The 72,089-nt window shown below is 38.7% G+C and overlaps 3 protein-coding genes and 2 long non-coding RNA genes across 5 annotated transcripts; 1 reads left to right on the forward strand and 4 right to left on the reverse strand.

Annotated features, from left to right (window-relative positions):
- Positions 1-239: 239 nt before the first annotated feature.
- Positions 240-2,792, reverse strand: LOC120288080. The gene is made up of 2 exons (XR_005546324.1): positions 2,581-2,792; positions 240-744 (listed from the first exon to the last, which is right to left on the reverse strand). It is a non-coding gene; the product is annotated as an uncharacterized LOC120288080 (long non-coding RNA).
- Positions 2,793-13,187: 10,395 nt separating this feature from the next.
- LOC104418205 (nuclear transcription factor Y subunit B-3-like) lies at positions 13,188-13,968 on the forward strand. Its single transcript, XM_010029478.3, has one exon. The coding sequence runs from the start codon at positions 13,255-13,257 to the stop codon at positions 13,837-13,839; it is 585 nt and encodes a 194-aa protein (XP_010027780.1). The 5' UTR covers positions 13,188-13,254; the 3' UTR covers positions 13,840-13,968.
- A 4,733-nt stretch (positions 13,969-18,701) lies between these two features.
- LOC104452896 lies at positions 18,702-19,389 on the reverse strand. The gene is made up of 3 exons (XR_005546357.1): positions 19,326-19,389; positions 19,142-19,219; positions 18,702-19,041 (listed from the first exon to the last, which is right to left on the reverse strand). It is a non-coding gene; the product is annotated as an uncharacterized LOC104452896 (long non-coding RNA).
- Positions 19,390-33,273: 13,884 nt separating this feature from the next.
- LOC120288365 lies at positions 33,274-42,349 on the reverse strand. The gene is made up of 3 exons (XM_039302309.1): positions 42,044-42,349; positions 40,541-41,089; positions 33,274-34,146 (listed from the first exon to the last, which is right to left on the reverse strand). Exons 1-3 carry the CDS (start codon positions 42,347-42,349, stop codon positions 33,274-33,276), a joined length of 1,728 nt encoding a protein of 575 aa, XP_039158243.1.
- Positions 42,350-45,455: 3,106 nt separating this feature from the next.
- On the reverse strand, positions 45,456-47,484 carry LOC120288366 (probable disease resistance protein At4g27220). Its single transcript, XM_039302310.1, has 2 exons — positions 47,247-47,484; positions 45,456-47,203 (listed from the first exon to the last, which is right to left on the reverse strand). The coding sequence occupies exons 1-2, from the start codon at positions 47,482-47,484 to the stop codon at positions 45,456-45,458; spliced, it is 1,986 nt and encodes a 661-aa protein (XP_039158244.1).
- Positions 47,485-72,089: the final 24,605 nt, after the last annotated feature.

Consider the following 72,089-nt stretch of genomic DNA (forward strand, 5'->3'; position numbering starts at 1 on the left):
TGGCCAACCCCTTAGGCACGCAATCAAAGTATATAGCACAAATTTCATCCCATTTCTTTTGTCTTAACTTTGCATTGTTCTTTGACCAAAAAAAAAAACTTGTTAGATGCTATTTGTAATGGTCAAGATGCTATAGCTAAACACCTTGTAAAAGTTGGAGTAAATCCTTTTTCGTTGCAAAAACCATGCGAGAAACCTACACCAAAAAGATAACTAGATATTACGACAAGTCATACTACTTACTATTAAAATGTCACAAACTTACTCAATATAGAAAAGGCAAGCATCGAGATTCAACGCAAGTGAAAAAAGATTAAAACTTAATTTTTGTTCTCTCAACACGAGTATCTGAACTTATAACTCGATTAATTCCTACATTTGCATATGAATTGTTCTGTCCACGATCGTTATCACGAGGCCCCACGTAGAGCGACAAATCTGTTGCATCCGAACCAAATGCTTGACTGGTCCGCCAATCCCTTAGGCGCCGAATCAAAGTATACAGCAAGAATTTCATCCCCATTTCTTTTGTCTCGTCACTTTACATCGTTCCACCTTTTTTTTTTTTGGACAAGTTACATCGTTCCACTTGCTTTGGCTTTTTATATTTGGAATCGATCTTTGACCCGTCAGCCATTGAATACAAGCCGCATAAGTACAGCGCAGGCCACCACGCATCCGCACTTAGATTTACATCGTGTGGAGGCACGTTCTTCCAGATGAACATTATTTTTTTCTAATTCTCTGCAAATAAAGTCACCTAATTATTGCACGTTGTAATAACTTTTTGGAGGTAATGGGAAAAAAAATAAATGCTCTGACAGGTTCCTGGAATTTAGTCATTGTCAAAATCTGAAATAACGCCCTCTTGCAAATTTTAAATTTTTTCGTAAGGAGTAAAAGGAAAAAATATTGGGGAGGTCGTATATATGATATAACATCATTTCCGCATCATGCTGAGGGAGAGTTTTGTCCTGATCAATTTATTTTTTCTGTTTACTCTGTCCAGAGCTCGAAGAACTTGCAGCCGATTGGAGATGTGCAGGCAGCAAGGGCTGACAAGGACGATAAAAAAAAAAAAAAAATGGTAGAAAAGGTTCATAACTTCGCATCACTTTTATGATATTATTTTTTTTTCACTTCACGAAATTTCAATTTATTTTATACTTTTTACTAACTTTCATTTGTATTTCGTTCTAAAACCTTAAATTTACCAATGTTTATATGAGTTTACAGATTTTTGTTTGAGTGATTCACGGACTTTTTTTTCCATTCAATTACCAACTTTGGTCAAATCTTAGGTAAAAGAATTAGGTGTCTACACAAGACAAATGGAAATTGCTAATGCTTGAGTTCAAATAATTAGTTCTACATAATTTCTTCAAAATCGATTCAAACTCAACCCAAGCGACTCACTGGCCTGATCAAATGATTAAGTCTAGCTCAAGCAAAACAAGGTATTCCAATGTATCGAAATCAAGCTTGAAACTTCGAGATTAATGAGTTTTAAGTCAATAACGACACTTAAACTTTAAATTTGAATCGAACTAATGGAGTGAACTAAACCGCTCAACTTATCTTGATCTCATATCTAAATTAGGTTATTAGTATGTTGCCTGAACCTAAAGAAAGGCATCTATTATCCTCGTCGACACTGATCAAATCTTGGAAATGTGAATTTCTATCGAGTCCTCATCGAATGCCTAGAAGGATTAGCATGGAGAAATCCCCTCCTGAAAAAAACCTTGACGGGTTCAAGTGCACTTTTCAATTTTCATCTCCTATATATTATATGTTTATGTAATTGGATCCTTGAAACTTTTATTCTATGCAATTGAGTTTTCTCCAACTTTTTGACGAATTAATAGCGTGAGCAAGTCTTGGTTGTTGGCCAATGAATAGACCCTGTTGTAGCCACTCCTAATTGTGTAGGTGCCTGACTTATTCCCCATCCAAATCTACCTATCTTCCTATGGGTGAGCGCTAATGGGAATTGATAGTATTTCATTGACTACTTGGTCATCAAAGAGATCATGAAGTTTGGGCTCATCCCATAACCTCCTTTCATCGTTCAACAATTTAGCAATACCAGCTGCTGAGATCTCTATGGACTAGATTATGGGATATTCCAGTCCCCCCCCAAAGTAAGGTTTTTCCTATGGAGTATATGCCAAAATGCAATTCCAACAAAGGATAATCTCTATAAGAGGATAATTTTACCTGATCCCTTGTGCCCCCTATGCTTTCAACAACCCGAAATAGTAGAACATCTTTTCTTCCTTTGCAAAAGGACTTGGCATATATGGATAGACTCACGCCTCAATCTCTACAATAAGACTACCTTAGTTACTCGGATGGACAAATGGTTTGTAGACTTCTTTGCAGAAAATACTGACTTACCCACAGCAGATATGGTGGCCAGCATAATATGGTTAATTTGGAAGCTTCGGAATGACTATATCTTCATATCTCGACCCCCCAAGGTTGATTCTATAGTAGATACAGCCCAAGCATAGGTTTGGGCTTTCTCGAGATGGTGCTCAAGCACTAAAAAACAGAGAACTAGAAAGCGAAACTCACCTGATTGCCGGATAGCATCGGACAGCAACGAGCTCAAGCTCAACGTTGACTGCTCTTGGGCGAAAGGAGAGAAGACAAGCTCGATGGCTAGGATTTTGCGTGACTTGCGAGGGTTGGTGATCGACGAATTTGCAGATGAGATCCACGTTGCATCTCCTTTGCATGCCGAAGCCCTAGCGCTTCTGAAAGGCCTGCACTTCCTGAAATAGAGAACTGAAACTCACGTGCGAGAAGTACAGATATGAGGAAGAAATCTCGAAGTGTAGAGCGACAATCTTACTCTAGTGGAAGCTATATTGGGCCGGGCTGAAGTTTCATGGGCTGTGAGCAGTTTACTAGATGAAAGCAAAGGTATTCTACAAAGTTTAACCTTTGTGAAGTTGTCCTATTGCCCAAGAGAAGCCAACCAAGCCGCCGATTGGGTAGCAAGAGCTCATCACCTCAAAATTCCTTTCCCAAATTGGTTATCCGCACCACCACAACCTCTTTGGAGTATTTTATGTTATGAATCCAATCTATCATCTAATCCTTGCTTTATGAATGAATGAGGAACCCATTTCAGACCCAAAAAAAATAAAAAAAAATAGCGTGAGCACGATGTGTCCTTTCAATACCTTCTTCATATTGATAGCCTAAATGACAACTGCACAACCTGTTTTATTAATTAGGTTAAATCGAGCCACTTTAACCCACAGATGATTTGAACGAGAAGGTATTTTACATGACCAATATATCCCATGGCAGTGAAACTATTGTGTAATCAACCAATGAGCATTGGCCATGTGCTATTAATCTAATTCTACTTGGTGCTACGTATATATGAATCTAATTCTACATTACATGGCAAGTTATACCGCGTACTACTTTCATGTAATGTATCGTCGTATGAAATGTTTTTATGACTTGAAGTGCCCAAATGCCTTCTGCAACGAAACGCTTAAGTTAATTTTTATGGCTTTCATTCATGGAAGTGATGGGTTTAGTATCATTATTTACACAAAACCACATAATTATGAGGAAAACAATCAACTATAAATGATGAACTCATTTCTCTTTAATTTATGAGAAAATCCAATGTTTATATCCAATGTTTATCCGGAACAATATACAATTTCTAACTATAGTGTCTCACTAATATAATGAGGAATAGAACCAATATTCACTGATAATATTTGAAGTCTTCCCCTGTCTATCCGAGAATGAATATAGAGGTCTCTTATTTATAAAGAGGATGAGAGGAGCCCTTGGTGCTCATGATTGCTCCTGATTGTTCAAATTAAGATTGTATATCCACAATTCATATTTTGGCCAATATTGACATTGATTTAAACAGATATCAAATCCATTTTGAATTTCGTACCTGTAAATAATAATTTAATTTAACTCATCCAATCGATGAATATCTTTGTTGGAATTTAATCATCCTGCTCATGAATAAGTATAGTAGTTTGGTTGGACAATTACACTTCCAACAAAAAAAAATTGTTGAGTTTAAACATTTACGCAAGATTTTGTAGTTAGCTCAAAAAGTCAAACTCCATACTCTAACATTTAAGCTCAATATCATTAAAATATAGAAATAGGGAGATGACAGACTATAATTGAAAATAACTTTCTCAAATTTATTCTTCGAATTTAAACTCAATAAGAGGAAATCTTCTTATACTTTCTCTCTCTCTGTTTTTTTTTTTTTTTTTTTAAATTTAAATCTAATAAGAAATAAAAACTGGCAAATGACATATCATTAGGCTAAATGTTTATTAATGGAATGTAGATCACGTGTCGGAATTAGTGGATGCATTTTGCCGCGTGGCATGCACAAAGGCAATATTAGTTGTCACCTAGTACGTACGAAAGTGAATATTCTTGTAACTTCGACATTACTTATATATAATATTATAAATAGAATATAGCCAAATCACTAAATTAAAAGTTAATTGATTGAATATATACCACATGTCAAGATCACGATACGTGTTTTGCCAAGTGGCGTGTGCAGAGGAAACATCAAAGTGTCACCTAGCAAGTATGGAAATGAGCATTCTCATAATTTTGACATAAATTATATATGACAGATAGGGGTGTTAGAACCAAACCGAATTTTCATGCATTTCAAATTCGATTCGTGTGATGAAAAATAACGGTTTTTTTTAAAAAAAAAAAAAAAAATTCTAATTCGGATAGTTTCAATTTAACCAAAAACCACCCCCTTCTTAATGTTACACTTAACACAATCTTTCTCTTCTTTCACTAAACTTCTTCTTAATATTATAAAAAAGAGAATCGAAAAATTGAACTGAGTCAGTTTGTATCGCAGTTTAGTTCAAAGTTAATGCATACTTAGCTCCGTTCGTTTCGCGAAAAATAATTTCAGGGAAAACGTTTTCCGGATTTTCCAGAGTTCCTTTCATGGAAAATGAATTTTTTGGGAAAAATGTTTCCATGAAATGAAAAAAGTCTTCTAAATAAAGGGAAAATGTTTTTCACTTTTGAAAAGTGGAAAACATTTTCCTCACTTGATCTCTCTTATTTCACACCTCTACAAATCCCCACTTCCTCCTCTCCTTTCTTCTTCTTCTTCTTTTCTTTTTTTATTTGAATTATTTTTTAGTTTTCCTTTTCTTTTTTAATTTGAATTATTTAATTTTCTTTTTTTTTTTCTTTTCTTTATTTTCCATCTTCTTCTTTCTTGGCTAGTCGTCGATCGTTGCTAGGCGAACTTTGAGCTCGTCGATCTCAAGCTCACTCGCACTCTTGCTTATCATTTTTTTAATTTACCCTACCCTGTAGTTGTACGTTATTCAAGCAAATGGCTTTACATGTTTTGCTTATTTTTTCTTTTGTTTATTAGAAGATAAAAGATGCAGGGAGAGAACAAGCCACTCGATTGGAAGATTCTCATTAGGGCTGTACATGCTTTGCTTATTTTCTCTTTTACTTCTTTTTAGAATCCATACTAACATTGCGACAATAAGGGAACAAAAATATGAAGTAAGTTTGCATGGATTTAAAACAAGTTAATATTTGATGGATTTATAGGTCGGTAAGTGATGCATGCCTAAGTGGTGAAGTCTTGGAAAATATTTTCCTTACCAAGCATTGAAAAATATTTTCCGAAACATTTTCAAGTTTTAGCCGAACACCAGAAAATATTATTATTTTCTTGGAAAATGACTTCCGGGAAAATATTTTCCGAAAACGGTCTATTTTCTGCGAAACGAACGGACCCTTATATAGTTTGGTTTATTTCAGATTTCCTAACGATAGGTAGATGAGTGGGCTAGGCCAACACCCTGACTAGTCCTAGACCACTTTTATGGATATCTCTGTGGAAGAGTCCACCAACTACAATGGGCTGGTGGACTCCAAGCCCATGACTTGCTTGTTACAAGATTTTTCTGGGAGAAACCATCATGCTTTCGGTGCATCACAAGTACGGCATCAAAGTAGATTTGGACGAAATATCCGCTCTAGTCACCACAAACGCATTTGCCTAATCGATACGTCATAAACATACTTGCCTCAAGGGATGATCGCTGAATTATGTTAGCATTAACACTATCTTAACGCATATAAGGCGCTTCTAAATATCAATTATGGATTAAAAAATCTATTTACAGGCATCATAATAAAGTCGTGGAAGTTTAAACATGATATTTAATTTGTGGGATAAGTGCATTGAAAATCATAAAACTTATCGTGAAAGTATAATTGAGTTATAAAACTTTTAAAAAGTGGAATTAAGTTGTAAAACTTGTTGTGAATATGCAATTGAGTTCTAAAACTTTCAAAAAGTGCAATCAAGTTTTAAAAATTATTAAATTGATCAAATCGAGCCATTCTGTTGATTGTGCTTTTTGAAATTTTTAGAATTCGATTGTACTTTTGTGATAAGTTTTAAGAGTTGATTTCACTTTTTGAAAATTTTCGGACTCGGTTGCATTTTTTTGATAAGTTTTAGGATTTGATTGTACTTTTGAAGAGTTTTACAGTTCAATTGCACTTTCATGATAAATTTTAGGATTTTCGGTGTACTCATCTCTTAATTTTATTTATCGTTGTCATGGCCAAGTACAGACGTAGATTTCTAATAGTCATTACAGGTAAACAAACGATATGAAAGAGTCCTATAATTCTGGAATAGTATATGATGCTGAGTATAGTCATTCTTTAAAGAAGTTGCATCGACCAAGCAACGTTGGCTTTGCTGATGTCCTCCAGGGATAGGTTGCCGGCGAAAACCGTCGATTGAAAGACCACTGGTTGTTCACCAAGCACACAGGTTTCCTTCCTTCCTTCCTTCCTTCTTCATGATTTATATTATTTGTGGAAGGAACTCTACCATAAACTAGTAAATAACTTTGGGTAAAAAACAAGTTAAATGATCGAAATGACCCAAATATGAAATTATTTATATTAATCTCTCTCTCCGTGCACACACGCAAAGGAATAAAGCACTTTAATAGTTCAAATTGCTACTCTTTTTTATATTTATTCTGTACGTTACTCATGTCTATTCTCTAGTTATCCTATCAATGTGGGTATAATTCCTATATAATGCATTTCATGTGTGAGGACATATTCAAGAGAAAGAGTGACACGTAATTGAACCACCGCAAGGCTTCATAGCTTTAGCTCTTGGCAAAGATTAATTATCCGACTATTTGTACCTTATGGTGCAAGGAATCTAAGCCAAGTCCAATTCAACTCAAAAGACGATAGACAAATTTTTAAGATAAATGGGCTTGGATGACGTGACCATTTAAGCCTGACCTCGTGACCTACCCTGATCCTATTCAAGCTTACCTAATAAGCACCTCTTCGAGCAATCTTGAGTTTCATCATGATATTTCTTGTACATCAAGTCATCAACCACTTAGGCTAGTGCTTTGCCCGAGAATTCAATTCCTGCCTTCAGGCTCGCGTGTTAGGGTGATGACCAGGACAACAAGTTTCTTATTTTTAAGGAAAAAAAGGATTACTAAAGTAAACTTGATCATGAAAGCTGACCCGTGTAAATTAACAAGAACTGAATCACGAATTGGGAAGGCTGGCCGAACAATTTGATTTTTTGTCCCAGCTAGCCCAACATAGGCTCCCCCAACCTTGGTCATTTTATGGAAAAATATTGTTATTTTCACGTAACGGGTGGCCTAGACAAGCACTGTTAGGCCCAACATCCAAATCCGGTCCATTGATTAGGTCTACATTTAAAATGATATCTCTCATGAATATAGAAAGGAGAGACAAGAAAAATGAGTTTTGGCTTGATGCTGCTCAACGCTCGCAGGGAAAAAGATACGAATAGGTTGGTTTTTGGTTATTCAGATCCGTGTTATATAATGGCAGATCCCGAGCGAACATTTAGGAAGTTAAACCACATTCAATACTAAAAAAAAGACCTATCATATCGCTTTGTAAATTGACTTCCTTGATGGATCTTAGCATATCTAGGACTATTCGGCTCGGATGAGTAATAACTGGAAGTACATGGGATTTATGTATGTGCTTTTGAATGTGAACAAGAAGAAGATACTACTCCGACCCACGCGCACATAAAAAATATTATGTATGTATGTATACGTAATAACCGGAAGTACATGGGATTCGGAGCATTTTGCTTTTGTCATTGCAGATTGCATTTACGTACTTAGATCGTTGGACATTTCTTCTCGACTTCCCAGAGTTTTGTATGCTAAATATCCAGCAATCAATGAACACGGACTTGTCGTCTCCGTGTCCATCATTAATTAGATTTAATCTTGTTATTCAAGCACGCGCGTACCACTTGCGCAAGCACTGACGCTCACTGCTAAACCGTCTCAATCTTTCTAATTTACTTGATGCTAGGCTGAAAAGAACAACTTATTTTACAGCTGATTGGTAGGTTCACAGGACAATAGGGGGACAAATGAGGACTTTTGGAGTGGGTCACTGTTACTGATCACAGCAAAGATTCACCATCAATCTACGTAATGTTAGGGTTTCAAAAATTCATTTACAAAGTTAGGCCTTCGAAAATAGCCTAAAATTGCTCCTTGGATAAATTAACTTTTACCTGCTTATGTAGTTTGATGTCCCCTCGATTCGAGAATCATGATATTTTTCTTTTCAAAAAATTGCATATCCTCAATGGAATGCACCTCTGTTGGATTACTGATTTGGTGATGATGAGTGTCAAAATTTCATTTACAAAGTTAGGTTTTCGACTTGAAAATAGCCTAAAATTGCTACTTAGATAAAAGAACTTTTACTCGCTTCGACAATTCGATGTCTTCTCCATCAGGCACCTATCAAGAGTCATGAGTTTTTTCTTTTCAAAAAATTGCATACCCTCAATAAAACACACCTTTCGCAGGATTATTTATTCGGTGAACACGAGCGTCATGTTTCGGGAACACCTGAAAACCTTGATCTTGTCCTTAATAAGATCCCATTGTCATGCGGGTGCTTCCATTCTCAAGAAACTTCTATCCTAAGCCAAAGCATGGGCGAGAAACTATTGAATAATTGTAATCATCTGATGATATAATACAAGGATCACGCGTTCTTTATATCAGTCAATTTCAAGCTTGGTCTTCCATTGAAGAGTCTTTGCTGAGAGGGCTGCTCTCGCTCTCGCTCTCTCTGACCATCCACAGCCCCAAGAGGCATGCTGTTGACTGGCTCGTCACGGTGGTCCGTGCGCTAGAGAGGAGATTGGGGTGTTTGCTGGTGTAATTAAGTGCAAAATGATGGACATGTGTCCATTCCTCCATAGTAGTTCTAAACGATACCCACCTAAATGGGTCATTGATATGTTTTTTAATCCATATAAGTGTTTAATTATTCATAAATGAGTTAGTTATATTAAATAAACAGATTTAAAAATAATGAGTATTAAATGGGACATAAATGGATTTACTACTTACTTAAACCCAACCCATCTCTAATATTCTCTCATTTTTTCTTGTCTTTATTTGATCTTGTCCTCACTCAATTTATTTATAAATTGGATGTGTTTTAACAATAGGAGTTACTAAATTCGCATTGCATAAAAATAGATTAAAATGAGTTAAGTAAATCTGTTTGGATCGAACTATTTTCGATCTCATCCAAATTAGACCCGACCTACTTTGAGACTCTCGAAGTATCTATCTGCACTTTTTCCAGCTGATTGTACGAACAGCACTACTACTCCAGAAGGTATCATGTAACGTGAAAAAGTGCAGATGGAAAAAGCTTGGTGCTTTATGCGGGCGGGGGGGATATGGAACATTAATATTCTTCGCTTTTGCTCTTTTCGCGTTTGTTGTGTTCCCAGGAAAGGTTCTCTCCGTCACATCTGTTGTGCTCCACATCAGTTTCGTCTAGTGCACGCGGTGCTGGAATTGACTGGACCAGGATCCACGTAGAATCGAGCTGATAAACCATCCATCCTCTTATGTGCCGCAGAAATCGGTGACCGTGATTGCACATGGTCTTTGAGCCCCGGTCCGTGCAACTAGTTTTCCTGACCTTGACTCGTTCGACCCATAGCGTTACTTTCCAGTTATCATGTGACGAAGGGCGTTAGAGTCCATGTTGTGATCATTAGCCTATAATACATGAATACCCTCTTAGCCTTTAGGTGGATCGGGTGTCGACCCGAATAGTGATATTGACCCGATCTAATATAAACTAAACTGAATAAATAAGGTCGGGTGGAGTCCATATACGATATAAAAAAGTCATCTATACGTTTTTCAAGACAATACTTTTACTTGACGTTGATCTTAATTCAATATTTTGTTATCAAGTTGATTTTATCTATCATGTCAATCGTACGATAGAGTCGAATTATTCATGTGTGCATGCCAATATATATATTCTCGGGCTTCTAACTTTTACCTATAGACTCTAGATTTACTTGTTTAAAGTTGGCTCTCATGATCAAAAGAATAATTAATTCAAAATTCAGATTGATTCTAGAACTTCAATTTCGGTACTTCTAATATAATTATTTCCTAGTCTTGCCGTCGGGGATGCGATTTCATATAGTTTCACCGTCTATTGACCAATTTGACCTCCCCATCTCTGTCTTGCCGCATACCCCGAATTGTTTTCTCGGACTAGTCTAGAATTTCCAAACCCTATTTTCATATTAATTAATTGAACAGAAGAAAATGAAAAAAAAACAGAAAAATTCCCGAGCCTCATTTACACAGTCCTTTTATAATAACGTTCAAAATGGTGTTGACAAATGGCCCTATGCCCATCACCTTCACCTATTCTATCCCGTCCCCCACCCTAAACAAATCGAATTAATTGTCTCCGTCGTGTATATAACTTGCTGGGTCGGTACAATTTGGGATGATTTTTGGTAATGTTAAATTCGATCTTTGATTGTCAAAGCGCTAGATGTTGATATGCTGAAGTTTCTAGGGTCAACCCAGCTAACATAGTTGGATAATATATTGCGTGTATCATATGCTTGCCTGCCTGAAGTCGGAAACATTTATATAATTTTCCGGGTTCAGAAACTTCTGGATCATTAGTTATGGGAGAAATGAACCTCAAATTAAGAAGCCACGATATCTAAAATGAGTCTAGTAAGTAATAGCTAGGTTAAGCCAACAATGATAAAATCAAGTGGACTTATAATGCTAATGACACTAAGAAGAATCTCCTCCATAATGAACAAAAACAATAAGCACTCTTGCTCTCCATTCACGAGAAATTGTATGTTAATTAGGCATATCTCCGAATAGCATCTTCGGCACGACTTGGACGGCCAGAATGGACAAATTCTTTTCAAGTAGCCTCGGAAATTGGAGACAATTAAGGACAATGCGTGAGATGCTCTATAAACTTTAGGTGAAGCTGTTTCGAGATGAGAACTTAAAGGAGCATCAAGCATAATAGGGCAGGGAAAGTAAGCAATAACGTATGGTGAAGTGGGTTATAACTCAATAATTTAAACTTTTGATAAAGCTTGAATTACTTAATTAATGGGCATCAATCTAAACTTGAGTTGTCAAGGTCAGAGTGAGAAAGAGGAAAAGGAATGTGTACTTCATTGAAAAAGCTCTAGGTCTTGACCTACATTAGAGAAAACCCAGTCTACTATCTTGTCCCGCAGAATTAGTCAAATTTACAATTGAATTGCATGTTCAAATTCTAATTTATATAAACACATCCAATTTCATCCACCAACAAAGTATTGGCTTGGAAGACGAGACTTTGTTCTTTTCTTTATAGTTTTAGATTAACGTCTTGTCAGAAAATCAAGAGTAAAATACCAAAAACACCAGACTGATTTAGGAAAATGTGCTCTTAAGATACTTCGAGAGATGGATTAGTCGTGATGCGTGAATAATGGCCCGAACAGCACCTTACAACTAAAACAACAAAAAAGGTCACTATATCATCCATTTATGCGTGGATTGAATTTAATGACATGAACCGATCATAGTAATCTCGACCTAGTAAGGACCAATTGGTTTTATCCCACAAGGGAGGTTTTTAGTGTGGCGGGCTTAACTAGGCCGAAGTGGACTGAATGCATTTTCTTTCCTATGTTGGGTAAGCTTTTAGAGTGTTGTTTTTTAAAAAGGTTTCGAACCCTAATCACGGTGGTGCCACTAAATAATATAGATATATAAAAATATAAAGTACCGTTTCACACTTATTTTATATTATGAAACTTTTTTATGTTGAAATTTTGAAATTCGTCACATCAATCGAATCAAATTACTTCATCCATTCATTCTATTTTCATTTAATAATATATGCAGTAATCCACATTAATAAGTAGATCGATTGATGCACCCATCTCTAAGCTATACCAATATTACGTGATTGTTATATTCACTCCTATAGTAGCCAGCTAGAGCATATAGGAATCAAATCGCTCATGCCACTGCTTTTGGAGATTGTTGGAAGATTTGCGCAGTAGGTACACATGGTTTTGCTTCCCCTAAACTATAAAAATTCCCCAAATCTACCCATATGGATTCCTTTTGCCCCAGCATACAAAAAATCTCTTTTCCCTATTAAGTTGGTCAAGTTTAAAATCAAGTACAATCATGGAAACCAACACCCAAATGGATATGTCCGGAACAGGAGAATAATTACCAAAATCAATCCCTTTTTAATGGATCATATCACTTCGGTAACCTGACATGGTCTATAATCTAATTGGTTTGACCTCTTGTCATTGATACATATTTGTGGTCTACAATAGTATCCTAACACTTATTTTTGGAAGGAAAAGTGGAGAAATTAAAAAAATCTCTTGTATGTAGCCGAGTACATGAGACTCCATTTAAAGAAAATTAGGCATGATAAGGAAATCTGCGGACATCGCATATGTAAGACATATCCGACCCGACCGGTGAAATTCCGAGCCAACCCAAAAAATCAACCAACATATATTAAGCCCTTTTTCAAAGACCATCACCTTTATTCACATGTATGGTCCTCAAATCAACCAAGTGCTTGGTCCTTTCCTTCTGTGTCCACATCAAGCCGAGCTTGCACTTTCTTCCCTTTCTCTTTTTTATTTAGGTATCCTACGCACCTCTATCTCCCCCTCTCCCTATAAAACCAAACTCTCTTCAGATTCCCACAACTCATAAACAAAAACACTTCCTTTGCAAAATCTCTCTCTCTCTCTCTCTCTCTCTCTCTTAAACACGCGTACACACATACCCAATGACCGGGAAGAGAAGCCAGACAAGCCCGGTTGGGAGCCCCTTGTCGGGCAACGTATCCGACGGCTCCAACTACAACTCGAAGGAGCAGGACCGGTTCCTGCCGATCGCCAACGTGAGCCGGATCATGAAGCGGTCCCTCCCTGCGAACGCCAAGATCTCCAAGGAGGCCAAGGAGACCGTCCAGGAGTGTGTCTCGGAGTTCATCAGCTTCGTCACCGGGGAGGCCTCTGACAAGTGCCAGCGTGAGAAGCGCAAGACCATCAACGGCGACGACCTCCTCTGGGCCATGACCACCCTCGGCTTCGAGAACTACGTTGCCCCCCTCAAGGTGTACCTCAACCGGTACCACGAGGCCGAGGGCGACAAGGGCAGCGCCGCCAGCACGGGGAGGGGGCACGAGGACCCACCGGCGCCGTCCGGCGCAGAGCACAGGGTCAACGGCGTGGGGGATTTTCAGAGCTTTTATGGGTTGGTAGCTGCTGGGGGTGGGTTCAACATGAATCGGATGATGATGGGTGAGAATGGGGATGGGAGTGGAAATAAACTTATGGCTCCTCAAATTCATAATGGGGTGGGGTGGTAGAGAAATTAGAGTTTAATTAATTAATTTCTAGTGGTACTATGACCATTAGTCGGTATGTTATGTTGAATTAAGCTACTTTTTGTTCAATCTGCTCATACTAATGGAAACATATCGCAATTTTCTATAATACTTAGTTAAGTCCTCCAATTATTTCTCGAAATTATAAACTTCACCATGTCTACGTTTTGCTAAAATTCGGGCCTCATTTAGGATGTCAAGAAAATGGAAGAGTAATGCATGTACTACATGTCATATAATCAATTTATTTATTTATTTCAGAATCCTATAATTTGTCGAGGATGTGCGATTCATTCTAAAATTATTAAAAAGTGTAATCAAGTTTTTTCATTAGATGCGGATGCGATATTTTTATGTTTTCTTAATTTACATGGTGCCGATGTGGTGCCAACTGCCCTCTACATCATACAAAGCCTTGAAAAAAATAAACAAAAAAGATAAAACAAATAAAGAACAGGAAAAAATAATGATTAAAAACACAAAAATTAAAACAAAAGGCGCATATTGGGGTTCGGTGGGGCGGCTCTACCCCTTAAGCCCCTCACGACAGCTTCTGTTTTTCTTTTTCTTTTTCTTATTAAGCAATTTTTAATTTTCAGTTTAATTTTAATTAAAGTTATGAGAAAAACAACGTTTTATTAGTCATTGTCGCACTCTTCATTAACATAATGGCCACGTAGGAAAGTAATGAAAAAAGTCGCATTTGCATTTTTCATTAGACAAATTGAATATAACTAATTTTATATTTTTTTTTCTTGAATGCAACTTTTGAAAAATTGAGGATTCTACTACACTGTGATTGTGATATGGTATGGAATAAAAGCAATTTAACTCATACTGTGCTAATGACAATGACAGCTATCTAATATAGGAGGAAAGATGCAATGGAACCTATGCACCTCTTTTTATAAAAGTTACTTTAGTACCTGGAGAAAATATCACAAGATGTTATAAAGGAAGCTATGCGCCTTCTTTTGTAGAAGGTTACTTCGATATCTATGGGAAGTATGTGGCGCATCATGTTATCAAGATTCAAAATTTGACAGGTTATCAAAATAAAGTACGTGAACAAAATTAAAAAGTACAATTGACTCCGGGACCACTGATTTTGTAGAGTTAAAATATTGACTTAGAAATATTTTTGTCAGGCCAAAGATCAGAAGTAATCGTTCCAAATAATGAACAGGAGTTTCAAATCTGAAAAATCTATTTGCATCAGTTAAGGCATCAGTTTTACTAAAACTTTTCTTTATGAAGTTCGAACTGTTCTGTGAGCATTTTTAACGTGAAAATGTCTATTTCCGTGTCCCACGTACTTTTCCTTATTGAAATTTGAAACCTTTTTTAAGACATCCTTTTCTTTTTGTTTAAGGCAAAAGTTTCTTACTGTATGGATAGCGAGGTTCATTTCACCCTACATGATTGGGTGACAGATTGCCTAAATGACAGATGATTTTGTTTGGAAAGGATATGCTATATTTGACGTGGTGAGGTTTTTGTGATTGAATTAAAGCAAATAGGATTATTAATCAATCTGTGGATGACGATTCACGGGTAAATAAAAGACAAAAGAATACTATTTGCCATGAAAGATGATGAGTACGGATGGTATCCCAACTTTTTTATGTGCTCTTTTGAAGCCGCAAATGCTAAAGGAGCATGAGTTGGTGCGGTATTGGTATCCGAAATAGGGGCAAAATATATTCGAGTTGCCAAGCCAAGATTTGAATGTTCAAATATGGTGGTTAATTATGAAACTTGTATCCTAAGATTAAGGGTGGCCTTGAGCATAAAGACTAAATACTATTTAGACCGCGCATGATAATTATTATGTTTCTTCGTTTTTTCTATTTTTTTGTTCTCTGAACATGTTAAGAATAAAAATCCGTTTAGTAATACAATTTCTTTCTATTTCTGGAACAAATTTTTACTTTAAAAATAGGTTAGGAATAAAAATCAAAAGTATTTTTTTTTGTACTTTTCTATTTTTGGAACAAAAATGATAAATAAAAACTTTTCTTATCATTTGCCTTTGTTACTAGCTGACTGGCCATTTGTTGGTTGCTCGCAGGCCGTTCATTACTGCCTCTTGTTGGCTGGTTGCTTGGGAGGGGGAAACTTTGTATAGTTATTAAATGAATTTCTATTTTAGGAATATAAATTTTATATTACTATCAAACATGCATTTTTGATTAGAAAACTCGTTTGGTGAATAGCAATAAAAAAATTAATTTTTGAAATAAAATGGTTATTATTTATGCCCTTAATATTTGGGGATTCGGACTTGATCATACACCAGATTAAAGGGGTTTGATAGACTCGAGATGGAATTAACTTCTTTATCACCATCACTTGGTCCATGTGAACTGTGTGTTCAAGAGTTTTCAGTTTCGTCACATCCAATACTTGTCCAGCTGAACATGGACATCCATTATCGTGGCAGTCTTTTCTCATTTCACCCTTGGAATCAAGGCGGCATTCACCGAAGTTGAACAGTGCCATGATGGACAGAGTTTGCCAACGATTCAAGATCCACTTTGACAAGCCTCCTAAACTATACTCATAATCTTAATTGCCAAATTGACGGTATCAACTGACCCTTAAGTTAGGTCTACTGGTTTCTGTCCCGTAGCTTGACAAACATACGTACGTACGTATGTACATACATACATACATCCTCGAACAATTTTATTAGGTTTTTCTTTCTTTTCCATTGCCATCTGGTATGAACGTAAGAATGAGTCTCTTTATACTCGTTGACTTTTTCAATTCACGGGGCGACGTGACCGAGCCGCTTGTTTGCTCATCTCGTCACCAGTATGGACTTATTGTTGGCCGGCCAAGCTAAACAAGGGAATCATCTTTAATTAGGTGAACTAGGAGAGATCGGACTGCCTCGGGAGCGGAAACATCAACTTCAGCAGTCAGCATCGATCACGAGAGCTGTATACATTAACATTGTCATAAGTTCCATCAGAATAACAACATTATTGATGTTAGGCGAAATGGGAAGCGGAGACAAAATGAAATTGGTTCATGTGAAAGAAAAATAGAGAAAAGTAAATCCGACACAATGGATCTATGTGATTCAGCAATATTCCTACTCTACGGCAAGAGACCAACATATGGTTCCAGTATAATTAGCAAAGAAAGATTATAAATCGCTCAACTATACTCACTGACAAGTATTTCCCGACCTTGATTCACCCAAAAAAAAAAACCCCACAGTAAAAGTGCAAGAAAATCTCTCCCGCTGAGTTTCTCTTGACAGCTCACAACTAGTCCAAGCCATGAACACTTCAAATGAGTTGAGTTGGGAAATTCAACCTATTGTCAGTAAATGCAAGGAAAAATTGCGGGCCTTCCCAAATGTTCGAATTATCCATTGTTCTAGAGAGGTCAATCTTGATGCTCATTTACCGGGCCTCATCTTTGCTTACTTAATGAAAAGTTTCTATTTCCGACAAAAAAGAAAAAAAAGAAAAAAGATCTGACCAAAAAAAAGAAGGTTGATTTGACAAAACTCACAAGAAAAAAATTACTTATCTCTAAATTGGGTCTTGTTCCTTCCACAAATTTTGTTGGACCTCTTATGTAATGATGTCCATTCACCGGGCCTCTCCTCTTTGCTTACTTAATGAAAAGTTTCTATTTCCGACAAAAAGAAAAAGAAAAAAGAGACTCAAAAAGAGAAGTTAGATTTGAAAAGAAAATTGTCTTTCCAAGAAAGACCAACCAAAAAAAGAAGAAGTTAGATTTGACATGATAAATGATATGGGATAACATCTTTATAGTCCAAGAAGTTATCCATCAGCTACGAGTTCGAAAATTGTCTTTCGCTGTCGGTGATGGTAGCCTAAGGTATCAAATTAAACCCTCAGCCCCTCTTTCTCATTTATTCTTCGCGGATGATGCTATTTTCTTTATGGATGGAACACTTCAAGAGAAGCTCAGAATCTTGCAAACTCACCTTGAATTGCTATTGCTTTGATAGACGGAGTTGGGCATCTCCTCGGTCCAATGGTGGGGGTTAATCGTAACAAATCTCCCAGGGTATTCTTTGGGGAAAGCTGTCCACAGGTTTTAAAAGGAAACATAGCATCGGAATTGATTGGGTTCCTATCTTAGAAAAGACTGGAAAATACTTGGGGATACCATCCGATTGGGGTCCAAAAAAACAGATGTTCAATTGGATCATAGCACGGGTGGATAGAAAACTGGAGGGCTGGAAGGAGCAGTTAATTTCAAAGGCGGGGAAAGAAGTACTAATAAAAATGGTTGTTCAGGCTCTTCCCCAATATGCCATGAATATATTCAAAATACCCCTATCCATTTGTAAAGCGATTGAAAGGAAAATTTCAGATTTCTGGTGGCGAAAGAATGCAGCACAGAGAGGTGTTCACTAGAAGAGTTGGGATGTCTTAAAGATGAGAAAGGACCAGGGGTGGCTTGGGATTCAGAGATTTAATGGAACTAAACAGGGCATCTTTGGGAAGACAAGCCCGGAGACTCCATCAAACTCCGAAGCCTTATGGAGCGAGAATGTTTAAAGGACTCTATTTCCCTAATGGTAGCCTATGGACTGCTACAAAGGGTGCCAGACCATCATGGGGTTGGCAAAGCCTTCTACTTGGCCGCGATGCTCTTGAACCTGATTTGAAATGGGAGATTGGGGATGGCAAATCTATAAACTTAAGAGAAGATCGTTGGCTCATGTCAGGCAAAATTGGAGGACCGGCGAATCAAAACGACCCAAAGTTAGTTGCAGATATTATCGAGCCACACTCACGCACATGGAAAAATCAACTCATCAATGAGCTTTTTGACAGAAACATTTCGGAGGAGATCCAGCAAACGACACTTAGCATAAACACCAGACCTGACCACTTAATATGGATAGGGCATCACTCGGGGAACTACAAAGTCAAACATGGATATCACAGACTACGAGCAGCAACCATAACAAACAAAGAGAATCAGGCATCATCTTCTTTTCAAGTCCCCAACAGACTATGGAAGGAAATATGGCACATACATACTAATCCCAGAATCAGGCACTTCATGTGGAGCTTATGTACTGAAGGTCTTCCTACGAGACTCAACCTGTGCCGGAGGAAAATCTTACCTGAGCCTACTTGCCCTTTCTGCTGCGAGCATCCGGAGTCCTCCGAACACCTATTTATCCTGTGCCAGTGGACAAACGCAATATGGATGAACTTTAGTGACCAAATCAGCACATCCCCGGCATCGGTTACAAGAATAGATCCAGTGGGTATGTAACTACCTCTTCTCCGGCATCTCAGCAAATCAAAAGGCGACCTTCGCGACCATTTTGTGGTACATATGGAAAGCACGAAATGGCCTGATCTTTCAAGGAAGGAAAACAGAACGAAACAAGATAATCGGTGAAGCTCGCCTAGCTCAAAGCAACTTTTCGAGAAGTGGCAACCACAAAAGACGGTGCTTACCTCGGAAAGACACTCGTGGGTACCTCCCGGATCCGGGAGCGTGGAAGATCAACGTGGATTGCGCATGGAGAGAGCCGATCGGAGGATCCATCGCCGGTCTTTGTAGAGGAGCTGATGGGGTGTGCACTGCTGGTTTTGTGCAGAAAATCCGTGCTCAATCGGCTCACATGGCCGAAACCCTAGCTATCAGGCGTTCTCTTGAGTGGTTGAAGGAGAGAGAGAGCTGTTCGGCAGAATCACTTTCACCCGCACGTAATGAACCGAAGCCATCTTCTACGTATCTAGCGGCGCTCCTTGGCTGTTCGGTCGGTTCACAGGCTGCACAGAAACTCCATGGGCCTCGCGGCCCTTTGTCTTGGACTGCCGACAATTGCTGGGCGAGATGAAGGATGTTTGCTTGCAATTTGAACCGCGCGAGTCCAACCGAGCGCGGGGACTCGCAAAATCACACAGCTCCGGTTCCTTGCCGGGTAATTGGGTTACTAATCCCCGCACGAACTCTTTCTTATCTTATGTGTTGATTTTCCTACTATTTGTAATCCTCCGACTTAGTATCAATCAAAGCGTTTTCACTTCGACCAAAAAAAAAAAAAAAAAAAAAAAAAAAAAAATTCGATCTCACGCATGTCCAAATATTTGTAATCTTCTCAGCCAAAATTTGCCGGATTGGAGGTCCGTTCAAGGAACCTTGATCTCACGCATGTCCAAATATTTGTAATCTTCTCAGCCAAAATTTGCCGGATTGGAGGTCCGTTCAAGGAATCAAAATGCTAGAATTCCCAGCCGCAGCATACGTTGGGACATTCCGGTCATGGCCGAATGTCCAATCCAGTTTCTAGACACCCAAACGTGCCAAGTTGGACCCTTGGTAGCCTTTCGTGCTTCCTTGCGGACATCTCCACGCGATTTAGGATGTCCAAAATATCCCTTTGCACACTCCCAGTTAATTTCGCTCAGTTCGGATATTGTCTAATCCAATTGTAATTGGTTCTAAATTTCAATAATGATTGAGAAATCTAAGACTGAATTGGATGTGATCCTTGTCTATTTCGCTGGCATTGTTCCGGCAACGAATAAAAGACACAGTACGGCTGTTGTAAAATGGTCAACGCCTACTGAAGAAATCTTTAAGTAAAAAAATTGATAAAAAAAGGAGTAGAAAAATGGACTACAAATGGCAACGATTGGAGTTATCATAAAAGTATCTCTTTGGATACTGGCATTCGAACAAGAATAAATTACGAACTTTATATTACATGATGGTATTTGACTTATCAAATAGCAAATTGTTCGCACTAGCATGGAGCACTAGCTTGGTCCCTGAATTGATAGACGTTGCTCGGTTCTTGAACGAGGATATGATGAGTCCAGCGAAATTCGAATATATTATGGAAAAATGTTTGAGAGGCAGGATTCGGATAAAGGTAATTTAGAAGGGGCACGATGCAGCTAGGATCCTAGGCCCAGATCATTGAAGAGAGAATACTCCAACGAAGAGGAGGAAATTGCGAAAACATATTGACAAATACGGGCAGCGATTAATAAATGAAAGAGGTCCAATACTTTTAAAATATTCCTCAAATCTGAGCTCGTAAAGAAAATCCGTTCTGGATAAATTTACTAATTTGAGTATGTTTCCTCAAAGGGGTTTCCTATTTTGGATATAAATACTATATATTAAAAGGTTGGATTCCACTAGCTTATAACATGATAGAGCAGATAAGAGGATTGTTATGCTTTAGGTATAATTTAGGGGTTGGGAAGCACTTGAGCAATTGTAAGCTATACATTTATCGGACTTAAAAGTGGATTTTTTTACAGCTGGCTCGCCCTATAAATACTTAGATTAAACTATGTAAATCTTTGGTGCACTTATTGTTTTTTGTTGATTTATCCGCTAATTTTTGTTTCTCGTGTTAAGACTTCAATTGCAAGTCTCAACTAATATTAGAGTTAAGGCTAGTTTTTCTTTTTTCCTTTTGATTTAGAACTTTTGCTTATATGATCATCTTCTAGAAATTCTATTGTTGTAATTATATTTAAAGTTAAAATAAATTTTGAAAAGTTTAATACGAGGAACAGCTTTGGGTTGGTGGAGCATGAAGATGCATGCTCTTTAACAACCCAAAGGTCGGTGAAAGTTTTAGATGGCAAGGATAAATTGCTAGAAACTATGAAAGAGGCTGATAAGGTAGAGTTGATGAAGAAGGCTTGATAAATCTATTGGATGAAGTTTTGATTGAAGTGGCCAAAAGATGGATGCCGTAGCATTGTAGGCAAAACTCAGGTCATTTTGTACGATGAAGGATTTGAATAACCATTTGTATATTCTTAAAAGGGTGCTTCAATTACGGTTGGTTGGAGGTACATCCATCATAGCACATTTTAATGAGTCATGATGGACTTGAACAACGTCAAAATATTTACTAGAGATCAAACGATGTTTGCATACTCTAATGTAATGTCAATTAATTCCTTTTGGGTTTTCTTGTTTAAGATAAACTCGATTACTTAAAAAGCTATGGCTTATATGAATTCAAAATTAACATGCACTGATGAACTAATATGAAATCTAACGAACATGAATGCTTGTTATAATTGAATTGAATGTAACCTACATGCAATTCTAATAACATGAGACTATAATTTGTGTTTTCTTTTTTATAAATAAAAGACTAAATTTTAGGACATCTATACATGACCTATGTGACTCTTTTTAAAAGATAATGACTTAATGATGCAATGTTAATTCTTTTCATTATTTTCTTTTACGTTAATTAAACTATATGTAATATATGGGATGGGATTAGTAATTAAATCTATTTACATTATGTGATTAGTATTAAATTGTGTGATTCACTAAATGACGTTCGACATATTATGCATGTTATGAGACCAACTAATCCTATATGCAATCTGTATATCTCAAATGACATTATTTATTTGATTTTTTTTATTTATTTAAGGAAAACTGCAAACTATACTAAGTCTATTGAATCCTCATATAAAAGGCATGATCCTAGATAGAAAAGTCCTAAATTATGAATGATGAATGCAACTAGACTTCACGTGATATGTGTGACGATTAAAGAAATTAATGACACATTTCTGTACATGATGTATCCAAATTTACCATTCAATGACATGTTATTTCAAAGCAACATCATTCAATTGATCATTCAATCGTAAAATCACACATAAGACAATGTTAGGGGTTGGAACATTAGGCTTAAAGGTCCAATCCCGTTAATTAATGCAGTGAACAATAAAACCTAATGTAATAACCGAAGGCCTAACAACTAGATAACATGAACAAAAACTATATACTAAAACTAAATACTTACGAAAATTACAAACCTCATCCTCACTTTTATTTAGGGTTTATCTTAGATAATCGTGATGGTCTAACACAAGGTAGGGGCACGGCTGATACTTGATGAATGGTAGGTGGGGGGAGTGAGGCTGTTGGTGAGGTGGCAAACATGGTGTTAGGCCGTGGATTGTGACGTCTTAGTCCGTCACATACTAACGCGAGTTATTAATCTTTTCACTTATAGCACAAGCGGAAGCCAGAGTATAAAATTAAATTGACAATACAATAATGGATGGATGCCATAGAAGAACAAACATCATAACTTTCATTTCTTATCTTATTCGTGTACATGGGTATTTCATCGGGCTACAATTGGAAGGTCAAAAAGACATACTCTCCCATCAGTTATCATCACTGCCACCATAATTGCGCTCCCACAGCTATCCACATCATACATCACCCATCTGCAACGGTCCTATCCCAAAAGTGTCAAGACTATGCCCAAAAATGGATCCCAACCTCCGCCTCCTTGAACTACTTCCTACTGTTGCCACCCTCATCTCCGCTACTATCCTCCGAATAAGGCAAAGGGCTTATTAGAAGTCTTCCAATCTTCGCATATATCACCATGAAGCGATAGGTAATGCGACTTGTAGGCGAGCCTATATCTATCCATAACGCGGATGTGTATCTCACGAACATCACGGAACGGAACGCTGGGTTGGTAAACTGGTACAACTCCCTCAAAGTCTACGGGTGCTCCGTAATGGGATATGGGGATAGCAGGATAGGCAGCCATATCTAAAGATTTGAAAAATTTAAACATCAATAGGAGTGAGCTAATGCCAAGCGAATGAAATATTCGAAACTCTATACCATATGATCCACCCATCACACATGAATAATCTGTTTAAGACATGCGCCTGACTCAACAACTAGGGTATAAACAGTACTATATGAGATTAACTAAGATCAGGTAGATTATAACGATAGGATAGCTATCCCAAGGATTTTAGACTCATGATATAAGGACTTGACGACTCAATAACACATGCGCATATGATGCAAACGTTTTAGTTCTCACTTTTCCAATCAATGTTTTCATTCCAAGACACATGGAAGCTGTTTTGTTGTCTTGTCCACGTAAGGAATTCTCATCTAGTGGCTGGTTCGCTGTCCTATCTATGGCAATGTATAGGGATGAGCGGTTCTAGGTTCTTTACAAGTTCCGTCTGAAATCTGGAACCTACCATTGGATACAAGTTTCTAACTTTTTTAGAACCTGAAATCTACCAATCGGAACCAAGAACCCGTACCTACTTATCATAGGTTCCAAGGTCGGTTCCAGGGTTCAACATGTTCTTTCTTTCTCTTTTTTTGGTTTCATTTTTAGTTAAAATAGAAAATGAATGCAATAATAATAAACAAGCTTATCATTCATCAAAAAGAATACAAAACGGAAAAAACTATCAATGGAGGAAAATGATTTTTTGGCAAGGAATTCAACTAGATAAAAAGGAGGAAATGGAACAAAAGTCTTCATTGAAATGGAACAAAATTCACTAGACCATAAATCTTGTTTTGGAACTTTGTATCAAGGAATTTATAACACCATAGAACAAACTAGACCATAAAAACAAGAGCATTAAATTTGTAGATATGAGCATTAAAAGAAAGATGAGATTTTGGTCTTCAAACATCCATGAAACAACTATCATAGTTAATAACTTAATAATATCTATAAATTTAAAATTGAAGTGTCGCGTATAGATTATTTGCAATTGTAACTACAACGTTTTCTTTGCAACCGAAAGTTCAGCATATGTAGGGTAGCCTGCATTACAATTCGAGTAAGTGTTCCTTGGACATGATGAAAACTAACATCTTCTTGAGTATACAGATAAAAACATAGCACGATGCTCAACTTGGTTATAAAATCGACCTATGTACGAGAACAAAAGCCATCATATAGAAGTATAATGGGAGATGCTGGTAAACTAAAATAAGTATTAGATGTCATACCGCATATCTTCATTTCGCTTTAACTGGTAAACTTTATTTACTAACGATAATCTCCTCATTAAGACAATCCATATCTTTAAACAAAGAAGAAGAAGAGATTAAATAAAATATTTACTTATTAGATATACAAAAGGAATTATAATATATAAAGATATAAACATCATTTACCTAACTCAAATTTTCTGCATTCTCAATGCACTCTTTAACATTAATTGGTACATGAACGGCTCTCAACCAATCTTGAGTGCAAATTAAAGCTTGCACTGCTTTGAGAGTTAAAGAACTTCGAAAACCATCAATTACACAATCTGATGTACTGAAAGTTGACTCTAGAGCAACAATAGTTATGAGAATAGACAAAATATCTTGAGCCATCACAGAAATGATCTTATATTTTGAGCCAACAATCTTCCATCATACCAAAATGTCAAGATCAATAACTTTTTCATTTTCTTCTTGAAAATACTCATCAAACTAGGATTTGTTGTCATTGCACCCTTGTTTGTTCAAGTGCAAAAACATTTTCTTCAAGTCATACTTCTTTATACCTTCATTACCACCCGTATTGGCATTGAACCACTACTACTTGCACTCAAACTGTGGCTATCAAAATTTTGATCACTTGAAATAAGAGAAGATTGCCCATAAAATTCATACAAGCGCTCTAATGCATCCTTCACCTTGTAATGCATCACTTTAGTTTTTAATTCATCATCATAAATTTGTCCACATAAGAAACTCACATAATTCAACTTGGCTTTTGGATCTAGCACAACCACAATCAACACCATCATATTGACTTTATCTAAACTTCTATAATATTTGTCAAAATTTTCTTTCATTTTCGTACTCATAACTTGAAGCTTAGGATTTGAAGCATTCGCCGCATCTTAAATATCTATATAAAAAAGCTATTCCTTCAAAATAATCATTTGAAGTAGCATATTAACTCCCCGATATTTGATTGGTGGTATCATAGAATAGTTTTATAAATTCTAAAAGAATAATAGCATTTTCCCAATTATCATCTTTAGGAATTTTATGGTTAAGCTCACTTGCAAAAGATAGATCATATTGTTCCATCTTTTCAAAAACTTTTATGAACTTTATGGCGGTGTCTAACATGAGATAAGTGTAGTTTCATCTAGTGACAATGTCAAGAATAAACAAACCCTTATAAGTGATTCGTTTACTCTCAATGCAAGATTGAAATGCTTTGTCTCTCGTGAGAGAATTCCTTACATATGTAACCACATTTCGGATACATGCAATAGAGTCATGTACCATAGTCAAGTTATTTCTCACAATCAAATTTAATATATAAATTGTGCACCTCATGTGCAAAACACTATCATCTAATATCAACATCCTTTCTCTTGAAAGTTTTTTTCTCAAATAACTAATTGTAACATTGTTCGAAGTAGCATTATCCATAGAGATTATTGACACTTTTTTTTTCTAGTCCCCACTCCTAGATGCATTTTTTCATCATTTTTTCAATCTCCCTATCCTTATAACTATGCATTACCACAAAATTGATGATTTTTTATTTATTTATGTAACTTCCAATTTTCATCAATAAAATGTGTAGTGAGACACAAATAATTCTGGTTTCGAATGGAACTCTATATATCGGTCATGAGTATGATCCTAGAATTTATCTTTCCAAAATAAGTCTTCAAACAAGTTTTATTATAGAAATACAGCTTCATGCAATCTTTTGCCATTGTAAAACATGATAAATGTTGGAAAAGAGGTTGTGACTCATTGACAAATTAATGAAATGTAACATGCTTGACCAATGAAAAAGGTTATTAATCAATTTTGATGAATTGAGCAAGCATTTACTTACAACATTCTTGATTAAGCAATCATGTCGATAAGACGTTACTAGTACTAGAATCTCCTATTACCTTCCCAGCCATGTCTACATTACGTGGTGCAAAGTGTGACATCCCGATTTTTCTCAATTTTATTTTCAGTCAATTGAGTCGGGCAATTCATCTGTGCATGTAGTTCGTCTCTCAGAGTTGGCCACTCACGAGAGAACTAGTCTATTGAGTGAAGTAATTAAGAAATTTTTACCGCGTCAGACTTGGGGACTGATCACCCTCGGGTCGGATGCAAGAAAATTTCCCTAAAAGCTACTCAGTGGATTAGGCGCGCTGAAATCGCACCAAATTGAATTTAACCGTAAAAATTGGGATTGAATTTAGGAGTTGGAAGCCCGGTTATGTCACACATCTTATTAGGATCATGGGATAATTTTGTGGATTTTAATTGGATTCAATTAGAAGAGAATTGTAAGAAAATTTGAAGAAATTGGATGTCCAAGGATTTAGACCCCGGCGGAAATGATATTGCACCCATTGAAGAATGTTGTGGGAGAGGAGATAGTGGAAGATGACATCATAGGGGTGATGTCATGCTGATGGGAGCCGAGCAAATGGGGTGTTGACAAGTGGCGAGAGCCCATTGGCCCTCATAAAGTGGGGTTTTTCCCTCTCACCTATCAACATCATCTTCTTCCTTTGGTCTTGGGAGGAGAGGAAAACTAGCAAAGGAGGAGCTCGCCCGTCGACCAGCAGCCGTGCGCCGCTTCCCCGCCATCCGTCGTCGTCGTGTCGAGCCGCCGTTGCCACCTCGTCATCCTTGCTCGCCAGCCCCGCGACCGCCTTTCCCTTCCGCTCAGCCCCTCCGTCGTCGCGCCAGTAGCTTCGCCTATCCACAGCAGCTTGCCGCCGTTGCCCTCCGTTAGCCACGCCGCCAGCCGTTGCCGTGAGCCACCGCTTGGACAACCGCGCCTCTCCTCCACCACTACCGCCTCTAGCCGTCGCCGTTCTTCCTCTCCTCCGACCTCGTCGTGCAACAAGAAAAGTGGGTCTCATAGCCCACTTAAGGCCCGTTTTGGCCGTCTTCCCGACCCCGAAAGCTAGGCCCGCCTTTGGAAAAGTCGATCCCGGCGTCGCCCTCGTCGTTTTGGTCCAAGCGGCGAGTTAATCAAGTGAGTTTACCTCACTAAACACTAATTAGAGTGTTAATAATGCTCTAAGTATGTTTAGTTTGAATTAAGTGAGTTTAGGTGGGTAGATTAGTATATTTAATTATAAATTGGATTAAGAAGTTGGTTTATATTAAAGTATGTTTAGTTAAGATTAAAAGAGGTTATTTAATGTTAAGTCTTGATGGGACATAATAGGATTTTATTTTTGAATTATTTAATTGCTTCGAAATTCTGGAAAATATAATATTATATTATAATCCGAAATTATTAAAATATTATTAAAAAAAACAGAAAAAAATTATTTTTGACCCCGATTGCTCAGAATTTTGTGTCGATCGCTGTTGTGCATTTAGAATTGGAAATTGATGATTGGTTGTGGCAATTTGAGTGTGATTGCGATAAATAGGGATTCTTATAAAATCCTAAGTGTAGAAATTGATGGGCGGTTAGCCGTGATTGACCACCTATCAGAGGTCGTGCCCAGTGAGGCCGTGATTAACCACCTATTAGAGGTCGTGCCCAGTGAGGCCGTGAATTGCCACCTGATAAAGGTCGCGTCTAGTAAGGCCGTGAATTGTCACCTGATAGAGGTCGCGCCCAACCGGACCGTGATTTACCACCTACTAGAGGTCGTGCCCATCGGGCCAGGATCTACCACCTTTTAAAGGTTGTGCCGAGTGGGGCCGTGATTGCCATTGGTTATTAAACCTTCCTATAGGGTTGTGATTGGAAATAGTAATTGATTTGCTAGAATGACATGTAATCGGCCGAGTCGATTGATCGTCGAGACGATCCAAGTGATGGAATTGTTCTGATAATATGATTGTGCCTCAGTTGTTTGGTTATCAGAATTGCACGTGGTTGAATTATATAAACTGTGCTAACCTGCAGATGAAGGCTAATGCGAGGTAAGTCTTCTTGATGTTGTGGCTAGACTACTTTGGGGCGTATTTACTTTCTAATAGGGGTTTAGGAGGGGTGAACTTGCTGAGACAAAGTCTCATCCCAGTTTGGGGAAAATATTACAGGACTGTAGATGGCGGTACCCCCGGAGCAGAGTGGCATGCCGACGGAGATTGACTAGACGACGCAGACTACTCCTGACCCTGGAAGTCCTTGGGTCTATCAGTTGGTTAGGTCCATTGTCTGAGTCTAGGTGACCGTGGATGTCAGGGTACCTTATATGTTTAGGGCTTGGTTTCGTTTTGGAGTCGATGGCGTTAGGGTTGGACTACTAGATAGCATGGATATTCCGTTGGCTGTGATGAATGCCATTTTGGGTGAGGGCGTGGCGGATCTTCCCACGGTAGAGTGATCAACGCATCGCCCCCGGCCTCCTGGGTGATAGATCCTGAGGACGTGGGATCGTCGAACGGGGCCGACCAATAGTTTTAGGACTATTCCTCTTTTTTTTGGCGGACCGATCCATGCTGTGTAGATTGACCCTTTTTGATGCACATAAACTCTGACCCATTTTTGGTGCATATAGTATCTGGATCTTGTTGGTGTATGTAAACCCTGGAATGATGATGATGATGATGTATGAAAGTATGTTTATTTGATTTTGATTTGATTTTCCTGCTGTTCTATCCTGCAATTTATTTGTTAGGGGTTTTGTAATTCGTTCTGCATGCGCATAATAATTTGAATGGGGTCGACGACACTACCTGGGAATGTCGCATTTACATGACCATGGCAGGTTGTTCACGTGTCTCGGGGTTCAGGGCGTGACACAAAGAATCTTTACCTCTTATCTACATTGTGAGGAAACTTTTTACACATGGTCAAGTGTTTCCTCATTATAGAAGTCTCGTTAGGAACGCAATACTTAAATATAGACCCACGATGAATGCACTTCACTTGATATGTTCTTCAATCCTTATAATTGATTCTCGCATAATGATTCAACACATTCGAATGTATATTTCTTATTATGAGGAGGAAGACGAGAATCAAGTATCTTATTCGTGGCACTCATGGTAGGGGATGACTCTTTTTAATGTTCATCGCTAGACAATTCCACTTCCGTGATTGGAGTCATCTTCTCACATCTCCCCACCTCCATTAACGTGTTATCTCGATACATTAATTTCACACACACACAACAATAATAGAATATAGTTAGAAATTTCAAAATAAAGATCAAACATTTATAAAATAGCAAACTCGTGTATTTCAATTTGGAATGATATATCAAATTCCAATTTGGAATGACATGCACTTGTATTTATTCATCATAATTTGGATGGTTGCTGTTTTTACCTCATTTGAAAAACAAAAATAATGTTTTCACGGACTTTTCTGGTTCACTCTTCTGATAGAAACCGAATGGATGGTGAGTGGCATATCCTAAGGGAAACAAGCTCTATCGCATCATACAATGCCGAGAACATTCGTTAACTATAATCTTTGCAATCCATTTTCCTGTGGTGATCTCACTATTAGGTTGAATCATGGGCAGAGTGTATAAGATCGGTATTGAAAATGGAAACTACAATTTGTCCTATCAGGACACCTTTTCACCTTAGATGTCCTGGAACCTTGATCAAGTGGATAGAGCTGTCAAAGAAACAACAGTTGCTTGATGCACTAATTAATGAAAAAGCAGTGAATTCTCTAGATGGCGAGTAAACTGATAACTCAAATCTTCTTTATTATTCATTTTGTGCCCTAATTTGCGATAGTCCTTTGGCATTGTTGAGTAGGAAGCTTGTAAATAGTCCTTGACTATAACCTAACATAACTTTCCAGGACAGCCACATTGATCATGACAAAAAATTTCAAGCTGAAGCCATTATCGGGTTTCAACAAGGTTTTTTTCCAAATACAAAGTCGAACTAACTGTCTCATAAAACAAACTACACAATGGTAACAAAATGAAGCCATTCATCTTCGTCTTTTTTAATCTTTTGAGATCCAATAGTTACTTTCAACACATATTCAAGCAAAAGACTTTCTAAAGGTTAAGGGGTGGGATCCTGGAAGTGGTTTGATGGTAAGGCAAATCAGCAGTTTTTCTCCTAGTTCTCCTATTTCGTATTTTGGTTTGACGATAAGGCCACTATCTACAGCCGAATATTTATATCACTGAGAACTAGGAGAACCCAACGATCCCAGATCTCAACACCTCCCCCAGTTTTATATCACCCACCGCCCACAAAAATTGCGTGAATCGAATACTCTAAATCCCAGAACTTTCAGAATTTCCATTGGAATCGACGTCAACCCATCATCTTGAATTTCCCGACGCGAGCAAAGGATGTCACTTTAAGAGTGGAGGACACAAGACACGATTCCGGGTGGCACTGAATAAAGAAACGAGGTGACCACTACATGCCGATGAAAGCGAATTCCATAATCATAGCACTTTGCACTCCCATGAGGAGGAAAAATACATGGACAAGGAGTTCCGCAAGAGAAGATTCAAGGCGGTGTTTCAAGAAGTGATGGTGTTGGGCGCGACACTAACATCAGTGACTATATTCCTTGTTAAAATATTTAAATGATGAACTAAGCTTTCATTTAACAGTTTAAGCTTTCAGAATAGTTGGAGGAATCAGATGTGGAGGGCTTGGACTACTTAGACATGGTAATGAAGGAGAACTTCAGGCTTTGCTTACCCACAAGGTGACCGAGGATTGCACGATGAACGGCTTCCACATACCCTACAAGTCCACATGAATGTGTGGTCCATTGGAAGAGACCCAAAAATGTGGACCACTCATGACCCAGAAGAGTTCGTTCCTGAAAGATTTTGGGGTGCAGTTGGTGGGGTGAGTGGTTCATGAAAGAATTCTTCAGAAAACTTGATCCAAGGCCTTTTTCTCTCTCTTTGATGGTTTGACGATATTCTAGCTTTAACTCATTGCAATTTAGAGAGAGTCTCACATCAGCATGGGTTATACTACCGTTGTGGTGAAAACATAGGGATATTAGAATGGCATCAAAAAGCAAATCGGCAAGAATTAACATTCAAAAAGCAGCAGATCACACAGATTCACTTTCAATGAGGCCATTCTCTTCTTGTCCAAGATAGTCAAACTTAGAAGCAGAAGAAAAATCTTGCCTAAACAACACTTTATATCTAGTGTCATATTTCCACAAGAATATAATGACAAAATCACATGATATCGAGTTAATTGATTTTTATATCAAGTCACTGAAGGCAGGCAAAGTAATATCTATGTATCTCTATGTTATGAACTCAAGTAAAACAACTGAACAGTAGACAACTAAACAAACTTAACTTATGCTAATTTGAGTAGGATATTACTTGCCAATCCACATGATGAGAGGTACTTCGGACTGTCAAGAGGTGTGGACATAACTTTGTAAATAAGTGTCCACTAAAAGATCAGATGAAACTAATCATTGTGGCATGGACATCCATAATGTTTCAAAAGCAAGAGTTAATGTCAACACCATGTAAAATGAGAGAGATATATGAAGCTATGATAGCCATCACAACGGTCATTCAAGAATCCATAAGGTAAATGTTTCGACAAAGCCAAAACAAATTCGGATTATGCTCCTGTCAAACAAACAATCACTAATATCTGTATTTAACCAGCAAATGAACCAACACTAGTATTCTCAAAACAATGTCAAAGATGTCAGTATATTCTTACGAGGAGTTGCACTCATAAACAAGATCATGCGCAAGGAGGGAAAATCAGTCAAGATAAACTTTAATATCAATACCACTGTCAATCAGAGACTGAACTGCTTCGATTTTTCCTTCAAACTACTTTGAAGGATGAATGGCTCCATGCCTAGGATATGTTGAGACTGCTCTGATGTTGAAGGACACATGCTTATTTGGATTCTCTGACTTCTTCCCCTTTTGGTCAGTGTATGGCCGTTGTTGTCATAGTCCAAACAGTTCAACTCCAAAGAAACTTCTTGGTGCTAAATGATGCTGCCCAAAAGCCAACCCACATACAAGATCTCCATAAAATTCGATAAAGAATAGAGCACCCCCACATTTGATTGATTGTTTGCTGAAACATTATGCTACACCTAGTACCATTATCAAGGAAATGACATAGAGAGGACATCCCAAACTAGAAAAAGAACGAGATATTCAATGAAGCACCTACCCACTGTGAATAGCACAGGTCGGCACAAAGGCTCCATGTCAAGACGCATCAACACCATGCACTAAAACACTATTAGAGCACAGGTTGCAAAAGGATTGCTTCAACATCTTACTACAGGAGACACTTTCTAGCAAATAAAAGCAGCCACTTTGATCTTAGGGTGCATGACACCTGAAAGAAACAGACATTGTCAGTAAGACACTCCCCAAAACTAACCAGAGAAGTGGGCAAGCACACAGCCCCATATAACAAAACCTCGCAATCTTCGAAGCTACATTGACAGAAATTGTGCTAAGCAATTCATCAAACAGCTAGAATGCATTGGTGAGAAAGTGCACAAAAGCCCCTAATATTCGGAATATGTAACGATTCTGTCAGAACACAACCAAACATATATTAAGAAAGACCAACTTCATATGAGGTAATATAGAACTCGAAGAAGAACGCAAGTTTCTTCCTTTCGTCATTAAGTTCAGGCAAGACAAGATTAAACAAATAGATTCACCTGCGTTACTGAATTTGTTGTGGATCGTTGCAAGTCGATAAGGTTCGGACAGTGGTATTAAGGTCACCCTCCCAACGTCCTTCACCATCCTCTTTGGAGAGGAGTACTTTATCTAGCTTTGGTGTCCTCAAGGCACCCTTGCAAAATATATTCATCTTAGGGCACTGTGTGATGACAATACGCTCAAGTGATGAAAACCTGAAGGCGCAATTCGTTGGGGAGAAGCTCTCAAGGCTTGGTAAATGATCAAGTATTAGCTCTTCTAGCTTGAGGAAAGGGATCTCCTCTGCTCCATCTCCATCATCTATTACCACATCTTCCATTGCAACACAATCTCTTAGGGTTAGCCGAGTAAGGTGCACCAGACTCATCATTGCCGGGCGAGTCCCCATATGAACTAAACCAGTGCACTCCTCTATGTGTAAATGCATCAATCTCTCGAATGAGGCTCGAGATGGAAATACGATCGATAAATTAGGGCACTGCAAAAGGAGCATAAATTCAATCTGGTTGAGGATTTTAGCCATCAAGGAGCCTTCTTTCCAGACTCCCCTCAGGTTACACAGCTCCATCAACCAAAGTTGCTTCAGATTTCCAAGTGACTTGAGAGGTTTTTCCACGTCTGTTAATCCTATGCAGGGAGTCGCTTCCCCATGTCCAAGAGCATTTTCTGGAAATATCTCCTCGAAGGAACTACAACACACAACAAGCTCTTCTAGATTGGGGAATCCTTGGAGAAGGAAGTCGGAGGGGAAAGTGACGTTTTCATCATGGTAGCATCCCAAAGCTAGAGCTCTGAGATTGTCAAAGATGTAATGCTGCGGTAGCATTGCAACATCCTCCCTCGTCAATTCCAATAACTTCAGGTGAGGAATGACCTGTGGGAATCCATTTAATCAAACCACCATCCACCAAAAGTAAAATAGGGCACAACCATGGTCCAATGACTAAATTGTCCTTCCATTTATTAGGGAAAAGAGGAAAAAGAACCTGTAGGCTTTTGGCCCGTTTTATCCTTTAAAAAAAAAAAAAAAAATGGAGCCAGACGAGCAAGAATTGATGACCATTATACAAGGGTTGTAAAAATGGGACCTTTTTTTTTTTTTAGTGATATGCCCAATTCAATCAAACCATGTTTCGTGAATTTGGATGAAATGAAGTTATTAGTTGATGATTCAGCTATTTCAATTGTCAACTAATTAAATCCAAATGGCAAAGTAAACACACGTGAATTTCAACTAGTTTGCAGAAAAAACTCAAAACAAAACTTCAAATTATGTCATTTATATATTAAATAGATGTATTTCAATCATAAGATAACGTATTAATATATTGCATTCTTTTCTAAGCAGTTGTTCTCATATCTATTTTACTATAGGTCATAAGAAGTGCATGGGTTCACCATTCTATGACTTTGAGAACTAATAGTAGATGTTTTATGTTACGTATGTTTAAAAATGGAACCCAATTCGGTGTTGGTATGTCATTGATATATCATTTAAATTAGGTGTGATAATTTCGATCAAACATTAATAACTTCAAAAGCGTTGGTAAACCATCGGAATAAACATTAGTAGATTATTAAAGTAGTTGGTGATCTTGAAAGTACAAAGAAATATTAGTACTTTTCAAGATCCACAAGATAAAAAGTTGGTGAGTGACTAAAATCAATTTGGTAAAAAAAAAAAAATCAATTGGTATCTTAATTTAATGAATGTTGTTAAAACAATCAAATTAACGTTTGTAATTTCAAATTAAAGATAGTGATTTGAAAGGCGTTGTTGACAAAAAAAAAAAAAAAGGCGTTAAAATGTCACAAGAATAAATATTGGTTGATTATTAGAGTAGTTCATAATTTTGGAAATGTTGGTACTTTTCAAAACCTAACAAGATAAAACGTTGGCAATTAACTAAAATCGGTTTGTATCTTAATGTGACAAATGTTAATACATCAATCACATTAAGTTCAGTATATTCAAATAAAGTTAGTAATTTCAAATACGTTGGTGAGCTTCAAGAATAAATGTTGGTAGATTATAAAAGTAGTTGGTAGTTTTGAAAAAAAAAAAAAAAAAGGTTTGTGCTTTTCAAAGCCTATATAAGCAAATTATCCACTGTACTTGACAGTTATCAACCGGGTTCACAATGTTCGAGCATGGAACTTTGTTCCAAATGAACATAATACTAAAAATTTTTTTCACTTTTGGCAGACGGGCAACTCAAATTAAATTAAATAGGTAAATCCTAACCATAAGACAAGAGCGGCTCATTAGAAGCTTCACTATCTATGCAATTAATTCCATAAATTTTTTTTTTTCAAAGTAAAAGTTGGGATCACTAGATTATATACCAAAGACTATGAGCTAGAAATAGTTAACAACAATCAATCTTCAAATTTCTAAGTAATTCACAAGTGTGTTATGGTGAGCATTAACAAGCATGAAGCATGACAATTTTAATTTCTTGTAGAAAAATAACAAAGCACCCATAGCTATGCTTATAAACCAATGAAAATAATGGTAGGGAGCTAGAATTATGGATGGTATGGTACCTTTTCAAAACAAAAGAGTGCAGGTTGGTTCTCATTAGTAGTTGTACCCTGGCAGCTTTGGAATTCACAAGCAAATGAGAATGACCTCATATTGTCGCAATGTCTCACTTGCAATTGCTTAAAGAGTGGCCATGCTGAAGTATGACTATTCTGGTAGAAGCTCCTCAGTTTCGGCAAGTCAAATAATCTTAGTTCGGTTAATTGCGGAAAGAAGAGATCACCTGCACTCATCCCTACTCCGTCTTCCTCCGTGATAATTTCCTCCACCCCACAATCCCATACCAAAAGTTTTTGGAGCTGTGTCATACTTTTTGCCACCGAGCTTGGAAATAAACTTTTGAGACTCTCACACTTGGACAACCTCCATGCATTGTAAGCATCCAAAGGTAAGACCTCCTTGAGGAAGTCCACTCCACACGTATTTCATTTTTGAGAGCCGCATCAAAACTAATTCTCTCAATTGAAAAGTATTTGTAGAACAAACTTCGCTAAATTCAAACTCTGGGACTTGAAATACCACTTCTAAGGATCCACAATCGGTCACAGTTATCTTCTCTAGGTTTTGAAATCTTGTGAGCATATTATAAGATGAAAATATGGATAAAAGTTTCTCACAATACATCACTACTAGTGTCTTGAGTTTGCCAAAGGCATTTGAATCAAGATCATCAAGCCATATCTTCTCCATATTATCCATTTGCAAGATCTTCATCGACTCCATACTAGGAAACTCAACCTGTTATTTTTCAATTTAATTAATTAGAGCCGATTCTCTATTCTCTCAGAAAAGAAAATGCTTTAATTTCAAGAATAAAGAAGATCACAGGATGGACATTATCAAAGAATAGAAAGAAAAGAAGACTAAATGTACGTTATTTATTTTTAGCAAATGCCACCCCCTAAAATTCATTCTCCTGTCATATAATTTTAAAGTAGAAAGCATAAATTTTCTAATATATATCAAGCATTATGTTTAAGCAGTAACATAACCATAGCCTTCTTAGTTAGACAATTATATTCATTTCATGCATTATTTGTCTCCCATGAACCTCAAATTTAGCCTATCTTAGATTTAGCTCATTACAACACTGAAAAACACAATAGCTAATATACTCTCCCATTTCTTTGAAGTGCAAACGACAAAACAGAAACCAATTTGCACAAACCAATGCTTCATTGATCTTGCACTTCAAAAGTTCTTCGACAAAGTATAGACTCAAAGAAAACACATCAAATACTGAAGAAAAGAATCCAACAATTAAATCAAAAGATGGTAAGTGCAGGCATGTACTGTTTAATTGATGTTGTCCGGGATTCTCCGATCACTAGTTGATTTGTTTCTTATAAGTTTTTTATCTTGAAATTATCAAGACTTAGGATATTACTCTTGCATTATCTTTGTTAATAGTAGATCTCTCTTATTTAAGTTGCCTATAAATATAAACCAATTAAATATTTTTCTTTAGTTCTAAAGATGAATTGATTTGATTACTTGGTTTGCCTATTTGACTTATCTTTTTCCTTGTTTGAATTGGCCTTTCTATCTCTTTCATCTCTCTTTAGTTTCTCCGTCTTTTTCTTATTATCTGATTTTCCTCCACTTTCAATGAATCTAAACCTAACTTTCTTCATGCTTTCGTTCCACATTAGTTGGTTTTGGATATAGATATGTTCTTCATCAATTGGTCATTGAGCTAGATCTCTTCAATATTAATTGGTATCAGAACTTCGCTTTAAATATGTATTATTGTTGTGCAACTATTCTAGACCAAGGGCCAACGCTATGGTACTTATTTTAGTTACTACACTTGCATTTATGATCTGATATGCTCATGAAGATATATGGCATCATGCCTATTGAAACTTTAGCCGCCATGCTTGCTTATTAGTAGCCACTCTATGTTTGGTATATTTTCTCTTTTAATAATGTTGCAATATTTATTAACTTTGGTATATCGAAATTTGAAAAGAGTAGGGCTTATCAAGATTATTATGTCGATTGGTATGGCAATTATTATTATTATGATTATCATGTTATTCTAATAATGTTGACTGTTAGGAGTAATCCAACTATTGTCGTGATTGTGGTTATCATAAATCCTTAACAATCTTGAAGAGGTTAAACAAATTTTGGTGGTCAAAGAGAATATTTCAACAATTTTAGTGAGAATTGAATAGATTCAATCAAAAACCGTAAGGAAGACAACAAAATAGTCCAAAATCAATTGTCTATTGAGCAAAATAGCATGGATAAGTGCTCTCAATGTCTTGAAGATTTAAATAAGGACTCTGCTTGTGGGAATAGTATAGTGAGTGGAGTAAAATTCTACTAACTAATCTGGATGAATTTAAAGAAGCACCTTCTGAAATTTAGTAAAATCTTGAACGTAATTTCTCCTATTGATCATTCATAGAAATGCAAATTTGTGATGCTAAAATTTGTACTAAAATACTTAGTATAGCCTTATACTTCCAAGGTGCATATCCAAATCTCCTTTTGTGGAGATTGATATATGACATGATTCTTCAACCACCTTGCTGTTTATTTGTCTTATTTATGCTTGCTTAGTTTGAACTCTTTTTCTTGTTCTTTTTCTTTTTTTTGGAGGGGGGTAAGGAACTCTTGTTTTAATTACCTATGATATCAGCCAAGATACTTTTTTTCTTCATTTTTGAGGATGAATTCATTGATTAATGAGTTTGCCTATTTGTTGTTTCTTCTTCCTCGCCTAATTTGTCCTCTCTCTCTCTCTAGTTTTTCCCTAGTTTGTTGCTATCTGATTTCCCTTCGGATTTTATGATTCTGAACCAACCTTGCTATGCAATTTCATTCTATAAAATCAGTTGCTAACATATGTATCATACACCTAGTAAAAAGCTCCCCAAATTTTTAGTGATAGTGAATGACTGTGTATTGAATTATAGATTCCATGTCAATGCAATTGAGTTATTTACATGTAATGCATGTAGCAGCCACTCTCCTGCTATGCAAAGAAAATATTGGCTTGTGTGGAGCCACAAATACAGATTTGCTAAGTCATGATTCAATTTTACACCAAAGCTCCTTTGTTTAGCATTTGATGAAGCTGACTAGGTTTGACCCCAAAATGAAAAGTATTATGTTAACTACTTGCAGTTTTAGTCATAATCAAGAAATAAAGGTGCATTGGAAGTCCTAAATCTTATATTTGAAATGTAGTTAAGTCCTAAACCTTCAAATTGGTTTACTCAAGTTTTAAATGTTTTTGAAAAAGCGTAATCAAGTTTTTTCAGTACACATAACTTAGATTGCCTATGCGGCAACCTCAAATTGCATTTGTTTGTATTAATTTATGACTTAATTACATCAATTGAAAGGTTTAGGTTTCAATTGCACTTTTGATAAAGGTTTAAGAGTTTATTGCACCAATTAAAAAATTTATGACTCGATTGCATTTCATAAATACATTTTAGGACTTGTGGAACGATTTTCCTATCACAATATTTACAATTGACTTCAGTAATAGTGACAAAATGACTCCTAAAACTTATTCCGGTTTGGCATGTTTAAGAACTAAATTTTTTTTCCTTTATTAGTAAAACTTGTTCTGGTTCAGCATTGGAGTCTTTCCATAGCCCAAATTAGTTTCAGGAGAACGGAAAGTATATTTGGCATTTTTCATTGAATTTTCCTTTTTTTAATTGTAAAAAATGTGGTGCTAATGTGGTGATGCCACATAAAAAAAAAAAAAGGTGAAAAAAATTTTAAAAGTACATATAAGAAAACAACGTGGGAGAAGGGGCGTCTCAAGCCTTTTGCACTGGCAAGGGCAACAACCTTGGGTCATGGCTAGGGCGCTGAACACCCTCGCCAAGTCATCAGCAGTTGCCAAACTTGGCTCTCGCCACCACGTGAGTGAGCGCACTTGCCCTCACCCAAATTGGCAAGGGTGGTGATAGGCCATTGCTTGCTCATTGTGAGGGTTGCCTTAGCCTTCCTAGTTTGTAAGCGGGAAGGGAAGCTGTAGTGGCGCTCCCTATGCGGCCCTTCCCTCATTAATTGGCGATGTCTTCTAGGACCTTTTTTTATTTCCAGTTTCATATTAGTGCTGATTTTTTTTTTCTAATTTTTAGTATTTTCTTAATTTCTTTTTTTCAATTTTTCGATGTGGCAATAGTGAAACAGCTCCCTTTCTGCTTGAGGAAGCTCCATCATCTTGTCAAAGGCCATGCAAGACTAAAATTATGATAAAAATGCAGAATTTCTCTATAGAAAAAGAAGAAGAAGAAAAAAGACAGACTTAACAAGTCTTGAAATGCATCAATTGTGTAAATTTTAGAACTTCAATGCTGAACCAACACAAGTTTTAGAACTCGTAGCGTCATTAACCCTTGATCTTACGTTGACCAATTTAGCATTTTCTAGACTCTAGATTAATTAAAAGTTGTTAATTGAAGCTTAGCCTCTCATTAATAGTTGTACTTCAGCTACAATTTAGTCTAATACTTGAAAAGGAAAGAAAAAAATATTAAGTTTTTGAAACTTATGAAAAAGTTTTGATATACATTTCAAAATGTTTATAATAAAGAAGTAGCTTTGAGATGTTTCTTATTTGAGATCAAAGATATGTAAAAGAAAATGATAAGTTATCATAAGTCACCCCACATATCGTTACATTGTATTAGCTCAAACCATTAGGATAACAAACTAGATATGCCATTAAAGAAGAATGAGTGCAAACCTTTTTGACAAGTAAAAGCGGTTGTTGTGTTGGAATGCTGCCCTCTAGTTTTCTACGACTTGCATCTCCTAAAATCAACTCCACAGCTTTACAATCTTCAATAGTAAACTCTTTCAAGGAGGGCCACTCTGAAATATGCTTCCCTTGGCAGAAACTTCTGAGTTTTGGCATGTTGTGAAGATATAGAGTGACAAGTTGAGGAATTACAATTTTATCAATTGCTTCTTCAGGTTTCTCCTCTTCTTTGGCGACAATGTACTCCATCTCTCCACAACCACTGAGACCAAGATATTGGAGTTGTCCTAGACTTTTTGCCATAGACATTGTAAAAAGGTTTCTCAGACATTGACACTCCTCAATTGTCAAGGACTCCATACAGTGAAGTAGCCTCTTCCACATGGATGATGGAATCACATTCATTAGGTTATGACACTGCTTCACCTTGAGGACCTTTAGACGGAAAAAGGATTCCGCAAGGATTTTATTGTTCCATAGTTCTTTGTGTTGAACTCCCTCAACATGTAGCTCTTCTAACTTCGGCATTGCAAGCTACAAATATACAGAGATAAACGAAAGATAGGCAAAATTGCTTAGGGCCAAAGCACTAAAAACAAATAAAAATAACTAATCAGATAAATCAGGATATGATACCTTCTCATCAAATAGAGGATATAACCCATCACCAGCACAACTCTCTAAACTAAAACAAATCAAACTCTTAAGGTCACCAAGCTTGAGTTTGGTTAAATGATGGAACTTGAATGTCTCTATGGTTTTCCCTTTTCCTTCTTTCATCGCAATTATGCCCCGTAGATTATTGCAACAGGAAACATCAAGCACTTCAAGTTCATGAAGAGTTTTGGCCGTGGCACTTGAGAAGAGATATGACAAACTATGACAATGCCTCACGTTCACTTCCCTCAGACTAGGAAATGCCAAGGTTACTTTGCACTCACTCTTCAAAATGTCTGTTAGCCTTGGTAGATTCAACAACTTCATTTTTTTTAATGCAGAGAGTTCCAATGGCTTTTTCCTTTTCTCGGACTTGAGACATACTGGTTCAAATAATGCTTCCAAGGAGCGACATCCGACCACCTCAATTTTATTTAGGCTCTGCAACCTGTCCATTGAATATGATGGAAAAACATGTGACAAATTTTCGCAAAGTTCAACAGAGAGGGATGCAAGTTTGTAGAAGGACCGTTCGTGGAGCTGATTATGCCATATTCTCTTTAATTGGCACATGGATGAAAGCTTTAATTCCTCCAAGCTTGGAAAAAGAACTTGCGTAGAAACATTTTATATGTAGAATAACTAAAATTTTGTATGGAATTTTATTATGTTGGATAATTTCGGGGCACTTTGGGAATGACAACAGCATGAGTTAGTTTTCCACCATGAACTACCAAACTTTTGGTACAGAATAATGATCCGGTTTCTACTAAATTTCTTTATTTACTAGAACTAGAAGAATGACTAACAAAAAATACCATAGATGCTTACCTTTTCATTGAAAAAGCCAAGCAAGGATGAGGTAGAGTCGATACAACCAAATGCTTGTTGTAAATCTATATTAGCTGTAGTAGACTGTTGCCTTCCTTTGAATGAACAGAATGTCATCATTTTGGGGCATTGAGATATCGTTAGTCTTGTTAAGGATGGACAGTGAATACAGTACTTTCCATAAGAGAATGTCCTCAGATTTAGCAATTCCTCAAGAGACAAGGAGGTTAACAAAGGGAACTCTAAAGTGTCACTAGTTGCAGCTTCCTCCAATTCTTCTTCTTGCACATCAATAATTTCTTCCATTAATTTACAACTCGCTATTTCTATTTCTTTTATTTGTCGGAGTGCTTTAGCCATGGAAGAAGAAAAAAGAAACCTCAAGTTCTCACAATTTTGCACTTTTAGTGCCCTCAAGTTTTGGAAACACATTGTTCTTTGTGGATTTTTGCTCCATATTCGTCCCAAACTTGGTAAGTCACTCAGGGTTAATTCTCTCAATCGCAATAGAATCTCAACTTCCCCATTTGTTGTCAATCCTTCAAGGTCGAATAATTCTTGGATTAACTGACATCTTTCAATGGTGATGGCTTCCAAATTCTAATCTTGTCAGCTTTGATTATGCAAGGGGTGAGTAAAAAAATGCCACATTATATCTCTCATAACAATGCTTTTATCTAAAAATACAATTTTCTTTATGAAATAATAATAAAGTAAATAAAACTCATACTATGAAATAAGAAAATTTAGAGATAATTTGGAAGAAAAAAGTTGAGTAGTGATTTTTGAATTTTAACTTATTCTCCTTTAAAATTTATCAACTTTACACTTACTTGTCATTTACCTTTTGTTTTTTTGGACTTTTTATATACAATAATAAGAGTGAATTTATAGTCCCTGAATTATTGAGGTTATTAAATTTACCCTTACAGTTTGTGCTTTCTACCTAAATTTTCCCAATTCATGGTATAGGCTCTTGTTAGTCGTTAAATGTGATTATAAATATTTCATAGACTATGATTTTATATAATACCTCAAAACGAATTATTTTAAAGAAATACTGAATAGTCATGAACTAAATTAACAAACAGATAAAAACTATACTTATAATTGATTTAAAAGGTGTAATTTGAGCCTGGCATTTTTTTCAAAGTATTAAAAAAAAAATCTCTTATCAAAAGATTGAAAAGTAAAAAGTTATTGTAAATTATAAGAAATACTGAATTAAAGAAAAAATTTGTTGTTCCCCATGCATAGCACTATAGGATCCATTATTTTCTAACATAGTAATGCGAAATACATAAACCATCGGTCTGAAAGTCAAAAAAAAAAAAAAAATGGTTCACCACTGTTAGATCCATGGTTGGCCATAAGAAACATAAACTGACCCCAACAGCACCTTATGGGCATAAATGTTAACTTCATTAAAGGAATTAAATTACCTATATAAGAACCTAAGATGTGCGTCCTTATCAAAGAGCTAATTCATGTGGAAAATTTTATTTATGTAGCCAAGAAAATGAATTGCTTAATTGAGTAAATGACTTTTATCAAGCATCATGCTTTTGAGGTTTGGCTCACATGAAAATATCATTTTAAAAATAATTTAAAAAGGGTTTCCATTTTTTTTTTTATACTGACAGAACATTAAAGCAATTGTTAAATTAAAGCAATATGCACAAATGAATGTTAGATGTGTTTCTAATCAACGCTTTCGAGCAATATCTTATTACAAAAAAGAAATTTAAACATGTCCAGCGCACATAAATTCTACTAGTAATATTAGAAAAGTGGGCAGATCAAAGATCTGTGGTAGATTTGATCACCACTGAAAATAAAATGTTAGAACAATAGCTTAATCAAATGAAATATTGAAATTAAACAAAATGAAAAAAAAATTATTCTAACATCTCATTGAAGGACCAAGGTTACAAAAGCAATTTGGACTATCGAATATACATATATTTAGCATTTTTCATTTGTAATCACAAATAGTTCATAAAATCATTTAACAAATAAGTTCAAGTATAATGGAACTTTGTTCATTTGATAATGGAACCCACAATTCCACAAAGGTCCATTTACCTACCACAACTCTTTACAATCATTGAGGGAAAAAAAAGCAACTTAAGTTCTCAACTACTCTAACGCTGATGTACTTACGATTAAAATTACAAAATTTATAATTAATTAATTTGATGGTGTTGTAGTGACACAGTCAGAAAGGTAGTTAAATTCACCTATTGAAATTTTCTTTCTTTCAGTTTAATCAATCAGATATGACAGAATTCAACCTATGTCCATTTATTATTAAATAAAGGTCATAAAAATTATATAGGTCGTGTATACTTCCTTCAGTTTATGAATATATCCATAAATGTTTGTGTATACATATTCGATTTTACCATTAAGCAATGATAAACTTTGAAATTATTTAAAAAATCTATGCATCGTACGTCACCTTTTTAACCATGTTGATAACATAACACAAACAAAGTGAGATGTAATTAACTAATGTATAAATGTTTTTATGTATTCACATGTCAAATATCAATTCCATTTTAAAAATTAAATTATTGTTTGTCTTAATTATTCTGGAAACAAAATCTCATAAGCAAAGTAAAAAATCCTATTATATTCACATATCCATTTAAATCTCAAAAAGAATATACCTGTTGTTCATAGAAGAAATCGAATAAATGATCCGCAGTTTTACAGAAGCTCGTCATCTTTGGCAAGTTTCGTAATGTCAGCCTACGCAATTTGCATGACTTCACTTTGGTATCATCATCTATTTCATCTCCATCTTCATTGCCTCCCATCTGCGACAATTTGCTGCATCAAGTGGCACTTGCTTATTTCAATCTCTTCGAGCTGTGATAATATTCTCTTCATGGAGAAAGGAAACAAATGTTTGATTTCACCACAGTTATCCACTTTCACAATCTTTAATTTGCTGAAGGATTCTAGGGAAAAGACAGCCACGACAAATCTTCTCCAAGTTGTTCAGATTCTTGAGAATAAAGATTCCAATCTCGTAAATGCAATGCACTGGACATTCTCTGTGGAAGTGAACAACACTGAAGTGAGGTGCTATTTTGTATGTGAAGATTCTTCAATTGCTGAAAACCTTCGACACACAAATCATGAATGCTACCATTGCCATCTTGCAATTCATCCAAGTGGAGATCTTGCGCTCTCTGCAAACATCTCAGCACCCAATCTTCAAGAAGAAGATTGCATGAATCCAGCTTGAGCTTTAAAGTTCTGGATTCTTTATATTCACCCGACCAATCCCAAACTCTCCCAATTTGGATTTTATATTTGTTCAGTTTCCCAAATGGCAAGTCTGTTGAAAGATTGACAGATTGAGGAATGGCAATGCATAGAGTGCTCAAAATTTTCATGTTTTTCAACTCAGCCAGGCTGGCATTGCTTGGCGGTGCTTCATCCTCAGCCTCCCACTGATCAAACTGTCTTCCATATACAGTTCTTCTAAATTAACCAAGCTTTTGAGCACACCTGGTTCAATAACTTTGAGCCAGTGCACTGTCAAGTCCAAAAATCTCAATTCTGTTAATTCACCTATTTCTTTGGGCAGTCGAGGGATTGCTGATTTGAAGAAACTTAGGAATTGCAATCTTTTTAGCTTTCCAAGAACAGTTACATCCTCTAGATGGCAGTCATCAAGACATAAGGACTTGAGGTTTCCAAGGAGCTCAATCGATGGGGGTAGAGAAGTGAAAGATAAGCCAGTAATGTCCAAGACTTGGAGCTTCTCCATAGACTCAAAAAATGACTCGGGAATTTTGAGAGACTGGTTGTGTTCGGCTAGTAGAAGCATCCTCAAGTTTGGGCAATCCAAATTTTTAGGAAGCTCATCAATGCCAACCAATAAGAAGGATATTGCGGTGCATTCTCTGAGCTCATGCGTTGACCATTCTTTAAACCCAAAATCCTTCCTCCCGACCAAGGCGTTCCATTCCGTGGACAAAATAGAGATGGTCGCATCAACAAATATGTCATGCATTCTAAACTTTTCCGTGTCATTACTATCTAGTAACAAAGAAGAGTCCTGCAGGCTATGTAGATCCATAATCAACCTATCTCTAGCATTTTCGAGGGTGTTGCTGAATTTTTTAAATAAACCCAAACCCATGCAGTAGATAAAGTTATCCCTAAGTGAAATTCTCCCAGACTCTAGAGCACAAATCAGGAACAATGATCTAATCCTCTCATCTTTTAAGTCATTGTAATTTGTTTCCACTAGTGATTTTACATTCGACACATCTATATAGGTCGAAGCATTCCTCCATGCAGCCAAATCTTCGTGCTTCAACCTTTTTGCCAACGAAACAATCAAAAGTGGCAAGCCTCCACAATTCTTGACCACTCTCCTCACCAAGCTTGTAAACTCGGGATTCTTAACTTTGTCCCCCACTATCCTTTCGAAAAGTCTCTGTGCTTCTCCATCCTCCAACTCATTGAGTTGGAATTGTTGGTTAGAGCACATGTCAATGCGCAAAACATCTCGGTATCTAGACGTTAGCAATAGTTTACAGCCTCTTACTTTATTATCATCTCCACAAGGGATTCCAACTTCCTTCAACTCAAGCTTCTCCCACAAATTATCTAAAATTATGAGAATATTTTTCTCATTATCACTCTCTAACCTCTTACGTAAACAATTAGCTCTACCATATGTAGTTTTCTCATTCATTAGCTTCAAGCCCAATGCGTGAGCGATTTCTCCCTGAATTCTTTTTAGGTCTGGACTTCGTGATATATTTGCCTTGGCAACCACGTCGTACAGCTTTTGTTCCTTAATTTGCCTTTCCACATCCTCCAAAAGCTTGGATTTGCCAACTCCACCTGCTCCCCACACCCCAATCGCACAGACCTTGTCATCAACTATAGCCCTCATTACATCCTCCATGATTTTGGCCCTGGACTCTGGGAGATCTTCTTTGTTGTAAGTGGTAGCACTGGCAATTCCTATCGGAGAACTCTCATAGTAGACCTTCTGGAATTTATTATTTGGGCTTTTCTCTTGGAGTCCCAGAATGACTTTAGTTATCTTCTTTACCTTCCTGCCAATTGGATGGCGCACCACGGGATTGGGAAGCCACCCACAGAAGCAAGCATTGTTTGCACTTTCACCTTGTTTTAACAGGTTTTGTGCTTCAATCAGCCTCCTTCTCACACTTCAGCCAATTCTCAACATCGGTGTATATGGGTTTTCCGTTATTCTTGGCATCTTGGACGTCGTGCTGCACCCTTTCCCATGCAATCTCTAGCTCCTTGACTCCATTTTTCAGATCTTCGACGTAGCACTTGTAGCACAGCACGTACCCAAACTGGCGTCCAATAGGAGCAAACAGACACTCGCCGAGTTTCGACAAAAGATTGGATGCAACAGGGTAAGCAATTGCCTCGGCCATAATCTCTTCTTTATTTTTTAGAATTTCCTTTTCTCCCCCTCTTTTGTTCCTTTTCTTGTTGCCTCCTTTTATTAGAACTAACCAGTTAGAACTGTGAAACAAAACCAGAGAGAGAGAGAGAGAGCGCCTGGAGTGAACGGAAGCAAGAGCGATGTAAATAAACAGAGACTGAGGAATATCAGCAAGAGCAACACAGAACGTAGAGTTATTTGGGTATAAACTTGGTCGCTCAATGATGGCTCACCGTGCTCGGTGCACTTAAGTAACCCGTTAATGGTTTACGTGGAGAACTTGCAGATGATCTTACGAGGGCAAGCAACACGCTACTGGTCTACCGTGTGAACTGGAAGCCTAAATTTCTTTTTCATTTTTTGTTCCTGTTGTCCATGTTTTCTTTCATACTAGTTCAACAGCTGTCGATTCTTTTGAATATTGACAGTCAAAATCATTTAGGACTTTCTCTCAATATTTCAAATCTTAAAACATTTCTTTTCATTTTCATGATTTTGCAAGAAAGCAATAAGCAGAGGTTACAAATTAAAAGATACCATGTACATCTTAGGTAGCTAATAATTGTTTTGATATTTGTACCATCCACCACTTGTTTTGATAACTAGTACTTCTTAGAGCTAAACAGATGCCGTCTCACCCATAAAGTAAAAGAGAATTTATTTAAAATGACTACATCTAAATATGAGATATTCATAATATTGCACCAAGTAAAAATTTTGATTCTGTTACTTTATTTTAAATAAAATAAATAGGGTAGGGTTATTTTTACCTCCTCTTTCGCTTGGTATAAATATTTTATTATTAATTTACCAAAATGACTTGATGTTCAGAAACAAGGGCAATCACTAATTCGACCAACTTTTTTTTCGCTCTCATCTCCTCTTCGCCTTCTATGTTTATTGTTAATTGACTAAAAAATCCTCCTATCTTTGAAAATCAATTAATCATTAATTAAACATACCTTTTGTAATTTTGCATGGATTAAGTTCTGTGAAATTGTTAAGTTTGTAATTTTGGTTAATAAAATACTGCTTTACTTAGACTGTTAATCTTTTAATGTAGCTTTTCTATTCATCTTAATTGTAATGGGATGGCGCTAAGTCATTTTTATACTGAGAAGTGCTGACTCCTACTTTTTGATTTGAGCAAAGTTGCATTGTCCAAACTCTCCTCTTGCATTGTTCGTCAACAAACAACTTGTAATTAATATAATGATTAACTGAGAAATGTATGATATTAGTGAAAACTGATGAGGCAGAAATCATCACGTGTTTCTGTCCCATTTGCCCAGATAAATTATTGCAAATGACCGTCGGAAAAAGACAAAAAAACAAGGCAACGTAAAATCATGAATTTATCATCAAAGTTGCAACTAAGGAGTTGATTAGTCAAGAAATATTAGAGGGAAGCGAAATGATGAAGGGGAACAGGTATCTCGATCCCCCTTGAGACGTTTTTCAACCTGAGCCGAGACGGAGTTGGTTGTTTCGGACTTGTTGGCGGCGACTGACCTGAACGTCCTTCTTTTTTCATTTTCTTTTATTGACCATTCTACTGTGACTTGGACATAGGAAGTTGTTAATAAAGAGAGTTGGGGCTAAGTGGTCATGGTGAGATGGAGTGTCGTTCGGAGTTCTCACATAAACGGCGGGTCAATCCAGACAAAAAAAAATTTGTGTTGACATCAGTGGGGTCAAATTAATTTTACTTTCTAAAATTGTCCAAGAAAAGCACGTATTCTCTCACTGCTTCCACCTTTTTGTTTTGTTTTTTCTTTTTAATGTTCTCTTTGATAAGAATTAATTGTTTGCTTTTTTAATGATTAAAAAAAAAAACATGTGAGGCATATGTCACGGGCCGATCGATCAACTCTCGATCAACTCTCGATTCACCCGTGCGGCCTTAAGGTTTTACCCTAAGCAGCCTTTCTCACACTCGACTCACAACGAACTTCTAGAGAGATAAACACTTGATGAGAGAGAAGCTCTGGATTTTCATATATGTTGTGAATGAGTTACAATGAGGGAGGACACCCCTTTATATACAAGTATACAGCAAACCCTACCCGTAGATCTCCCTTAGATCTAACGGTGGAGATTGCACCTCCCCATCTACCAACCACTTGCATTCATAGCTAACTACCAGCTATATGCTTTTATGGCCAACTACCAACTACTCGCATTTATAATGTATGCGTACAAATACGGTATCACCCGCCCCTAGGAGAATACTGTACATCTCGGGAACATAGGTCGAGGGTCATCACGTGTCACGCCCGTGCCATGGAAACCTCTTGGACATGCTAACTTTCGGGCCGTGACATTCTCCCCCCACCTAATCGGGCGACGCCCTCGTCGCGTCTTCGGCATGGAAATCTTCTATCTCTTTTTTGAACTGCCAAAGACTCTCCTCGGGCTCCCAAGCGGCTTCGCTCTCTGGAAGACCTTTCCATCGGATCATATATTCGCGCTTGGGTGCACAATACCGTTTCCGTATGACTCGGTCCGCCAAGATGCTCTCGACTTCCCGATCATACGAGGTCTTTGCCCCGAGCGGCGCTCGATGAGACTCTCCTCGATCCGGGTCTTCCTCATCAATTTGGAAGGGTTTGAGCATACTTACGTGGAACACCGGGTGTATTTTTAGCTTCGGCGGTAGTTCCAGCTTGTATGCAACTCTTCCAACCCGTTGTAGCACTCGAAATGGCCCCTCGTAGCGACGGATCAACCCTTTGTGCACGTCCTTGTATCGAAGAACCACGTGCAGCTTGGCCAGCACTTGGTCTCCAACTTGGAACTCCACATGCCGTCGCTTCTTGTCCGCCCATTTCTTCATGCGCTTGGAGGCTTTGTGTAGACACGCCCGGGCCAAGTCCGCCTCTTCTTGCATATTCTTGGTGAACTTGTACGCGGGCGGGCTACTCCCCCGGTAACCCGAAGCAATGGTGCTCGGGGTGTTCGGTTGCTGCCCAGTTGCAACCTCGAACGGACTCTGGCCGGTCGACTCGCTCCGCTGCAAGTTGTAGGAGAACTGGGCTACATCGATCAACTTCGCCCAATCCACTTGCGTCGTGCTCACGTAGTGTCGGAGGTAGATCTCCAAGAGTGCATTAACCCGCTCCGTCTGACCGTCGGTTTGGGGATGCAAGCTCGTTGACATGTTCAACTCCGACCCCAGCAATCTGAACACTTCGGACCAGAAGCGTCCCGTGAAGCGGGGATCCCGATCGCTCACGATCGTTTGTGGCACCCCCCAGTACTTCACCACATGCTTCATGAACAGCTTGGCCGCTTCTTCGGCCGGGCAATCCTTTGTCGCAGGCACAAAGGTTGCATACTTGGAAAACCGGTCAACCACCACCATTAGAGTCCGACACCCTTCGGATTTGGGTAGGTTGACGATGAAGTCCATGGAAACGCTTTCCCATGGACGGGATGGGATAGGAAGTGGTTGCAACAAACCTGGCGACGAGCGTTGCTCCAACTTGTCTTGTTGGCAAACCAGGCAAGTCTTCACATATGCCTCCACGTCGTCGCGCATTTGTGGCCAATAGTACCGATCCTCAACAAGGGCCAACGTGCGGTGGATCCCTGGATGACCCGCCCACTTCGAGTCGTGGCTCTCGCGCAAGATCTCCTTTCTCAGCTTTCCATAGAAGGGCACGTACAACCGCCTTCCCTTGGTGTAGAGGAGCTCGTCCTCGCACCAAAACTGTCGGGTTTTGCCCTCCTTGGCGTACCCGATGAGGGCTTGGGCTCTTGGATCATGTGCCAATCCCTCCTTGATGCGGCCGACCCATGGACAGCTCGGTCGACTCATCGTGTGGCTCATCAGTTCTGTCTTCCGACTTAGCGCGTCTGCCACGGAGTTGGCCTTCCCCGGCTTGTACTCCAGCGTGTAGTCGAATTCCGCCAGAAAATCCTGCCACCGAGCTTGCTTCGGACTCAACTTCTTTTGGGTCTGGAAGTAACTCGTGGCCACGTTGTCCGTCTTCACGACGAACTTCGATCCCATGATGTAATGTCTCCACGTCCGAAGGTAGTGCACCACCGCGGTCATCTCCTTCTCTTGGACGGTGTAGCGACGCTCCGTGTCGTTCAGCTTTCGGGACTCGAACGCCACCGGATGTCCATCCTGCATAAGAACACCACCGATCGCATAATCTGATGCATCGGTCTCTACCTCGTAAGGTTTGGTGTGGTCGGGCAGCGCCAACACCGGCTCCTCGGTCATGGTAGTCTTCAATCGGTCGAATGCTCTTTGGCATCGATCCGTCCACTCCCACGCCCTTTCTTTCTTCAGTAGGTCCGTGAGTGGCACGGTGATGCTCGAGTAGCTCCGCACGAACCGTCGGTAGTAGTTAGTGAGGCCCAAGAATGACCTCAACGCAGGTACCTTCGTCGGCGGCTCCCATTCGACGATCGATTGAATCTTCGCCTTGTCCATCCGCACACGTCCACCTCCGACGATGTGCCCCAAGAACGGAACTTCTTCTTGGGCGAAGGCACACTTCTCGCGCTTGACGAACAGCTCGTTCTCGCGCAAGGTTTGGAAAACTTGCCTTATGTGCTCGACATGTTCTTCCAACGTCCGACTATATATGACAATGTCGTCTAGGTACACCACAACAAACCTATCTAGGAAAGGATGGAGTACCTTGTTCATCATCGTGCAGAAAGTGGCCGGAGCGTTGGTCAAGCCGAACGGCATAACCAGGAATTCGTAGGATCCGTACCGCGTCACGCAGGCTGTCTTTGGCTCATCCCCCTCGGCGATCCGAACTTGGTAGTAACCCGATCGGAGATCCAGCTTGGTGAACCATTTAGCGCTCCCAAGTTGATCAAAGAGATCCGCAATGAGCGGGATCGGATACTTGTTCTTCACGGTCAGCTTGTTCAGCGCCCGGTAGTCGATGCACATCCGGAGTGACCCATCGTGCTTCTTTTGGAATAGGACCGGCGCACCGAACGGGGCCTTTGACGGCCGTATATAGCCCGCATCGAGCAGCTCCTTGAGTTGCCTCCTCAACTCTTCTAACTCGGGTGGTGCCATACGGTAAGGCGCCATGGCAGGCGGTCGAGCGTCAGGCACTAGCTCGATCCGGTGATCCACCTCCCTCTTGGGTGGCAACTTCTTCGGCAGCTCCGAAGGCATGACATCCTTGAATGTGTTGAGGACTCGGGTTGCTTCCGTCGGGACTTCCTTCCCTTCATCCTTGTCGTCCTCGATCTTCAAGGTCGCTAGGAAGGTCACCTCTCCCTTCCTTGTTCCTTTGGTGAGTCGTATGGCCGAGATCATCTTTCGATCACGCTTCGACTCACGATGGACCGGAATCATGCATTGGCTACTCTTTTCCAACACACATATACATTCCGCAAAGGAAACTACAACAGCTTGGATCCTATCTAGGAATTTAATTCCAATGACAATATCGTAGTCGTCAAGTGGAATTACCTCTAGAGTCTCCTTGCCTCTCCATGAACCGAGTTGTAGCTCCACGTCCCGTGCAACCCCGATCGCAGGGACTTCCTTCGAGTTTACGGTTTTGAGCCAGCTGGCTCCCTTCTCAACCCGTAGGTTAAGCTTCTTCGCAGCCTCCTCCGAGATGAAGATGTCGGATGCTCCTGTGTCCACGAGCGCACTCATCGTGGTCACTCCGATCTTCACGTCCGCAAACATCAAGCCTTTAGGCTCCTTCGCCTTTTTGGTCTTGATCGTGCTAAGGAGTCGCAGCGACCCCAGCCGTGCTTCCTCCCTAGGCTCGTCCTCTTTGCAAAGAGCGGCCAACTTGGCTTTGTTCGGGCAATCCCGCGCCATGTGTGGGCCGTCGCAGAAGAAGCAGCTATAGGAACGCACCTTCCTTTGCCCACCTCCATTTTGTCCAGCATTGGCCCGGTGAGGATGAGGACCATTCGGCGGTCTAGCTCCAGTCGGGCGATTGTTGAATCTACCCCGATCTCCCCCACCTATGCCTTTGTCCCTTGGACGAGTGTCCGGTCGGGATGTGGAAGGCGACGCCTTGTACTCCACGAGCGACTCGGCTACGGTCATGGCCGTAGTGAGGTCTCCCACGTTGTACCGCTTTAATTCTTGTTTCGTCCATGGCTTGAGACCACCCATGAACTGGTGAAACGCTTCGACTTCATTCATCGAGGGGATTTGGAGTAGCAACTCCGAGAACCGCTTGATGTAGTCGCGCACACCACCCTTTTGCTCGAGACGCTTCAGTTCGTCACGAGCTTCCTCCTCCGCATAAGCGGGAAAGTAGTTTCGTCGGAACTCTTCGACGAAGCCTACCCAGGTCGCGATAGGATTCCCGCACCTATCATCCGACCGACGACGCCACCACAACAAAACACTATCCGCTAAGTACATAGATGTAGTGTTTACCCGTGTTTGGTCGTCGTTGATTCCCATGGCCTGGAAGTATCGCTCCATGTACCACAGAAAGTTGTCCACGTCCTTGGCCACCCGCGAGCCCCGGAATTCCTTTGGCTTCGGCGTGTCCACCCGTGGACCTTGCACCGTGATGACACCGTTCACGCGTGCAGCTTGTGCCTCGGCGAGCTTACCCGTAAGCTCAGCAATCTCCGCGCGCATGGCCGCCATTGCAGCCTCCAAGGGTTCGTACCTTTGTGTGATTTCTTCCTGTAGGGTCCCCAGCAACTCGTGGCGGAGTTCTCCCATGCCGGTCTTGAGCTCTTGCACTTCCGCAAACAGCTCCTCCCTTCCGGCGTCAACTCCGTCCACGGTCTGGGTCAGGTCATCGACCGATCCTTGGACATCGGAGACGAACAGCTCTAGCTTCGCCATCCGTTGTGCAAGATCCCCCATAGGCTCCTTTGAACCACCACGGGCCTTCTTCCCTCGGACACCGCCCTTCTCGGCGTTCCGCCCACGATCAGCGCCGTCTTCACCCAGGACTAGCGCCTCATCAGATCGTGGATCAGCCATTGCACTTGCGCTTGGATCGCAAATCAGCTCTGATACCACTTGTCACGGGCCGATCGATCAACTCTCGATCAACTCTCGATTCACCCGTGCGGCCTTAAGGTTTTACCCCTAAGCAGCCTTTCACACTCGACTCACAACGAACTTCTAGAGAGATAAACACTTGATGAGAGAGAAGCTCTGGATTTTCATATATGTTGTGAATGAGTTACAATGAGGGAGGACACCCCTTTATATACAAGTATACAGCAAACCCTACCCGTAGATCTCCCTTAGATCTAACGGTGGAGATTGCACCTCCCCATCTACCAACCACTTGCATTCATAGCTAACTACCAGCTATATGCTTTTATGGCCAACTACCAGCTACTCGCATTTATAATGTATGCGTACAAATACGGTATCACCCGCCCCTAGGAGAATACTGTACATCTCGGGAACATAGGTCGAGGGTCATCACGTGTCACGCCCGTGCCATGGAAACCTCTTGGACATGCTAACTTTCGGGCCGTGACACATACATGGAAGCACCGTTTGTTTACGTCAATTGCCACGTAATTCTTTTGAACAAGAAAAAACAACGGTGGCACTTTTTTATCCCTCAACTAAGAGTAAGTGCTTTTTCGACGACATTCAAAAAGTTGAGTTATTTGTGTCCCTATGATATATGTCAATGCATGCTTCTGCGATGATCCTATAAGATATTTTAAGGACTCGAAATTTTCATTCAAAGAAACTTCTCATCCTAATTAAAATAAAATGGAAAATTTGATTTTTCCTTATCAAATATATATATATATATATTTTTTTATAAATTTAGAAGTACGTGAACTTCCAAAGTTGACTAATCCACATGAATGCATGTATATTACCAAATTGATGTACGTCCGGACTTATCAAATATTTTTAAAAAGCAAATTCATAGGAAGAGAAATAGGAAAATTCGTGTTCATGGTTCCTAAAGTAGAACAAATTTGCTGCTTCACGTGCAGAAAAAACCTTAAATTCATATATGCGGTACCGGCACTCGCTAGATTGGAAAAACCTTTCGTCAAGAAAGAAGTTATGAGGCACCATTTGTCAGGTCCGTCGCTTAATTATTTTGGATAACGGTGGCCATTTTAATTTCTCAAATTAAAAGTACGTGCTTTGTTGGAGATATTTGAAAAGTAGTCATTGTTGTCCTTTTAATATATATGGAAGAATCTGCTTTTTCGATGACGTCATGCAATATTCCACGGACGCCAAAATTTCATTTAAGGAACCTTCTCATCCTAAATATATACCAAAAAAAAGGCATGTTCTTTCTCATCAAGTATTCTTTATTAAAAAAGTGGGGTATTTGAACTTTTAAAGTTAGACTAAACCATTCGAATGCAGCGGCACTTGTCAAATACCTTTTAAAAGCGTTCTCGCAGGAAGAGAAACAGGAAATTTCGTGTTTATGCTTCCTAATAGTTGAACAAATCAGATGTGGAAAAAGCCTTAATTTCTTGAAACACTGGGAAAGTATTTGTAATACCAATTCTTGTTAGATTGGAGAACGTTTCATGGAGAGAGGAATATTGTTTTGCAAATTGAAATCATAGGGGGCAAATTGGATAGCATAATGGAACTTTTGAACCATTTAATGCAATGATTAACCTAATCATTGGGGGTTCGCCCCAGTGGCCACCCTTCCAACTTGGAAGGGGCAGGTGGGGGGTTTAAATCCCCACATTCTAGGGGGGTTTGGGGTGGTGACGATTTCATTTCAGAAGTAGGTTTTGACTCCCACGCTCTGCAATGAGGCATGACAAAAGTTTGAGAGTGAGTGTTAGAGTAGAATTATAGTAGGACCGACCAAAAAAAAATGCAATGATTAACCTTCATCGGTTGAAAGAGATAGATCTCTAATTGGTCTTTTGCTAATAGACGTTAATATCAAGGTTCGTTGGCCAAAAAAGAATTGATACTCATTTGATCGTGTGGACTCACACGAAACTTCTATCGGTTAATCTGGCCTTTTCGCAACAAATGAAAATTTTACTTAAATCACATGAGTCCTTGATATAATCACTTCCCTTAAATATTTCAAAAAAAAAAAAAGTTTTGGAAAGTCGGCAATGCAAAGCAATCTATGGCTCACTGAAGAGTTTGTTTTTTATTTTGGCATTAATAAATACATTTTGCAACATTCCTTTTATTGAGCGCATGTAAGGCAAAAGATAAGTGCCCATCTTATGTTTGGGATAAAAAAACATATTTAATGGTTCTCAAAGAGTAGGTCTTGTATCAATTGGATATGGCTGGCCCTAGCCTAACAGACTCTTACGTGAGATGGAGAATATCTGGGAAAAGTATCAAAATAGTCCTAGACCTTTTTCATTAGTACCAAGTTAGTCCTAAAATTTTTAATTAAACCAATTTAGTCCTAAATCTTTTCATATGGGTATTAATTCAGTCCTTCCGGCTAATTTAAGCCGGAAATTGCTGACGTGGCTGCCGACGGTCTTATGTGGCACCATGTGGACACATTTTATAATTTTTTGAGATTTTTTAAATTATTATTTTTTTTTTTCCTTATCCCTTGGCTGGTGAGGTCATCGGTTGACCATCGCTAGCCACAGGCTGGTCGGGGTGAGGGCCGCCGTGCCCTCGCCGGCCACAGGCGAGGGTGTTGGCCCCCGCCTAGATCCAGGCAAGGGCGTTGGCCCTCGCCGAAATCCAAGTGAGGGCCCAAACCCTCGCCCCTTGGTCGGTGAGGGCCTTTGTGCCCTCGTTAGCCACAAGCAAGGGTGTGAAGGCCTACGCTCGTGGCAGGTGAGAGCTGTAATGCCTCAGGCTAGGCCATCGTGGCCCTTGCCTGCATTTGGGCGAGGGCTGCCGCGCCCTCGCCGGCCAACAGGCAAGGGTTTCGGCCCTCGCTTAGATTTGGGCGGGGGCCGATGCCCTCGATTGTGGCTAGTGAGGGCGTGGTGGCCCTCGCTAGTGGCTGGCGAGGTCGTGGGGGCCCTCGCCTTGACCAGCCTGTGGCCGGCGATGGTCGGCCGGCGACCTCGTCAGCTAAGGGGTAAGGAGAAAGGAAAAAGAAAATAAAAAGAAAAAAAGAAAAAATAATTTGAAAAATATGAAAAATATGAAAAAATTATAAAATATGTCCATGTGGCACCACATAAGACCGCTGGTGGCCATGTTAGCAATTTTCAACTTAAATTAGTCGGATGGATTGAATTGGTACAAATGTAAAAATGTTTATGACTAAATTTATTCAATTAAAAAATTTAGGACTGGATTGATATTAATACAAAACGTTTAGAACTTTTCAGGTACTTTTCCTGAGAATATCTAGTGCACGTGTGAAGTAGGAAAAAAATTAAAATCTCACACTGGATGTTTATATTGAAGAGGATTTTAGAAATTTATAATAGCTTATTAGCCCACAAATTTTCGTAAAGAGGTGCACGTTCATTAGGAGGAAAAAGTGTTCATGTATGCATATAAAAGCTGGATGGTATGATGACATCCTAGATAATCAAGAGTCAACCTCCTCTCCTCACGACTATGTTCTATATTTCAACAAATGCATCATATTAATAAGCTAATTCAAGAACTACTATCAACCATGTCAAGAAGAATGGATATATAACCCTATTATGCATCGGACTTGCCAGAAGCTAAAGGTTCCAAAACCTGATTTTATCCACAATTTTTTGTAATATAGTCATGTCCTCCCTCTTTTGTCCTTTTTCACTAATATCGTTCCTCATTAATGAAGATGAAGCTTATACAAGCCACCACAGAACCCTCAGTCGTACCTTGATTTGTAATTTTAACAGACTAGATTCTTTTCCCCAATTGATATAATAGATTAGACCGTTAAAAAGCTACGTTTACCATATGTAGATTTTTAACATTGTCCCATCATCCCTTATCACATGAGGTTGCTAGATAGTTGGATCCTCAACAAACTGGGCTCTGTTTTCGTAGATAAAGTAGTCATGTGCAATTTCATGTGCTAAGCATAATAAATTACAAGCATTAAGTCTGGATAATATAAAATACAGTACATTTTGTTTTTTAATCATTTGTATCAAATCAGGAAGTTTGGTTAGCATGTGTTTGCATCGGGGACGCTCTCTCTCTCTCCCCACTAATAAGCAGGTTTAAAGCAACAATGTCCAATTCTCATTAGGTTTGCTCTCCACTAATAAGAAAAAACAGGTTTAAAGCAACAATGTTCGATTCCCTATAGGGATAATTTACATTTATGCTTGCACTTTAATTCGAATAAAGTAGATGTAACTTTAATAAATTAAGAACGAGCTCATCCATTAGAGAAATTTTATGGATAGATATATGAACCAAAAGTGAGGGCTCTTGATTAAAGAGTTTAATAACCCACCTTTCGAGAGAAAAGGGGATCACTTTGGGTTGGCAGTTCCAATCTCTGACTGCCGGCAATGTTTTGAAAATGGTAGCTGAGATTGAACCGGAGTAAGGGCTGGTATGTGATTCCACCAATTCAACCGGTCCAATCATTTTTACTAACCGGTTTGATTATAAAGAATGAAGTAATAGGCAATATACGTATTAATAACTTTGAAAATGTTGTGTGTGGATACACATGTAATATTTGTATGCTTTAAAGGATTTTTGGTGTTTTGCATTGAGAAAAATTCAATTTCTCTCCTATCAATTGTAATAGACTAAATTTTCTAAATGTCTTAGAGCACAGACTTGCTAATTTGCCCAGTTCACCCTATCATATTCAAGTCGTAAATTATGCAACCAACAAGTAGACGTTTAAGGATGATGTCGTGCAATTTTAGACATATAAAAGCTTAGAGAGACGAATATAGTACCCTCCAAATGAGTTTATGTTGCAGTTATTTCATCCATTTTTGTTTCTTCTTCCTTTTTTTATATTACTTTTATATTATTCAGGATTTAATCAATAGAAACAGATTACCAACAAAGAGAGTTAACGTGAAACAGGCCCTGATAGCACACAAAAAATAATTGTATATTGACACATACCGACATATCAGCCCAACGCAAAACAAGGGGGGGGGAGAAGAGAACAGCAGGGAACTGAAAATTCAATGAAGAGAAAATGTAATCGAGGAAGATGCTTCGATACCTTCAGCTTCGACTTGGAACGACTTAGAGGACGAAGGGTCTCTTTGCTGAGTTCTTACAAAGGCTAATGACAGAGAGACAGGAAAACACACAAAATTGTCGAGATTGGCCATTTTTATAAGGAGCACTGCTAACAACTTTTTATTTTTTATTTTTAAAACTTGAACAAAGTTGCTAAAGGATAAACTCCCATTATTATAATGATCACTAAAACTGTTCCTGGATCAATTACTAAGCTCTACTTATTGGCAAAGCAAGGATCGATACTTACGTTAGAGTCAAGGTGTTCATAGTTGGAATTAACTATTAAATGATGCTTTTCTTAAGAGCTACCTCATCATCTTCTTTACTGGCAACTATGGCAAGATGCATAGTTAATGGTATGCTTCCAAGTATCTTTTTCAACTTAACTGGAAGGCATTATATTTAATGAGAACAAGTTTGATTTACAAGCAATAATTCACATGAGCTCCCCAAAGGTTCCTTTTCTCGCTAACAAATGTCTGGAAAAATACTAATGCTCCTTTCTTTTCGTGGATTATGTGACATTTCAAGAATTTTTTTTTAAAAAGTCATTTTCCAAGAAAATTATAATATTTTCCGGTATTTGGCTGAAATTTGAAATTAAAAATGAGATTATCTTCCATCACTTGGAATAAAAATCTTGATTTCATTTTCCCAAAGAGACATGCATTATTTGCTTGATATAATGGACACACATAGTATATCATGAAATTTTAAACAAAATAATAAGCCAACCAACATTCGACCTTATGTTCACTAGAACCATTAATAACGTAAGATGTGGACTCTTGTCTTGAATTCATCAGTGACGCAGGTTGCAACGAGACGAAGAAATTTTGCATGAATTTCGCGGGAAAAGACAAATATATTACAACTGAAAGTTAACTAACACATGTCCCACATCTGATAATATATGCGATTAAAGGAAAATTTTGCATGGTTAAATAGGGTTGTGTGTGTCTATGCATGCATATATTTGCTCACCACCGAATAATTTCAACACGTGTATTTGATACCTGTCTATCGAGGACCAATCTCAAGTTTAACACTCTACTTATTATTGGACCATTTTTCTAGGAAATCAAGGCAAAATTTGGGGTCCATTCGTTTCGCGGAAAATGGGCCATTTCCGAAAAATATTTTTCCAGAAGTCATTTTCCAGGAAAATGACTATATTTTCCGGAGTTCGCTGAAATCTGAACTTTGAGTGAAAAATATTTTCCATCATTCGTTAGCTAATTTAATTGTTTGGGAAAAATTATCAAAAAATTAAATTTTAATATTTTTAATTGACCAAAAATTTAGTTTTATTTTTTTTAAAATGAATTTTTAATTATTTTTAAAATCGAAATTAGTATTATTTTTTCTTTCTTTTTTTCTTTTTCTATTTTCCTTTTCCTTTTCCTTCCTCCTCTTTCTTCCTCCTCCCTCCGCCGCCGCATGCCCGACGATGGCCGGCTACCCATCGACCGACCAAGACTCGGTCGTTAGATCTGGCGAGCTCGAAGCTCGGCCGATCTCGCCTATGCTCGCGAAGGTTCACCGGGCTCGGGAGCCGCGAGCTCGCTGGATCTGGTGGCGAAGGTCGAGCTCCCGAGCTCTACCGCCAGATCCAGCGAGCTCGCGGCTCGCTAGAGCCCGATGAACCTCCGGCGAGGCAGAGCTCCGCCCTAGGTCGGCGAGGCTCGAGCTTGGCTTCCTCAGATTGGGCTAAGTAGAGCTTCGCCGGCCTGGGGCGGAGCCTCGCCTGGCTCGCGGCCGATCGCCGGCCGCCGTCGTGGCCGTCGACCGGCTAATGCTAAGGAAGAAAGATGTAAAGGAAAGAAAGAAAAGAAAAAAGGGAAAAAAAAAGAAAAAAAGAAAAAGATAGCATAAAAATAAAATAAAAATGTGTTGGTGAAAAGAAGTAAGGTGGAAGAAGTTATGGAAAATGTTTTCCACTTTTGAAAAGTGGAAAACATTTTCTTCATCTTTGAAGGTTGTTTTTTCCAATGATGGAAAACATTTTCCTTGAGTAGTTTATTTTATTTTCCTTGAGTAGTTTATTTTCCGTGAAACGAACATCGGAAAATCCGGAAAACGTTTTTCTGGAAGTCATTTTCTGTAAAACAAACGGAGCCTTGGGTAACTTTTTCTTTTCCCAATTAAGCGAGAGTTTGTGTTAACTTCGATAAACAATTAGACATTGGCCAAGAAATAGGTCGGTCTCAATGGACTTGAGTTTGGGCGTCAGTGACTTAGGTGTAAGAGTTAGGTCTAGGCGATTTCGATGCTTGGCCTCAAGACTTGAGCACCGTCGCAAGTCTCAAGCACAGGCATTGAGGTCATCTTGTCCAAGCTTTGAGGTCCCAAGTCCAAAAGCGGAGCTCCAGTCATATTTTGATAAATAATTTTTAATTTTTAAAAGAAGAAATTATTTATTGAATTTAAGCGTAGTTTTTAGTTGACTATAAAATGATTTTCCGTTGTATCACTTTCCCAAGTAATCCAGAAATTTCCGTTGTGTCGCCTTCCCAAGTAATCCAAACACAGAAAATTTGGAAAAAATGTTTTCCCACAAAATTTTTTGTGAATCAAAAGCACCCTAATATTTTTTTTGAAGCTTCAAGTCATACAAGACGCAACATAAACGTAAGGGCCTAAGTAATAAATTCTTCCTCGCCATGTACATTTTCTCACACTAGCTTGCAAAAATAAAATAAATTTTCCAATTAGTTACTCTATGGTTCAAATTTTTTAGCTATATAGTGATAGATAACAAGCCCCTTTTATTTGACCGTATGAACTCATGTGGAACTTCTATAAGTTAATTTGGCCCTTTCCACAAGAAATGAATTTCACTCAAATCATAAGTGCTTGGTGTGATCACGTCCTTTATATCCAAAAACAAACAAAAAGACGCTTGAAGTCGGCAATACAAACCAACCTATGACCTACTGAAGACTTTGCTTTTTCTTATTGGCATTTATAAATACATTTTGAAGTGTTCCTTTATTGAGTGCATATATAAGGTGAACAAAAAAATGCCGCGTCTGACATTTGGGATAAAGAGAAGTATCCAGTGCTTCTCAAAAGAGGAGGTCATGTATTAATTGGCAATGGTTGGTACTAGTTTAATAGACTTACACATGAGAGGGAAAGGTTTAGAGCACGTATAAAGAAAATCTTACACTTAATATTTGGAGTGAAAAGGATCAAAGCTATTGATAATACCTTATTAGCCCATAAATTTTCAAAAAGAGTTACATGCTCATGAGGAGTGTTGACACCTAAATTTTGACGATTTAGTTTATTTATTTATTGCATAGGAAATTAGGGCTTAATTTTATTAATTACATAGCATATAAATTTAGGTGCATTTTATTTTAATTGGCATTTTATTTGTTGGACCGGTGCGGATGGGTTCAAATTAATTGGACTAAGCCCACGAAGCGAGCAAGTTGGCCCAAGCCCGTGTTTTTAATAATTAAAAAATTATCTCGTGGGAATATAATATTTTAAAATTTTTCCGAGATATGAATCTTTTTTGGATAGGCCGATGGGTAAAAGAATATTGCAATTTGGTTTTGAAAGATTTGGATTTAGAGAAAAATTCTATCATAATCTTGAATCCTTATCAATATGGGATCAAAATTGGTGAAGGAATATTGCGTTCGAAAAATTCTCGTGGATGTTGATCTAAAACCCTAGTTCACTCACCTATAAATAGGTTGCTACACCACAGGAAAAAAAAGGATGGACACATACGGCCATTGAGAGTAAAACGTGAGTGGGGCTTCACAATTGAGAGACACGTGAGAGAGGAGAGAGTGTGAGTTTTCTTGGCCAATTCTTGACCAAGACCCACGTCGATGCTTCTGCCGCGGTGCTTTTGTCGTCCCCAATACATTGTCAATGAGCTGCTATCCTGTTGAGTTATTACTCGATCGCTTGACAACGCCACCGCAGCCCCTTCATCGATGACGTCACTGCAGCTCTGACCCTCGTAGTTGCTGTTCCGACTATTACCCAATCGCCGTCGTCGCTGCTGCCGCGAGACCACACGTTGATCTGTTGGCCAGCTGTTGCCTTGTTGACGCCATCCCTGTCTTGCTGATCTGTTCCGACCCGAGCAGCAACGTTGCAACGATCTCATCAATTCTAGTGAGCCCCTCCATGATTTTGGGTGCGTCCTTGCATCAATGACGAAGCAGCCACGCCTTGCACGAAGCACACTAGTCTGTCCTTGGAGGTTGAAAATTTAAGTGTGGGTTTTAGGAGGTCAAAGTTTGACAATCAGTGGGATTGTCAGAAGGCTAGTGGATTTCCTTGCGTCACCAAATTCCACAAAACCAACAGTGGGAGACCAAGATTCGCCATCCATCGACGAGTCCCTTGCCGAGCTTACAAATTTTTGTTTCGCAGGTCTCGTGGAGCTCATCGAGCGATTTTTGAGCAACCAAGCACCGCCACGTTGCATCGTGAGTAGCCATTCGAGGATCAGAATTCGAAAACCAATATTCAAATTAGGTGAAAATCTTATCTATTTTGATTTTCGAATATTCCGTTACCTTATTTGAGATATTTGTTGATGCATATGATTGAAATTGCCTCTCAAATTAGGGATTGACAGTCCGATTTTCGCGTCCGAAATCCGACTCGCAATCCCTTGCAAAAAAAAATCGACAATCCGATCTCAAGCCCGAGATTTGATTCGTGATTTAATTTAAAATTGGCCAACCCGATCTCATGCGCGAGATATGGTTCGCCAATTTTCGGATATCAATCTCATCTTGTTTGATTTTTCTTGTCGTCAAGTTGGTTGAGTTAATCGAATTTTTTAAAAGAAAAATCCAAAAAAATACATAGGATGTTAGTTTTAAATTTGAATTACATGTTTAATTATTTGGCAATTTTAATTTCGAATTTTATAAAAAAACACAAAAAGAAGTCATCATGCATATGTCATATATAATTAGGACATTGTCATGGCATATTAGATAAAATTGCATGTTTCATTTTAAGTTTAGATTAATTTTCTAGATAGATTGCATCTTAGGTTAGAGATTTGCTAGGTTAAGATAATATCTTAGTTTTAATTAGGATTTAGTCTGACCTGATTAATATAAGCTGGATAAAATCTTAATCTAGATAAATAATTTTTGCATTTTTCTTAATTTCGAATTTCATGAAAAATACAAAAATTGCCTTAGAATAAATTCATTTCATTATCTAGAATAGATATGTCATATAGAATTAGGGCATTGTCATGGCATATTAGATTAGAATTGCATGTTTCATTTTAAATTTAGATAATCTTTTTTAGATAAATTGCATTTTAGATTTAGATAATGTCTTAGTTTAAATTAGGATTTAATATGACTTAATCCCTAGTATAAATTAGATAAAATCTTAATCTAGCTAGATCATTTCAAATTTCATAAAATTTGTCTTAGGATAAATTAGTTGCAATTTCTAGGATAGATTGCATTTTTAAAATAAAAAATGTCATTTGCATGTCATATAGAATTAGGTTCATGAAATGCATGTCATTTTAGTGATTATTGTTAGGTTCATTTCTAATTAGAAATTGTCCGCCATTAGATTAGGTCATTTAATAAATGTCGCGTGACATATAGCTCGCGTATTAAATTATATGCTGCATGTCATCTTAGTTTAAATAATTTTGTATGTCATCGCATCGCATTGCATGTCATCGCATCGCATTGCATGTCATTAGAATTAGGTCATTTAGATTGCATCTAATTATTGCATTTCTTCATGTCATATAGTTTAGGTCATGCTGCAATGTCATATTAGATTATTAGAATGCATCGCATGATTTTCATTAAGAAAAGCGAAAACATAAAATTGAGTAATTGCTTGTTAATTAGAAACCATATCTAGGGTTATTGATGTGGATTTTAATTTAACACTGCAGATGCTTTCGTTGCTTTGAGGTAAGTCCTGCATCATTTAATTGCTTTCTTGGGTGTTAAATTGGTGGTTTGCGCACCTGCATGAACACCTCACATGTTAGGGAAATAGATTTAAAACCAATCCAAATTGCTTGCCAAACATTTTTCAAAATAAAAAGAAAGGTACCGAAGGGCGTTAGAGAAATCTAACGTAACCGGGTCCCCGCACCCTTAGTCTCGGTTCGTAGGAGTAAAGTAAATCTCCCGTTACTTTACTAGGGTTTCTAATCGACCCACCAAAAATAGATTAGTGGCGACTCTAGTTAAAATTCAATTGCATGTTAACAATTCAAATCTAAGTCGCGGTGGTATGGGCTTGGGAGAGCCCAAGTTAAGTCTAGGCTTAACAATCCATTAGCCAAACCATAGGTGGTTCACCCCTCGAAAAAATTGGTCGCGACAAGGAGGAAAGAGAGTCTACCAAAAACCACTGAGGCACTCGGCTTGGTGGCAAGGAAGGGAGGGGTGCGGACGCAAAAGTCCTCGGTTTAAGCCAGGCAAATCCAAAAAAAGAAAAAGGCTATTAAAAAGATTAGATCATGTGCACTAGCCAAAATTGGATGGCATCATGGCATCTTAAATAATCAGGAGTTATTAACCTCCACTTCTAATTATTACGTTCTATATTTCAATAAATGCATCATATTCGTTGGGTAATTCGAGATCTTACTATCAGTCGTGTTACAAAAAATGCACATCTACCTTTTTTTATTCATAAGATGAAGATGAAGGTTTTAGACAGCACACAGTCAACTTTTCCTAGAAACTCTTGGCCCTATAGCTTTAACTTCTGCCAGCAAAGCTCCTGATTAATAGATACCATTTAGATTTCTTCTTCCTTACATTTAAAGGCAAAAGGCAAATAGAAACCCAGGTAATCTGAATGGACTACTATATATTGCCCAAATAAGCATGATTACAATTACTTAATTACCGTTTAACATTCAAATTCCTACGCAAACATAAGATCGTCCAATGCATCCATTTTGCTTTTCCCGAATTCCATGGGCATTTCAATATGTAGCATCCAAGAAAGCTAAAGCCAATCAACCCAGAAAAGTGTCGCCCTACCCCACTTGAACATCGAAGGGAAGAAAAGAGTTGAGCATCTGTCTTTAATATATTCCTTACTTCAGGACCAAACCAAAAATTTAGTTGATCCATAATTTTGAGTTGAGCATCTGTCTCTAAGCCCACTCCCTATATTACTCCAAATGGTCTCCATTTTTATATAATTTTGAGTTAAGACCTGTAGGAAGAATGACTAAAATGTGACAGAGCATAGAATTGCAGTAGGAGACACTGTTAATGTATAACAAGGAAAGGCCCTGCACAGCACATGGCTTCGCACATAAAATTCAGAGGGGAAAAACCCAAAAAGAACCAAAGATAGCAAAAAGAAATAACATTAGTTAACATCCAAAGAAGAGAATATCAAAAGATATGAAATGATTAAAACAACCAACATGCCTTTACAGGGATGTTGTGACACTTTATATCAGCATCGTGTACATGAAAGCTGAAAAGATTTGAGAACAAACAAAGAAATGGATTTACATAATGCAATTAAGACAAAATAGAGACTGATAAGTTATACTTTGCCATAGTTGGAAAACTCAGGCCAAATGTTGAATAGTCTCGAGATGACAAGCCTAAGAAATAGTTTTAATCCATGCCGGATCCAACTAATTGATATAAACTTCTGTCCTCCCAAGTTCCTTAAGTATCCCACCCCTTTTTCTCAAGTACACAATTGCCATTAAATCACTCTGCAAGAGTCCACTGATCAAAGTTCAGAAACCTTTAAAAGCAAGCTCAAATCTGGGGAAAAAAAAGGAGGAAACACAAACATGCAGAAATCTTGTGGAATTAGTCATATACTGTAATTATAAGCTACTTAACTATTTCAGTTTAGGTTCTCGCATAGCCTGAAACTGGATCAAGAGTATATATGCAAGTTTTGACATTAGTTGAAGTGCTATGGCAGAAATTTTGGTAGATGAGCTTTGCCTCATGTGAAGATCACAAGTAAAAACGAAATTAGCATAACATATGCATGCAAAGACTCTCCTAAAAGTGTTTTCTGCAGCACAAACTAGTCTTCCAGTCATAAGGTATTTCAGCAACACTCCAGTACTGAAGACACAAATAACAGAGATCAACCATTGATGCATACACCATATGCTGTCATGTCTTAAATTCTATAAGCCTAAGAACACGGAAAATCAACTTTAAGATAAGTTGTTGAAAGTTATTTTAAAAAAAAAAGAAAAAAGAATGAGGACATAATTTACAGGCATCAACCAGAACTGAAAAAACTGTCCTAGAAATGCTTTCTGCAGCACAAATGAGTCTTCCAGTCATAAGATAATTTCAGCAACACATGATTACTGAAGACACAATTTACAGGCATGAACCAGAAATGCATACATCATGTGCTGTGAAGTTCCTAAAATTTTTGCAAGCATAAGAAGACAGAAAATCAAGTATTAGGATATGTTGTTGACATTTTACTCTTAAAGAAGAAGAAGTTATATCCTTCTGTGTAAACCAAATAAAAAAGAACCAAGAATATCCCTGGTGAATGTGAAAGCAAGATGCAGACAAAATAGAAAAACTACATACTAGCAGCAAGATATACAAGAAATCCGCAGAAAATGCTAATGAAGTTTCTCACATTTGAAATGACGTCACAATCACATAATTTTGAAGTAGACAAGGACATCTGCAGCATAGACAATAAAGCATATCTTACAAACTATGGGCATTGAATTTCAAGATTGATGCTCATGATAACACCATATGCAATGCAAGAAGTTTGTTGTTGAAAAGTATGATGTGCTTAATTTGTACTAGTTCTTACCCAGATATCCTTTCTGTATCTTTGCTTAATCAGCAACATCAAGTTTAGATTTTGAAAGGTGACACATAATTCAGATAGTAATTCTGTTTCTAAAAAATGAACAGTGTAATGGCTAACAAGTGCAAGGCTTAGTTAGACTGCGTCTAAACTAGCCAGCCCTTTCGAGCAAACCGATGCAAAGCATTCCCACTAAATTTGCAGCGGCATGTGATTCTTGTCATTTGCATGAGTTCCAAAAGGTCAAAGCTCAAGAGGGCAGAATAAAAATTTGGTTTGAAGAAAATAAAAGGGCTCCTCAAGTCAAGTCTAATGAGGAAAACTAGAAGAAAACTCCGACTAGACGAGCATGTTGGGAACACATGAACAGAAGTTCTTCAGATAATATAACATCAATTAGTTTAGTAGCGAGGTTTGAGGAGAATCCCCATTGTGAAGAATGCTTCTCAGTTTTTCTGCAATCAATCCTCTGATAGATTGGTCTTTTCTGGCTAAATCATCGTCTCGCCCGAAAAAGCAAGAACAAAATGCCGACACCGTTGACTCAGGTGAAGAAAACGAAGTTATCACCATAGTATATCACAACAGCAACAGTGAATGGATGCATGATATAATTTCACATTGAAAAAAGCGCAAACCTCAATTTGAGAGAAGAGGGCGGGTCGACCGCGAGATCTGAAGAAGTGGTCAACGGCGTCGTTGTGCCCGCCACTGTTGCCTCCTCCTCGTATGGGCCTCTGTTGGGTCCCTCCGACGACCGCTTCTATGGTCGACCTCCTCTCACATCCGAAAAAGCGACAAATTTCACAGAGACTGCTCCTGGTGGACATTGTCGCGCCCACTCTCTCTCTCTCTCTCTCTCTCTCTGTGCCTTCAGCGCGTGGGGGTCGGCTGTCACGTCTCGATCGAAACTATGACGGTCTTATCCGAATCTACGAAACGAACCCACGTGGAACGATCCGCGCGCACAGTGACGGGACCTGAAATTGGTTTCCTTTTGGAGGGCTGCGAATGGTGTCGGAAGCGAATCAAGCTCGAGGCTTTGCGTGTGCTCTGGGATTCTTGGAGGAGTTCGTCGCCATATAGAGAGATAAAGAGCTCGGTTCGACGTGCGACTAGATGTTGATTTCTCTCATTCGACGACATTCCATAATACGATGACCATGACCAGGATGCTGTATCACCTTTGTTGAGGCAGCAGGGGATCGAGTAGAGAGGATGGTTCAGACCCGTGATGACCTGCGACGCTTCTTGCCGTAGAGAGGGAACGGCTGAGAAAACATCGGGTGCATGGCTGATTTCTTTCTTGAATTTTGCAGAGGAGACACGAAGAGCTATCACAAGAGTTTACATTCTTGCCTACTTTCACGTTAGCATGAAAGCATTAGTAATTAAAATTCTTTAATTCGTGATTTAAAGATTCCATTTTGCATGTGCAGATGACCACAACCCAAAATAATCGGATACAAATTGATGCGACAAGTCGACCAATAATCCAACATGCGATGGCAAAAAAAGATAATTAAACTTGTTGACACGATTAAAATTGTATAGGAAATTAGGTAATAATTTGGTCCTAGCAAAAAGGATTTTCGCATCACCCAGGTATTAATATTATTTGTCCACAAAGTTATATTGTTATTGTATTGTCCCTTTATTTTACCTATTTTTCGGATAAATAGAATATTAAAAAGCAAAAAAAAAAAAAAGGCTTGGGGCTGGGCCCGACCCCAGCCCCTTTTCTTTTCGGTGCAGGCACTGGGCCTAGCCCTTTCCTCCCCATCGGTCCGGCCCCCGCCGTCCCTCGCCCCTTCTCGCCCCTCCACGCAACCGAGGATAGCACAGCCGGCGCAGAGCCGAGCAGGCCTGCCGCGGAGGTGACAGGCTCGAGGTGACCCTGGTTCGGCCAAGGGGGAGGCCGGTCGGTGCGCCAAGGACCGGCGGTCAAGCTACGTCCGTCGACCGGCCTCCTCGGCCTATGAATAGGGCCTCTGGGACAAGGGTTCAAGGAGAGCGAGAGGGGTGAGAGAGCACCAAGGGCGGAGGGAGGAGAGAGATGGCAAGCCGCGAGAGAGAACCGAGTGAGAGATTGAGAGCGAGCAAAGCGCCGTCCGGCGACGTGTACGGCCGGTGACTCACCGGCGCCGCCCCCTTCCCGAGCCAAGCTCGCGGTCGGTTGCGCTCTGTTTTTTCTTTTCTTGAGTTGTCCGATTTTGGGGTCGGTTCCCCAAGGATCTCGGCTCGGAGGTGTGCGAGGCGGACGGACGCAGGTCGATCTTCGAGCTCGTCCGCCGTTCGTTGCCGCGAGCCCCGTAGGATACCCTCGGCCGACCCCCTCTATTTCGTGCACCCTGTTTCGACGTCCTGTTTTTGAGCGTATCGGCCCGGAGCTCCCGGCCGTTCGGCTCACGTGAACTCCGGCTAAGCCGATCGCCTCTTTGATCGTTGCGCGCATTGCACGTCACGTGTCGAGAGTCCTGGCTCGGCTTTGAGCTTCGGTTGAGCTAGAAATCCCTCGTTATAGAGCGCGCCTTAGCCGTTCGATGAAATGCCCAAACTAGATCTTGTTTTGTTTCGTTATTTTGAGCCGGGGTCGAGTCGTCCAGGCGCCGTCCCACCTATGAGCTTTTAGCATTCCGGGGTCGCCGCGGGTTTCTTTTGTACCGGAGTATGAATAGCGGTCCTTGCCGCCCCTGGTCAGACGAAGGCTGGGCCCTAGGCTGGGCTTGGCCAAGGTGGCACCGTCGTGCTTGACCGGACTGAGAAGCGCAGCACCCTGTTCGCCGCGCTGCCTCTCTCGTGGCTGGACTGCTGCGAAGCAGCAAGCCGCGAGCCGGGTCGGTGGCCCTGGATCCGAGTCGGGCCGGCTCGCGGATTTGGCCGACCCGGGCTTGTCCGTTTTGCGGGCTGGCCAGTTCTGGGCCTAGACAAGGCTTTGAGCCGGTCTATTATTGTCTTAGGCTAAGTTTGTTGTAAGCTTTGTTTGGGCCGGGCTTAGTTGGGCTTAGGTTTTATCCTGGCTTATGGGCTGGGTTCTGTTTTTCAGCTAAGGGCTTTACTGGATTGGGCTTATTTCGTTGAGCCCATTCTAGCTGCAGACTTGGGCCGGCGGCCCCATGGCAACCTCAACCCGGGTCGGATGCGGAGGTCCGACACGCGTCCGTTTATTTTACATATATTATACTATATTATTATACAAAAATATTAAAAATCAGAAAATAATTTATTTTCTCCAAAAATTCAGAAAAAGCTTAAAAATGGCCTTTTGAATGGTCTTTCCTTAAAAATGTGTGAAAATCCTTAAAAGAAAACAAAAATTGCGGAGACAAATGTTGGGTTCCAATTATGTCCTTATGATGTATGGATTACTATTTCGTTAGTCTAATTAGAAATTGAATCCTAGGACTTGTGATTGATATAAAATGCTACATAAATACTTTACTTGATGTTTAAACAAGATTATGTATTGAAAATGATTAGTTGCTTAATTGGTATAATCAAGTCATAGATCCTAATATTTTACGTAGATTGTTAATTGATCCATCATAAAATGAGTAGTGGCAATTCCTAAGACCATAAGTTGCGAATTGCTGGACTTGGGAGAGTTTGGACTGTTCTTAGAATTAGCACCAGCCATTAGCCTCTGCATCCTGTGGAAGGGCTCTAAGGAGGTTGTGACA

This window comes from Eucalyptus grandis, chromosome 9 (assembly GCF_016545825.1).
Source record: "Eucalyptus grandis isolate ANBG69807.140 chromosome 9, ASM1654582v1, whole genome shotgun sequence".
NCBI classification, from domain to species: domain Eukaryota; kingdom Viridiplantae; phylum Streptophyta; class Magnoliopsida; order Myrtales; family Myrtaceae; genus Eucalyptus; species Eucalyptus grandis.

Excerpts from the sequence above, each read along its gene's own strand:
- LOC120288366 (XM_039302310.1), bottom strand. The coding sequence starts at position 47,484 with ATGGCCGAGGCAATTGCTTACCCTGTTGCATCCAATCTTTTGTCGAAA. Across the intron at positions 47,204-47,246 it reads TGTTGAGAATTGGCTGAAGT|GTGAAAGTGCAAACAATGCT; the intron begins GTGAGAAGGAGG and ends TGTTAAAACAAG.
- LOC120288365 (XM_039302309.1), bottom strand. The coding sequence starts at position 42,349 with ATGGAAGAAATTATTGATGTGCAAGAAGAAGAATTGGAGGAAGCTGCA. Across the intron at positions 41,090-42,043 it reads TTGGCTTTTTCAATGAAAAG|CTTGCAATGCCGAAGTTAGA; the intron begins GTAAGCATCTAT and ends GTATATTTGTAG. Across the intron at positions 34,147-40,540 it reads CGCTTTTACTTGTCAAAAAG|GTCATTCCTCACCTGAAGTT; the intron begins GTTTGCACTCAT and ends GGATTCCCACAG.
- LOC104418205 (XM_010029478.3), top strand. The coding sequence starts at position 13,255 with ATGACCGGGAAGAGAAGCCAGACAAGCCCGGTTGGGAGCCCCTTGTCG.